The sequence below is a fragment of the Neocloeon triangulifer genome, unplaced genomic scaffold (assembly GCF_031216515.1).
Source record: "Neocloeon triangulifer isolate White Clay Creek 2 clone unplaced genomic scaffold, ASM3121651v1 ptg000011l, whole genome shotgun sequence".
In the NCBI taxonomy this organism is placed as follows: Eukaryota; Metazoa; Arthropoda; class Insecta; order Ephemeroptera; family Baetidae; genus Neocloeon; species Neocloeon triangulifer.
This window is the reverse complement of record NW_026775553.1, coordinates 4,150,219-4,218,262: the sequence shown is the minus strand read 5'-3', so window position 1 is coordinate 4,218,262 and position 68,044 is coordinate 4,150,219. Positions and strand designations below refer to the sequence as shown.

General features: G+C 36.2%; 8 protein-coding genes and 1 long non-coding RNA gene across 17 annotated transcripts in view; 3 read left to right on the top strand and 6 right to left on the bottom strand.

Annotated features, from left to right (window-relative positions):
• LOC132196058 (uncharacterized) overlaps positions 1-2,174 on the bottom strand; it is a 5,785-nt gene extending 3,611 nt beyond the window's left edge. For all 3 annotated transcript variants that reach the window (XR_009441726.1, XM_059618446.1, XM_059618447.1), the window contains exons 1-9: positions 2,079-2,174; positions 1,628-1,734; positions 1,491-1,569; positions 1,230-1,438; positions 1,004-1,176; positions 821-950; positions 550-766; positions 216-499; positions 1-147 (exon numbers count right to left, since the gene is read on the bottom strand). The exon at positions 1-147 is cut by the window's left edge. Coding sequence is in view for 2 of the 3 variants with exons in the window: in XM_059618447.1 (XP_059474430.1) it covers positions 1-147; positions 216-499; positions 550-766; positions 821-950; positions 1,004-1,176; positions 1,230-1,438; positions 1,491-1,569; positions 1,628-1,667 (1,279 nt within the window). In the remaining variant the exon portion in view is untranslated. The remainder of the gene's footprint in view (positions 148-215; positions 500-549; positions 767-820; positions 951-1,003; positions 1,177-1,229; positions 1,439-1,490; positions 1,570-1,627; positions 1,735-2,078) is intronic.
• Positions 2,175-9,122: 6,948 nt separating this feature from the next.
• On the bottom strand, positions 9,123-18,610 carry LOC132196174 (cytoplasmic dynein 2 intermediate chain 1). Its single transcript, XM_059618641.1, has 16 exons — positions 18,596-18,610; positions 18,074-18,433; positions 17,099-17,254; positions 16,846-17,042; positions 16,063-16,285; positions 15,559-15,681; positions 15,442-15,504; positions 15,297-15,383; positions 14,802-14,999; positions 14,590-14,732; positions 14,202-14,302; positions 12,603-12,786; positions 11,804-11,934; positions 11,614-11,678; positions 10,992-11,224; positions 9,123-10,928 (listed from the first exon to the last, which is right to left on the bottom strand). Exons 1-16 carry the CDS (start codon positions 18,608-18,610, stop codon positions 10,925-10,927), a joined length of 2,283 nt encoding a protein of 760 aa, XP_059474624.1. The 3' UTR covers positions 9,123-10,924.
• A 300-nt stretch (positions 18,611-18,910) lies between these two features.
• Positions 18,911-41,196, bottom strand: LOC132196075 (rhotekin-like). 3 transcript variants are annotated; one of them, XM_059618477.1, is made up of 11 exons: positions 38,475-38,493; positions 37,351-37,414; positions 36,653-37,024; positions 22,113-22,297; positions 21,453-21,662; positions 21,224-21,400; positions 20,911-21,005; positions 20,235-20,464; positions 20,027-20,178; positions 19,434-19,549; positions 18,911-19,374 (listed from the first exon to the last, which is right to left on the bottom strand). In XM_059618477.1, the coding sequence occupies exons 3-11, from the start codon at positions 36,998-37,000 to the stop codon at positions 19,151-19,153; spliced, it is 1,737 nt and encodes a 578-aa protein (XP_059474460.1). In that variant the 5' UTR covers positions 37,001-37,024; positions 37,351-37,414; positions 38,475-38,493; the 3' UTR covers positions 18,911-19,150. The 3 variants fall into 3 exon arrangements, with proteins under 3 accessions (XP_059474460.1, XP_059474461.1, XP_059474462.1); XM_059618478.1 differs by lacking the exons at positions 36,653-37,024; positions 37,351-37,414; positions 38,475-38,493 and adding an exon at positions 40,920-41,196; XM_059618479.1 differs by lacking the exons at positions 36,653-37,024; positions 37,351-37,414; positions 38,475-38,493 and adding an exon at positions 26,592-26,875.
• Positions 37,421-38,731, bottom strand: LOC132196076 (uncharacterized). The gene is made up of 3 exons (XR_009441727.1): positions 38,084-38,731; positions 37,903-37,977; positions 37,421-37,841 (listed from the first exon to the last, which is right to left on the bottom strand). It is a non-coding gene; the product is annotated as an uncharacterized LOC132196076 (long non-coding RNA).
• Positions 41,197-46,910: 5,714 nt separating the features above from the next.
• On the top strand, positions 46,911-48,245 carry LOC132196184 (PIN2/TERF1-interacting telomerase inhibitor 1-like). The gene is made up of 4 exons (XM_059618653.1): positions 46,911-47,129; positions 47,191-47,313; positions 47,369-47,528; positions 47,584-48,245. The coding sequence occupies exons 1-4, from the start codon at positions 47,063-47,065 to the stop codon at positions 48,218-48,220; spliced, it is 987 nt and encodes a 328-aa protein (XP_059474636.1). The 5' UTR covers positions 46,911-47,062; the 3' UTR covers positions 48,221-48,245.
• Positions 48,246-48,448: 203 nt separating this feature from the next.
• On the bottom strand, positions 48,449-54,605 carry LOC132196186 (microtubule-associated proteins 1A/1B light chain 3A-like). Of its 2 annotated transcripts, XM_059618658.1 has the most exons (4): positions 54,477-54,605; positions 49,598-49,753; positions 49,257-49,419; positions 48,449-49,200 (listed from the first exon to the last, which is right to left on the bottom strand). In XM_059618658.1, the coding sequence occupies exons 2-4, from the start codon at positions 49,653-49,655 to the stop codon at positions 49,041-49,043; spliced, it is 381 nt and encodes a 126-aa protein (XP_059474641.1). In that variant the 5' UTR covers positions 49,656-49,753; positions 54,477-54,605; the 3' UTR covers positions 48,449-49,040. The 2 variants fall into 2 exon arrangements, with proteins under 2 accessions (XP_059474641.1, XP_059474640.1); XM_059618657.1 differs by lacking the exon at positions 54,477-54,605 and having other exon boundaries at positions 49,598-49,807.
• A 544-nt stretch (positions 54,606-55,149) lies between these two features.
• Positions 55,150-57,275, top strand: LOC132196185 (uncharacterized). Of its 3 annotated transcripts, none has more exons than XM_059618654.1 (6): positions 55,150-55,666; positions 55,723-55,856; positions 56,081-56,306; positions 56,423-56,476; positions 56,877-56,981; positions 57,078-57,275. In XM_059618654.1, exons 1-6 carry the CDS (start codon positions 55,639-55,641, stop codon positions 57,134-57,136), a joined length of 606 nt encoding a protein of 201 aa, XP_059474637.1. In that variant the 5' UTR covers positions 55,150-55,638; the 3' UTR covers positions 57,137-57,275. The 3 variants fall into 3 exon arrangements, with proteins under 3 accessions (XP_059474637.1, XP_059474639.1, XP_059474638.1); XM_059618656.1 differs by having other exon boundaries at positions 55,213-55,666; positions 56,165-56,306; XM_059618655.1 differs by lacking the exon at positions 56,423-56,476 and having other exon boundaries at positions 55,213-55,666.
• Positions 57,276-57,404: 129 nt separating this feature from the next.
• LOC132196183 (TNF receptor-associated factor 6-like) lies at positions 57,405-60,664 on the top strand. Of its 2 annotated transcripts, XM_059618650.1 has the most exons (5): positions 57,405-57,670; positions 57,735-57,891; positions 58,643-58,789; positions 59,238-59,615; positions 59,837-60,663. In XM_059618650.1, the coding sequence occupies exons 1-5, from the start codon at positions 57,560-57,562 to the stop codon at positions 60,103-60,105; spliced, it is 1,062 nt and encodes a 353-aa protein (XP_059474633.1). In that variant the 5' UTR covers positions 57,405-57,559; the 3' UTR covers positions 60,106-60,663. The 2 variants fall into 2 exon arrangements, with proteins under 2 accessions (XP_059474633.1, XP_059474634.1); XM_059618651.1 differs by lacking the exon at positions 58,643-58,789 and having other exon boundaries at positions 59,837-60,664.
• On the bottom strand, positions 60,341-63,541 carry LOC132196182 (protein croquemort-like). Its single transcript, XM_059618649.1, has 9 exons — positions 63,380-63,541; positions 63,034-63,206; positions 62,426-62,586; positions 62,219-62,363; positions 61,955-62,161; positions 61,693-61,904; positions 61,195-61,501; positions 61,064-61,137; positions 60,341-61,009 (listed from the first exon to the last, which is right to left on the bottom strand). The coding sequence occupies exons 2-9, from the start codon at positions 63,142-63,144 to the stop codon at positions 60,727-60,729; spliced, it is 1,500 nt and encodes a 499-aa protein (XP_059474632.1). The 5' UTR covers positions 63,145-63,206; positions 63,380-63,541; the 3' UTR covers positions 60,341-60,726.
• Positions 63,542-68,044: the final 4,503 nt, after the last annotated feature.

The window sequence follows — 68,044 nt, the reverse complement described above, 5'->3', positions numbered from 1 at the left end:
TTGGCCCCAGAAGTCCATGGATGAAATCACCGACCGATTTAATTTCAATTTCATCGAGGCGAATGCAAACATCTCCATCTTCCCGTTCTAATATCTCGGCAAAAGTAAAGGCCGCAAAACAACCGTAATCATCCCAACATGCATTTTCTGAAAGCAGGCAAATCAATTTAAGTCTTACATTAAAATATAAAAATATAGTTCATTAAATAAAAAACCTAATTTGTTGCAGTAATGATTTAGTCCTGCCTCGTTGAGTTTCGCAGTGATTGTTTCAAATCCAAGATTTTTTATCAAAGCACAATCAAGACTTTTAATCTGATCATTATTCTCGCTTCCTTGATGGAAAATCACTGCGCGTCTTCCTCTGAGCACCGTTTTTGAAATCGGGTTCCACCAATCAAAATTAATCGAACGCGATTCTTCAAATTTGACGCTTTCCACGCTAGGATTTGTCCCTTTGGCATCCGTCCCAGTTCGCGACGAACTTGCTAAGATTTTTCTAAAAGGAATATGCTCATATGAAGGTTATTTAAAAAATGTAAAACTCACTTATCAAGACATGAAAAAGTGAATTTTCTGTCTTGTGAATTCATTTTCAATTCGGGCGTCTGCCCTTGGTTTCGAAACATTGTCGTCTCAGTGTGAATTCTGTTTTGCACACCTGTCAAAAACTTTGTAACACTTTCGTTTTTCCTCATCTCGTTCAACTGATCGCACGAAAATTTCACCATCCAGGTACCTCCGTCATCCCTCTTTGCCGCTGTGGCTGATAAAAAATTAAAATAAGAGTTCCACATTATATAATTTTTAAATTATTAACTCTCAACAGTTGAGTAAAGGATGATCAAATTGCGCGCTTTTGGCTCAAATGAGACTCTGCATGAATTTTTATTTGGCAACTGGCCGTCGTTAGGATTAAAAACTTTGTCATCCACCTTTCCTCTGCAGGGCTGTTATAAACTTAAATTAATTATATATTTTAGTTCAGTTTAAAAGATTTCACCCCAAGAAATATAAATTTAAGGCTCTTAGAAAAAACATGCTCTAAAGAATCAAAAACGTCCTTGGTGTTGAATGTCTCGTATTGATTGAGGTAGTAAGGGGTGTCTGTGTAAATAACCCCGTCTTCATCTCCATGAGACAAAACGTACAAAACGAACACGGATGGTGCATCATCTAAAATGCAATTCAAATTATGTGGATTTTACACACTTGAAAATTAAATCTACCTTCAGAGGCAAAGTATCTTTTTAGTTTATTCTCGTTAGCGAGCAGAGTCAAAAAGTCTTCCTTTCTTGGTGACGACCACTCGCGGAATCTGCAACTCCTTTTTTCTCCAAAAGTTTCCCTCAAATTTTCAACGTCTTTGTTGTTTCCTGGCCGAGGCCAATCCCCTGCGCAACCCTTAAAATCATAGTGCACCACAAACACAAAAACACTTTGAAAGAAAAATTATTAAAACATTTAGTGAGGAAAATATTAATTTTTACTTCTCCCCGTTTTCAACTCCATCTTCAGTCTCAAAGAATCCTAACTTCGCTCCCTCTTGAGGAGAGCGGAGAGAAAATCCTGTGTTCATGTTATGTTTTTTAAACAAGCAATTTTAAGATATTATTTGAACTCTTACCATGCTCGATAGTTGTATCCAGAGTCAAAGAGTTTGGCATTTTAATTCATTTTAGGATATAGCCATAAAAATTCTGGCCACCGAATAATTTGGTCCGTTTTATTTTCCTTCATACACATGCAAAAATTTCATTAGCATAGCTCTCAAAAGAGCATTAAAAATGAGAAAAAATTTATCTAGAATGGAAGTCGTTGTTAATTTTTTTTATTAATATTATTAATTGAAGAAATAATAAATCTGATAAGTAATTGTAAGAAGATCTTGAAATTGATAAAACTTTTTAATTAATCAAATTCTAAAGTAAACGTTTCCAGCTTATGGCCATCAAAATTTCAAAGGTCTAAAGATCTTTCTAAGGGATTCTTGCTTTCTTTAACCAATAAACATTGTATATAATCAAATTTGCAAAAAAAAAAATTAAATCCCTGCTAGAAAAAACAGATATGCTTACCAGCAATGATTGTGCTTCTAAATTTGAGACAAGATGTTCATCTTCTACAATTTTTTTATACCAGTGATTTTTGTTGATGTGCGTTTTATGTTCCAAAATACCGAACCACTGCTATCTAATCTTATCACAACACAAAAAGTCTACCATTAATTACGCCGCTAATTTTTGGTATGAATTCTGACAAACGTGTTGCTTATTTATCTTATCAATCAATCTCAATCTTTGCTCATTTATAAACGTCCCTTCTTTTCTGAATAAAAAGGCATTAAATATTTGCAATCATAATTCATCAGGTATTATTTTATTGGGATTGATTAATTCTGTAAAATAGTAAAAAGTAGAAAATTCCCTAAAATTTATGAATTTGTCTGCTTAATTAAAAAAGGCTGATCATGCGATTTGATTTCTCCCTTGATATGGCAGTCTCATGCAGGCGAGGTTTCCTGCAGCATAATATGCAGCTACAAATCGAATCCATCGCACAAAGTGTCCACTGGCCTAGATTGGCCAGAGATTAGATTTTCCTACGCGATTCATTTTCATCGCCACTCCATCGAATAACACAATTTGCAAAGCATTTCTCGCCTGTGGTGTAGGGAGATGATTGCGGGAGCTGAAGGAAAGAAAAATTGAGCAGAGAGATTTTCACAAAGATTATTGAGATTTAAACAAACATTTGTGCAATACAAATAAACTGTATGGAGAATTACTCTTTTTCAAAAATGTTTAAATTTTTGTGATAATTTATAAATTTATTTGATCATTTTTGTATCAAAGTAATGAAAAACTATCCATTAACATTGACTTTTTATAAATCAAAAGCTAGCGAGAATGGTTTTTTTAATTGATTTACGACAAAGAATGATTTTTTCCTTTATAATTTGTAATCTAATAATTAACAAAGTATTTATCTTAATTAAAAAAAGCCTTAATGAATGTAAATATTCACTCAACTTGCGCGCACGCCATCAGAACATCCGACCGGCACTTTTTTTAATGAAATTGTGCCACTTTGGCTGCGGGTTTTGATGTTTGCAATTTGCATCTCTCTGCGGCACAACGCAGCACCCTCGCTTCCTGCAACCGTTCCGGGCCGCCCTTCTTCTTCCTTCTCTGCTGGCAGGAAAAATAATGAGCACTTCTCTCTGTGTGTGTTGGCAAAAAACTTGGTGCACAGTCCAAAGAATGCTTAAATCCCCGGAAGTAATTCAGGCGAGATGAATAGCCGCCGCCGCGCGCCGTGTTTTTTCCTATTTGGGGAAATTTCCGCCACGATTTATGTTTTTCTTCTTTTATGCTCTGGAGAAAATCTGAGAGCTCTTTGAGTGAGCAAATGAGTGAAAATAGAAAAAGTCGCGAGTTTATTTATCTTGAGCGCTCGGTGATAAAGGGACTAATAAAACACTTTTAATGCTTCCATGGGTGTGTTAATAGATAAATTTATTCCCTCTTTGAGCTACTTTCAGTCTTGAGATGAATTCACATCAAAGAAATGAATTGCTTGGATGTTTACTTTCATATTGTATCCCAATTCATCTTTACGTATTGAATTAGCCTGTCTTCTACATATCAATTTACAGAATTATGCTTTGTGTATTTAGTAGCAAACTTTTAATTTAAAAAACCAACATATTATGCTTTTTTTAGTTGAGTAATTAACATCATAAATCCCTTTATTTTTACTCCTACAAAGCGTTCTATCTAAATGGAGAGTTGATTTTATCCTGTAAATTTCCTACATAAATGTTTGTTATAGTTAAAATGATACAATGTTGAAAATACTCCTACCTTTAGCTATTTATTCAATCCAAACAAATCCAAAAATGGAACCCTTTTTCAAGAGTGTGTTTGTTATGAAATGATTTAAAAATTGTCGTTTTGCTTAACAGTATAACCTAGGCGGCCCGCGGCGTTCTCCGATGCCCAAAACGCTGCGTTTAGGGCCTCGGAGAATTCCGCGGGCCGCCTAGGCTGTATAGCTATAAAATTGTTTTATCTTTAACTTGAAACGCTTTCAAGTTTTAATTCTTATCAATTTACAATTGTAGTTGAATTAGCTGGCAATTTCTCCCACTTTTCCGGATCTCAGCAGACACATACCTCTCTTTAATATGATCTGCATAAGCCGCTGCTGGGTGCAAAAGCGGCTAATTCCTTGAGCACACAGGGGAGTGGAAAAAGGAAAAGTGCTAATCGCGTTGTGGGAAAACGCCGGCGCCGCACGCACTTTTCAGACGGGCGAAGAGAATTTTATTTTCTTGAGAAGGAAGAACGCAGTTTGATGGAAAGGGAAAGGAGTTCGCCGTCGGAGGTGCTGACGACCTGCAACAAACAAGCATCGATTTCTCACTTCTTTTCTGCAACCGATGGATTAATGTGAGGCGAAAAACACGTGTCAGTGGCAGAGAGCAACTTCCAAAATGGATCTGTTTCAAATATATATGAACATGCATGTAAAATGCGATTTGCTATTTCCCCTTAAAAAAAACAGCAGAGATTGTTTACTGGTGTTGGAAGTTTGCGGAGAGAGGAAACGGAAGAGCGATTTTATCGCGCGCGAAAAATCCATTCGGGGGAGAAAAGTTTTCGGGGTGTCACGCAGATAGAGAACAGGATTTGTGATTTCTTGCTGTGTGACGCAAAAAGTGGCCATAAAATAGGATGAAATAAATAGAGCTTATCTCGTTTTGTCCTGCGCAAAATCCCCGTCATGATTTCTCGCATCCCCGTCATTTTAATGCGATTTATTTCGCCAACAACTCCTTGCAATACATAAACCGAGTTATGAACGGAAAAATTTCTTTGTGAAAAATTGGTAAAAATGGAGGGAAAGCGAGACATCACTAGCAATATTTTTACAGCAAAAGTTTAGTGTAGCCATCCCCATAAAATTTGAAATGGACTGAGTGAGCCATACAAACATTTTCAATTAATCCTAACAACTTTTGCCATGTTTTTAAGATTTTTTTTTTTTTTAAAATCTGAGCATCAATTGAATATAAATTAAAAAAGCTGCCCAAAAATTCATGTAAATTTTGAATGTTCTGCATGAAAATTAAAATAATTTTATTTTTTTACTTCTTTACAAAAAAAACTGAAAATGTTAGATTCTGAAATTCTTATTGATCTTCAAATTTATAAGATTTAAATTATATGCCTTGATAATTACGGTTGCCTAAGATTTTTTCTTATTCTTTGACAAAAACTGCATTATTATGAAAAAGGTTTGAATTTTCTGCATTCAATTTAATAACAAAAATTAATTAAATGAGGGAGTTTGTCTCATTTACTGTCGAAAATAAAAGAATTGTTTATTGCTTTATTCTGACTGACCAGATTGTTGGTGACGGCTGAGGCGAGGAGGTTAACGACGCGCTTGTAATATACCATTACTTGTCTACCTTATAAAAAATTTAATTAAAATATTCACCTGATTAAAAGATCATAATTCTCATATAAAATAATTAAGCAGACTAATTAAAGAGCAATCATCAATATAAATTCAACTATTTAATTCACACGTCTATAATTTAATTAAGAGCAATGGTCAATATATGAGCATTTAGGATAATGAGAGATGAGAGAGGAGAAACGCTGAGAGATGGGACGACCGCACGGCCGAGTACCTGCAGGAGCAGGTACCTGAGAGAGACGCCGAACAATAGAGCGCGCCCAGCGCTCACCCTTATAATCTGCCCTGACCACACGCAGAAGAAGAAGAAAGAAAAGAGTGCGTTTGTGCAGATGTTCGCGGTCTGGCCGTCGCCAGATTTCTCTTTTACAACCATCCGTAAATAATATAAGAAAGAATGTATTTCTCTGAAGATGTTTTTCGTGTACCTGAATTTTAAGCAGGAAGCGCGTGAGAAAGAAAAGCGCAAACTGCACGTAGGCCCAAAGGAGGTAAAACCCACCCTCCTGAGGACCGACCAATCAAATGTAATATAAACTAGCCTCGCTCGCTGACCAACTCTGTGCAGAGATTTTGTATTAAAAATAAGAAGTATCACTTCGCTCCAAGCAGCCCCCGAGTGCACCTCGCTCGGGAGTTTATCTCACTGTAATTGTTTTTCATTGTAAATTGATTGTGCGCGCATTTCCAAGTTATCAGGCTCGATCCTTGAACTGAAACCAGTGAACATTTCTAATTAGCCTGATTTGTGAGTTTGAGAGACTTTTCGGCTCGGTTTCGGCTCTCGTCACAGGTTTTCGGGTGGTTTTCCTTGTGACACTGCGAGAGCGGGGTTTTGCCAAGTTTGCCCACCTCGTCTACTCCAAATAGACGCGCAAACGCCCCACCGGCCACCCTGAGCAACCCTGCGCCCTTCCGAGGCGCCCCTGAGTAGCTGTGACGTCAGCGCGGCCCTCCGGCCGCCCCGAAGCAGCAGCACGGCAACTCCAGCAGCAGCCCCTGCTTTCCTTCTCTCTCTCCGCCGCAGCCGCGGCGATGTGTAAGAAAAGTGATTGAAAACTCTCGATCCGAATTGCTCATTTGATCATTGATCTATTTTGCTCTTATTGCTCTATTTTGATTTTATTGATAAATATGACGTGTATTTAATTTCATTTGACAAAACAATAATAATTAATTCAACAGAATTAATTAAACTTTTCTCCTGCATTTTATTTATATTACAAGTGGATCCCGGCTAATTAAATAAATAATTTAGTCTCTTGTTTAATGCCACAAAAGCTACAGTTTTTACCAGAGAAATTAATAATCAATAATATTTAAACGGGAGTAATTTGCATTCCTACCTGAAATTTAACAGGTAATTAAAGTAATTAACATTAAAACTCCCATTGAATTAGAGGCATTACACGAGATTTTGGTCCTCCGGTGGCCGGATCCGCTCTTGCTAATTAATAGAGGCGGGAATCAGCATTTCGATAAGATATTAATTATTGCAATTTTGATATTTCTCCCATCCGCCCCGTCGGACCTTCGTCTCATTACATGAGATTTTGGTCCTCCGGTGGCCGGATCCCCTCTCGCCATATAATAGAGGCGGGAATCAGCAAAATAATTAAAATTAATCAATTTAATTTGATTTACTTTTATCCATCCAGTCGGACCCTTATCTCATTACTCGAGAAATTGGTCCGCCTGCCGGATCCCCTCTCGCCAATTAATAGAGGCGGGAATCAGCATACGAACTTATCGTTAAAGACAAATAATTAAATTTTATCCGCCCCGTCGGATCTTCATCTCATTACATGAGATTTTGATCCTCCGGGCCGGATCCACTCAAAATTGGGCTGAGTTGGGAATCAGCTAATCAAAAATAATAATTATAATCATATTAAATTTTGATACAATTTCTATCTGAGCTGTCGGATCTTACTCTCATTACTCGAGATTTTGATCCGCCAGTGCTCGTAAACAACAAAAGCGGCATTTGCCAAATTTAATGAATAATCCTAAAAATTTAGAATTTATTTCAAACTTCCAGTCCTATCCACTTCACATTAACGAGTTTTGAGCAGACTCTGTCTGACATTCTCTCGTTTTAAATCAATTAAAGTGGGAATTGGGAAATCAATTTATTAAAATGAGACGAACACGGAACGATGAATATATACACCAACAAGTGCAAGCGACGCTTCAAGCGCAGCTTGGCTCTGTTGCCGAACAATTAAACAACACTGTCACAAATCTCTTTTCTCAGTTTACGCAAAACCAACAAAATAATCAAATAACACAACCACAGCAACAACCACCAACAGAAAATTGCACACAAAATCAAACTGAAATTATCACCGCGACACCTCAATTAGCACCAACACTGACACACACCCAATCGTCGGCTCATTCGGGTTTTTCTGGCGAATTTTATAGACCAATGTCTTTTGCAAACTTTGGCGTTTTTCAAAGTGACGAACTACCGACTTTTGAGGAGGAGAAAATTGCACCTCCAGTCTTTCTTCGGAAACTCGACGAATATTTCCATTGGCAAAATATTACAAATGACCGAATGAAATTGAAGTGCGCCGCTCAATGTTTTAGTGGAAAATCCAGGGAATGGGTGGCAGGCAACTTTGATTTTGAAAACTACGACCAATTTAAAGATAGCTTTTTATCGCGATTTTGGAGTAATTCGGTTCAGAAACAAAAATTCGAATCACTAATTTTCAATGAAAAATTTCCATCAGAAGATAGAAATGAGACTTTTTCTCAATTCTTTGACAGACTAATGAGTAGAATTAAAAAGTTTAGCCCTGAAATGGAATTTGATAGAATCATTTTGGGCCTGGCTAAGTCATTTCAAAAGGGAATATATGCAGGATATCTACTGAGCATCCAAAGTAGTATAAAAAACACTCAACAATTATATGAAGCATTGAATAGCTTTGACATTATTCGGGAGCAAAATGAACGAGAAGGTTCAAATGAATCAAGGGAAAATTTTGCAGAGAAAAATACACCGGCAAGTAATTCTCAAGGAAGTTTAACAAAAAATGATTTTTCTGGAAAAACAATAAGTCCATCAGATTTAACAAAATCAACTCGACGATCAAAGAAACGCAGCAGAAACAACAAAAATCTGAATAAATTCTTGAAGAAAAAGGAATTAAAGAAAAAGGAATAAATTTAATTAAATCACCCAGATCTTAAAATTAAATTCTGGGTGGCATATTAATTATTGAAAAAAAAAGAGAAACAATTTAATATTGAATTAAAATTTAAAGCAATTAACTGTTTGCTCCGCCTCTTCGTGGGTGTTGAGTAGCTTCTTGGAGAAATAATAATATAATGATAATTCGTTAATTCAAGTGACCACGGTTGATTTCATAATCAATTGTATAAATAATCAATTTTATAAAAATAAATCGCTCCACCTCTTCGTGGGTGTTGAGTTGACCTTAAATTTCATTGAAAAGTCCGCTCCACGGCAAGTGCGTGTAGAGTGGCGCTCGTTTTCGCTCCACCTCATCGTGGGTGTTGAGTTTGAATCCAAGCAAAAAATTTAATTCTGGTTAAGCAAGCCAAGGAGCCCAAATTGCTGGCCCGCTCCACGGCAAGTGCGTGTAGAGTGGCGCTCGGTTTCGCTCCACCTCTTCGTGGGTGTTGAGTTTGAATCCAAGCAAAAGATTTAATTCTGGTTAAGCAAGCCAAGGAGCCCAAATTGCTTGTAATGTTAATTCTGGTTATGCAGGCCAAGGATCCCAAACTGCTATTAAAATTTTATTCTGGTCGAGCAAGCCAAGGAGCCAAATTTGCTACTTAAAAACCAAATATTTAAACATAATTTTGCATTTCTGATATTAATCAGAAGGAAAACAACTTTTAAAAATTTACGCACACTAGAAATATAGTGTGTTTGAGAAAATGGTTTGGTGAAATTGATGTGAATTTGCATGAGTGTCAAAATGGCATGAGCTTGCTTGCACGTTTGAGGACACTAAGAATGTGTGATGAAGAGTGCGAAAATTTTAAAACACCCTGTTTTAATATTTTCGGGGTGGCATGTAATATACCATTACTTGTCTACCTTATAAAAAATTTAATTAAAATATTCACCTGATTAAAAGATCATAATTCTCATATAAAATAATTAAGCAGACTAATTAAAGAGCAATCATCAATATAAATTCAACTATTTAATTCACACGTCTATAATTTAATTAAGAGCAATGGTCAATATATGAGCATTTAGGATAATGAGAGATGAGAGAGGAGAAACGCTGAGAGATGGGACGACCGCACGGCCGAGTACCTGCAGGAGCAGGTACCTGAGAGAGACGCCGAACAATAGAGCGCGCCCAGCGCTCACCCTTATAATCTGCCCTGACCACACGCAGAAGAAGAAGAAAGAAAAGAGTGCGTTTGTGCAGATGTTCGCGGTCTGGCCGTCGCCAGATTTCTCTTTTACAACCATCCGTAAATAATATAAGAAAGAATGTATTTCTCTGAAGATGTTTTTCGTGTACCTGAATTTTAAGCAGGAAGCGCGTGAGAAAGAAAAGCGCAAACTGCACGTAGGCCCAAAGGAGGTAAAACCCACCCTCCTGAGGACCGACCAATCAAATGTAATATAAACTAGCCTCGCTCGCTGACCAACTCTGTGCAGAGATTTTGTATTAAAAATAAGAAGTATCACTTCGCTCCAAGCAGCCCCCGAGTGCACCTCGCTCGGGAGTTTATCTCACTGTAATTGTTTTTCATTGTAAATTGATTGTGCGCGCATTTCCAAGTTATCAGGCTCGATCCTTGAACTGAAACCAGTGAACATTTCTAATTAGCCTGATTTGTGAGTTTGAGAGACTTTTCGGCTCGGTTTCGGCTCTCGTCACAGGTTTTCGGGTGGTTTTCCTTGTGACACTGCGAGAGCGGGGTTTTGCCAAGTTTGCCCACCTCGTCTACTCCAAATAGACGCGCAAACGCCCCACCGGCCACCCTGAGCAACCCTGCGCCCTTCCGAGGCGCCCCTGAGTAGCTGTGACGTCAGCGCGGCCCTCCGGCCGCCCCGAAGCAGCAGCACGGCAACTCCAGCAGCAGCCCCTGCTTTCCTTCTCTCTCTCCGCCGCAGCCGCGGCGATGTGTAAGAAAAGTGATTGAAAACTCTCGATCCGAATTGCTCATTTGATCATTGATCTATTTTGCTCTTATTGCTCTATTTTGATTTTATTGATAAATATGACGTGTATTTAATTTCATTTGACAAAACAATAATAATTAATTCAACAGAATTAATTAAACTTTTCTCCTGCATTTTATTTATATTACAAGTGGATCCCGGCTAATTAAATAAATAATTTAGTCTCTTGTTTAATGCCACAAAAGCTACAGTTTTTACCAGAGAAATTAATAATCAATAATATTTAAACGGGAGTAATTTGCATTCCTACCTGAAATTTAACAGGTAATTAAAGTAATTAACATTAAAACTCCCATTGAATTAGAGGCATTACACGAGATTCTTGTGGGTGTCGCAGGCGGCCACCTGACGGCAGTTTTCGTTGCCGGACACGTCGACGTCCCACAGGGCGAGTCGCGTCCCACTGCCCAGCAACAACCACAGCCCGGCCGACGCCCAAGAGATGCTCTGGGGTCGCAGGTCATTGGTGGCGTGTGAGGGCAGTTGCCACAACGCCCGCGACTGCTCCAGGTGGAACAAAGTCACGTCTCGGTATCCGTCCAGCACCTTAATTTCAAAAAGAAAAATATTTGATCTTCGTTTTTTACAATTTAAAAATGCATAAATTGAAAAGGAGATAAAAATATGAATTTTTTTTATATTTTCTTTTGCAAGTTAATATTTGAACAATAAAATTACATGCAAATTCTCTCCAAACCAAATATAATTTTTACAAGAAGTTTGTCGTTTTTTCTCATCTCTATAATTCTCAAATAAATCTCTGAAATTCACTTTCCACTTCTACTCTTCACTTGTGTTTGGAGAGAATCTGCAAATGTGAAGGTTGACACAGATGGATGTGCGAACGTGTCTCTTGTGAGTGATAATCCGTTTGCTCCTCCTCTGGTGCGGCGCAAAAGTTGGAACATATACGCGGAATTATATTTTACTCTTACCAAGAAGTACGGAGAGTTCTTGCCTTGCGGACTCGCTGCCAGCCTCGTGTCGCCCAGAACTTTCCCTGCTCGCAAGAAAAAATAAAAGACTTTCAACTTTTCCCACTACCTACGTTTACTTTTCTTGAAATTAAAATTCCATACTCAAAGAGTACTTAAGGATTTTAATGAATTTTTAAAACTTGCGCACCTCGAACGGAGGCGTACTTTTTGACCTTGCCAGCCTGCGAAAGGGGCGACAGGGCAGCGACCAGGGCAGTGTCAAAAGCGACCAGCAACCTCTCCTTCACCACAGCCACGTCCGTCACCTCTGCAGACTCCCTGATTTTGAATAAATAATCCATTTTTTTCATAAGTTGATCATATTAAAGAAATATCCTATTTTTTTAATTCCTACTTCAAAAAATTTACAAAAATATGATTCAAAATTTTCCATAAATCATCAGCATCAATGGTATATTGGGTATTCAAACTTACAAAAGTGCTAAACTCAAACTTACTTATTTTGCAATCTGATTCCATTTCTCTCGTCAATACACCGTCCCGATTGAATTTATTAAAATTAAGCCTCTTTCAGAAATACGAAGATTTTCTTTTGCTGCTTTTATGTTTTTTACTATTATAAAAACACTGAAATTTTAAAACAATGAAAATATAATCTTGCAAATAAATAATAAAAAATAAATAAAATATAATTCGTGACATTTAAATTTTCTTTAAAATGTTTTCTATTTATTGTAAGATTAATAAAGCATTTAAATAAATCAAATTTTAAGTCGATATAATGACTTTGAAAATATCAATTTATTAAATTGACTCTTTCGCCACCTTAATTACTTTAAAATTTGATGAACCCCGTTGGGACAATTATTGTAAGAGGAAAAAATTTCTTGATTGAAATATTAATTATTTAGAGAAGTCATAAAAAATATTCATTATTTTTTTAATTCTAGAATAAAATATTGGCTCGAGATGGATATTTAACTCACCCTTCCCTGCCGAGTTCTGAGTGCAAGTGTCGCTGGACGTTGCGCACCAAGTGGCAGAGACCTGCTGAGGGCCACACCACTGACCACACAGTCATCTCGGCCTCCTGGTCCACGCTGACCAACTGGTCACCAGCCACACTGCACAAGCCGCGAATGGCGAACGCGTGCACCCCTTTCATCAACGCTGGAAATTAAAATTCTACACAATGCATGAAGGTTCCTACGTACGATAAAAATAGTGAAGAAATGAATCGCAAAGGAAATTTTGAAAACTTAAAATTTCAACATTATTTTTTTAAATCACTTAAAAAGTTTTTAAAGCATTATTTCATTCTGAAATATGCTAAAATTTGAACCATTGAACTTTAAATTTAAACTATCTGTCTGTTTGTTTTCATTGAGTATTCAATTTTAAAATTCTAAAATCGAAGTCTCATAAAATTTTGATTAAGAAAACCCCCAATTTTATGTTTTTTAAGATCGATCGCCGCCTTTAACAGATAATTAAGAGTTGCCATTATGCTGCTTTTTAAATTCATAATTCAATACTGAAAAGACCTGTGTGAAGCGACCATTTATTTAATTATGTATATTAAAATTTTATCCTCCTGGGAGCTTTGAAGCTTTATTAAATTTACATTTTTTTTTATCTGCAAGTGCAAAAAAATAATGAATTTCTCCTCCTAGAATTTCATGCTTGCAAGTTGTTTTTTCATAGAGCAAAATTTTTGTAATCAGGGAAGTTTTTGAATACTTGTTGTAATTCTCGCTACGTGAATTCATGCAAATTTTTTCTCAATTTGCGTGCGTCGTGGCGCGGGAAAATGAGAGAAGAGCCGCGTATCTCGTTAAGGGTGGCGCAAATTTCCAAAGGGAGCGCGTACGAAAGATCACAAAAGCTGCAGGACGGACGCTGCTAACTTTTTAATGAGCGTAAATAAAATATTCATCTCGCTCTCTGGTGATTAAAGCGCGGGGCAGCATTTTCTTTGGCGAAAACGCGTAAAAAGGCAAAAGGCGCTGGCGGGGGCACGGCAAGAAGAATGCGCAGCTCAATAAAAGGCTTATCAACGAAATATGGCAGAAAACGGCCGCGGCCACAAAGTCGTTTCTTTGCCGCCTTATCTAAATGCCACCTGCTATCTGTTTTCGTTTTTATTTTCCTCTGCAAGAGAAGAGAACTTCTTGCTTTTATGGCAATATTTAGATGTTGGTTCAAAATATTGCACAAAGTGCACCCCCCTTTTCTTGAGCTCTTTTACGTCAGGTAGTTAAAACTAGTGTAATAACATTAAAAGGATGAAAGACGCAGGTTATCTTTTTAGAAATTTTCTACATCTGTCTCATAAGTTTCTTGAAATTTATGTTAATTGTATAGAAAACAAAATAACTCGTTTCTGAAATTATCAGAAAATTTTCAAAATGTTTATTTAATTTTTAAATCAAAGAAAAAATAAAACTAAAATCAACCTTTCCGTTTTATTTGATAAGTAAAAATGTTTGCGCTCTTTTATTTATCAACGTCATTCATTTGCGTAATTCCTGGCCGACTCTCCCCAAAAAATAAGCTTCTTTAGCAAACACAAAAAAAGAGCTCACCTGTGGTAAAAGTGGGCGAGCGAACAACAAGTGGCTGTGAACCGAACGTCATCGTTGAGTGATTTGAAGAGGGCTCTTGCAAATCCCACAAACAAACTGTCCTGGAAATTAATTGAGAGTTATTTCATTTATCTACTCCTGAGGATATGAAAAAAATGATAATAATGGATCTCTCAACTGAATAGAGATTTACTTTATTTAATGAAAATATATTATTTTCTTGCAAAGGGCGACAAATAAATAGTTGCAAGAGTTATGAATTATGGTTGAAGGGGAGGGAATTAAGGGACGATTTAAAACTTATTTGTGAGAAAGGGGAAAATATAATTAGACTCAATTTTTTTCTAGAATTTAAAAATAAAATCTTGTGAAAAAAAGTTATGCTTACCCGTCGTTGGTGCCTGCGAAAACAAGGGAGGGGGCGGAGGGCGCCGCGCACACACAGGTGACGGCGCCGCGCGAGCCGAGCACGTAGCTGGGGGTCTCCGTGTCCATTAGGGCGGTCCACACGAACAAAACGTCGCCATTATCCTGCCGAACGAAACAAAAAGTCCCTCTTCACTCATCCATCATTTACACGCTTTAAATATTCAGACAAACCTGCCATTCGTGCACCGAGACGAGTCGCGACGGCTCTGCAAAGTACAGTATTTTCGGCGGCCGCTGCTTCAGAACGTCGCTCTTGCCCGCAAATTTGAAGCCCTGGCTGGCAACGTTGCGGATTTCAGCACCTAGACCCACACTTTCCACTGCGTTCTCCAACTCAACGTGCTCCTTCAGCAGCTCCGAAAATGCAATCTGCAAAATAATAGTTTAAAAGACGCTTAAAATCTTGGGTTTGCTTTTATATTCCTGTTTTTTCAGTTTGTTTTTAACATCTTTTAAATTATTCTTCCATTTTTTTTTCATCTTTTTATTCTATTCAAGATAAATTTATGCAGACATATCTATTCAAAAAGAAAACAATAATCTAAAAGTTATAAATCACCAAGGGAAGTGTATCTCTAAAAAAAGCCTTCAAAAGCTGTTGCTCAAAAAATTGTGAGCTTATGTTTCAAAAATGTCAAACAAAAATATCTTGTTATTCGTGCCAACCTTTTCGGAAGCGTTTTGCAGCGTTTGAGCGAGTTTTTCCGACACGATCTCTTCCGGCGACGGTGAACTTCCGCCGCCAATCGCTTCCTGCTCAACGTCACTTAGTTAGGGTTAAAGGCCAACGGTGTATTATATTTAGGCAAACCTGTGTCGGCGGGTGTTGCGTCCACTTTTCCGTCGATGAACTTTTCCTCCCATCCTCATTGGTCTGCCAAGAATCAGTTCAAATAAAAATGTCACAAAAATTTTACAAAAAAATCACCTCTGTTGAATTTGAATAATGTTTCGCCACCACCGGATTTGGTGGAATATCCAGAGCTTCGCAATTCACCACGTCCAGTCGCAGCAACTTGAGCATTTTTATTTGACTACCTGTTGTGGACACCTACCAAAAAATAAATTATTTATTTAAAAAAAATGGCATTTATCTCACTTAGTCACTTGTAACATTTAAAATTTGAAATTTATTATAAAACGTTTTCTGTGCATATTTTTTACCGGAAGTTACTCGATTTTAATTTTATTTGAAATTAATAAAAATGAAACATTTCAAAGCCTCATTTCATTCCCTTTAAAATTGTAAGCATTCAGCACACATCTCATACTTTTTCATAACATAAAAAAAGTAAAAGGTCAGTTTTTGTTCTGTCTGAGAATGAGAACTTTTGCAGGCCTCCAGCGAAATGGAAACGTTCAGAGGCCTTTAAAAGTTTCTGGTTCTGCGTGCCATTGTTCGCTGAATACGAAATGTGGAAATAAAGCTCGCCTGCTCAAAATGCGGCCGATCCTCGACTGCTTCGTAGCCGCTCGCAGCTTCAGCACTTTGCTCCGCTTCCTTTTGCCGCTTTTGGGGCGGCGGCTGCGGCACCACCACCGTCGTCGTCCTTTTGACCGTCGCCTGCTCGCCGACGACGGGCGCGATCGCTTTTATTTCCCAAGAATCTTGCTCGCTCGAAGGCGCCACCGACAAATCGCTGCGACTCTCGCGCCTGCAAATTACTTTTGCCTTAACGTTTTGTGCAAATGAGAAGAGAGCCTAGACAAGCAGACGGAAGACGAGGAAATGGATTTAGTTCTCTTGGGATTAAGATAGAGATCCCCCTCAGTCGAAGCTAGGCAAAGTATTTTATATTTTGAATATTTTAAAATATCTAAATAATCTAAATAATGTGGAAATCACAATAAAACGTCTAAAGACGCGTCCAGTTAGATTAACTTTCAAAATTAAAACAAAAGCAACCAGATTGTGTGGAAAAAGTTTGAGAAAAACCGCTTTGAAGGTGTTTTAGTAATTTGTGTTAAAGTAGCTTTGTTCCATTTTCTTTTTTGACCAGCATTGATTTTTATTTTAATCTCTCTCAATCAAATTATTTTTCTATAAAATTGAGCAGAAGAATTTAAACATATTTATTGGCCCATAGAGATTTCCATTTGAATTTTGCTCCAATATTTTGCTGGCAATTTTTTGCACTTTGAATGTTTTAAATTAATTAATTTTTCGTTTCCAATTTCTTATAAAAATTTGAAAATAATTTATAAGTTTTATGACCTGGTAATTGCAGGCTGTTTTCTCGTAACTTGATTGTTTTGCGTCCTGGCCAGGGCTGAGATGGGTTTGGCCGCAGCCGCCGGCAAACTGACCATTTCCCGCGGCTCCTCTTTGTCAATCTCCGCTTCCGGTTTTCTCAACTCTTCCTCTTCCTCCTCACTCGTTGCCGGCGATTCCTCAAAGTCCGACTCGTAATCCTGTGATGATAATTTTTGCGCTCCCAATTCAATTAAATAAAAAAAAGAGTAAATACCTCAAAAGTTTCGTCCTCGTAATCGTCGTTTTCCGACTCTTGCCTAGTCACTTTGGGCTCTTTGACAGGTGGTGCAGGGGCGTCGTCCCTCGGACTGATAGTCCTTGTCCGCATCCTTTCACGCACCACCTTTGCGCCTCGCGCCAAACTTCGGCTCTGTGAGTAAAAACCAAGAAGTTTTTTGCTCAACTATAAAAGTTTGTCTCTCGCCAAGTAAAAAGGCGACTTTATTAATTGTCATGGGTTATATTGAAAAAGTTGCTTCCCAACTGGCGCTGGAGTTTGCTCTCGGAAAAGAAGTATGTTAGGTGTGGAAATTTTTGCTCTCGCTCTCAAGGATTAATTAAAAATGAGAAAGAGCAGCAACAAACTTTCCCTAGAGCAGTAGTTTCGAAATTCAAATGTTGATTTTACTTTTCTTCTCCGACCTAGAACTGATAGAAGCGACGAGTCAACGCAATTTCCATTTCAAGCAGCAAAGTTGTTTCAAAGTGAAATTAAACGTAAGACGTTTTGATGACGTCTTTTACAATTTTCCATCAGTTCGAGCAGATCGAAACACAACTTATACTAGTTGTTGCAAAATTACCTTCCCCTTTTTCCTTCAACAAATGGAGAAATGATGACAAGCTTTACACTAATACCAAAAAGGTTAATTTAAATTTGTGAGAAACAACAAAAATTACAACAAAATTTGATAAAAAATAATTGTTTAAAATGTGGACATAACTTCTCATTTTTCATAAAAAAAATATCAATGCTGGAAGGGTAGATTGCTTAACTTAAGAGAATTAAAATAACACACTTCAGATCTTATTAGAACTTAGCGTTTGATTTCTATTAATAATTGTTTTTGAACTTTATGGATAACAAAATAAATGGCTGACATACTCCATACTCTAGAGAGTCGAAGGAAAAATGAAAAGTTTGTATTTATTCGGTCAAAAAAACAGGGCTAGAAATTGAAAGCTTTACCTCATGTGAAGCCCTCTTATCGTCCAAATCGGCCTCCCTTTTGGTCACAGTCCTGACCGGAATCTGTTTGTTGGAGGTGGCCCCTTTGGCCCTGTCCGTCCCTGCACGGCCCCTGTCCGTCCCTCTGCCGACGGCCAAGCTGTTTTTGGGCGAGGCGATTTCGGTGACGCTCACTTTCCTGCTCAGACTCCTGCTGGCCACTTTGCCTTTGGCCTGCTGAGATGAAACGATGACGGGCTCCTTTCTCGGCTCCGGTTTCCTGCTTTTTGTTTTCGGCGCCTCGGCGGTGACCTCTTTGCTGGGGTCACGTTTCGATTGCGACGGCTCTCTGCTTTTCGTCGCCCGGGACACGCGTGCAAGCTGCGAAAATCATTCAAACAAAAAAGAGCAAAGTTTTAGCTCCTGCAGAAACGAGCGTATGCAACCCGCATGACATTTACGCCTCGAATGTTGCATAAAAACTACTTTTGGTCTGAAAATGTTTACAATTTTAATTTACTACACGAGGAAAAAATCAAGTACCTTTTTGTCTGCCATGGTGTGGAATTGTTTAGAAACTGGCGCAGCAGCTGGTGGATTGTTTGTTTGGTTGGTTACCAGGCAACAGTATTTTTCAAAAATTCACAAAGAAACTGATAAAAATTTACTTAATTTATAAAGAACATAAAAAATAGATAAATTCTCAATTAAGGCAACCTGAATTGAAAAAGAAATTTTATGGAACTTTAAATAAATTAAATCTTGTAATAATTTTTCTAGTGAAAAGATAGAAATTTTACATTTATAGTCAAAATTGGATAATATTTAAGGGCATTTTAATGAAATTCTTGATTTTGAATTGTCATTCTGTTTTTTCTTACACTTTTATTTCATTCAAAACAATATACATTTTTACATAATTAGCATTTATCTGTTTTATTCACCTCTGAATGGAATGGTTTGAGAAAATAATTTATTGTCTCGTGGTTTGACTTCGAAAAATGAAAATCACTCTCGAGAGAGAAAAATAAACACATTCACTCTTTGGACTGTAAAAAATATCTTGCTGGAATTTGAGACAATGATAGTTGAGCTGTGTCAGTTGCTGCTCTTGAAGGGCCAGTGACCTCTGAGGGTGGCTCGGAAGCCAGAGCCGGAGCCGCTGGAGGTGCGGTCCCTGAAGGAGGTGGGAGGGGAGGAGGAGGCGCTCGAGGAGGCGCACGAACTCAGACTGGTGGCGGGGGTGAGGCCGAAGATCTCTTGCACTGTCCGTCGGTTGCTGCCGTTCTGCACACCCTGCTGAGACTCGGAGCACACGTTTTCTGCAAATGCAACCAATCAGTTAGGAATTTTTTATTCAAAAGATGGACAGGTGGGTTACCAATGAGGGGAGTTTGGTCATAAAGAGAGCCCTGGCGGCTGCAGGTGGACATGAAGGACTGGCGGGACGAACCTGGACTTGGAATGTCCATCAGTCTTTCTGATGCTTTTCTCCATCTGCAAAATGTATGGTAGCAAAATTAGTTTCATTAAATAAAGACAATTTTTGAATTATAGTAAAATAGTGGTAAATAGTTTTGTAGTTAAATATTATCATAAAATGTAGCTTTTTTAAACTTTAAAATGTCACTAGGGATTAAAAGTAACCTTTGAAGCAAAATTATTTGTTATTTGAAATCAATTTATTTTTAAATTACCATTTCCATTTAATTGAAGTTGACGAATGCAAAAAATTTAGCATTCCATATTAATGTTAATATAGAAATAAAAATTCAAAAGAATATTTCTTGCTATTTAAAAAAATTTAACTAGTATTGTAAAACCTAAAAATCAGTTAAATTAATAATAACCAAATTTGAATTAAACGTCCGGATTTAATTAACATAAAAGGTAAAAATAATTGTACAAACTGATTCATTCAATCTTTTGTAATGGATTTTTACTATTTATAGTGAATTTTGAGTTAAAAAGTACCTGGCATGGTCTTGAGCACTTCTCATGAGGTGTCCGAGCCACTGCTGCTGCTCTTCAGCCGTCTTGGCCTGGATGGTCCACGTGACCTCCCTGCCCTCTTCTAATCTCACTATGTGCACCTGCCTGTTGTCTCCCACCTGTATGCTTGCCTCCTGAATTTCAAATTGTATTCATCATTTGCTAATTAAATAAATTAAAATAAACTAACCTTGTCAACACAGAGGGAAGCTGTAGGCTCGTTTTCTGTCCTCAGCTCTCTCGAGGGCCAGACAGAGAGTCGAAAGGCCTTGAGGGAGAGGAAGACCGGGCAGAAGGCGGCCTTGCTGCCCTGTCTGAGAGTGGCCTCTCCGCAGATCAGCTCTTTGGTCATGCAGTCAGGTTGAGCGGCCAGGCGGCAGCAAAAGTGCCCAAATAGAGGCAACTCTTGCATCCTATTGTCTGCAAATTGGAAGAAAAAAATTAGTATAATGTTGAGAGAAATAATTTATTTGGAAGAAAAACTTGCAACAGCATTTAACTTTAAAAAGAAATTTTGATTGAAAGTGAAAAAAAAAAATTATTCTAAAAAATATCAGAAAAATATGTGATTTAGGTGACAAGAGATTACAGCTGCTTTTTTCAAAAAGTTTTTCAAAATAGGACAATTGTAATAAGAAGTTATGTTTTACATGTAAAAATCTAAACTTGTCAACAAAATATTTAAAAACAGATTAATTTTCATAAGAAAGGTAATTTTAGGAATTAAAGAACCCAATTTTTGGATATAAATAGTGACATTTTCAAAGTTATAATTATGTAAAAGTTGATAAGCCTTTCAACTCAACAAATATTTTTAGAAGAAAGCTTCTGCATAAGTATTGATTTCTGATAAACTGGTTTCTTACCTAGCGTTTCAATCTCAAGGTCATGTGTCCTAACACCGTCATCTATGTCAGCAAGATTCAGCTTGGCTGAAGCAACAAGGTGAAATTGGGGACCCCTAGAAGAAAACATTCATGTTGATTATCTCCTTATATAATTATTATGCATATTCAAATTGGAAGTTTCAATAAACTCAAATATAACATGTAAATTTATTAATTTACAAAAAAATGATTGTTTTACTTAAATTTTAATTTAATAACAAAAATAAAATCGCCGAGTTAATTCAAAATATAACTATTTAAATTAATTAAAAAAAAAAGTATATTTTCTTACAATTTTCCATGTAGCTCATCCTTGAGTGAGGCTGCGAGTTTCTTGCCCACTGTCCTGCTGATGGACGAGTGGAGGGTGCGCTGCAGTTTGCGGGGCGTCGACGCCATGCTCAGGTCCTCAGCCAGCAGGTGGCTGTAAACCTCGAGCCGAAAAGTGAAGTCGGCCGGAACGTTGTTGCTGCAAATGAACAAAGTCAGTGAACAATTAAAAAATAATTTCAAAAAATTACAAGACAAGTGAGTCGGAGAAGGTGATGTCGGTCATTGACCTGTCGACAGGGCTGACGAGGGCCGTGTCAAAGATCTCGGTGCCCACCCTGGCAAGGCAGAAGACTGCAAAGCGGCGGTAGTCGCCCTTGTTCTTGAAGTGGTCCACGCCGCGCCACATCAGCGGCATCCGCAGCTCCGACAGGGACACGCGCGCCCGGCTCTGCAAATTTCTGCAAAAATCGGACAAATTGGTTAATTTATTAATTAATATATTGCATTTAAATTTACTACGTTTGTCAGCGCTAATTTATTTAGGTATCATTTTCTAACGATGAAACAATTCTTTTCATCCCTTCATCAATGAAATTTCTTCATAAGTTTAAAACGAAATAAAGGGAAAACATGTTTAATTTTCCTAGAGTTACTTCTATTTGCAAAACTGAGAGACCCAAAAATACTAAAAAGGTTGGTTTTATTAATTTTTTTATCAATATATTGTGCAAAGAAACGGCTTAAAAAATGAATTTTCGGTTATTTAAAATAAATTTGTGATAAAATGAAAAGTATATTAAATTTATAAGATTTAATTTTATTATTGAATTTTCCTTATTTAAGATATTTAAATGAATCGTCTTTCAAATTAAATATGGTTTTTAAAAATAAGGAATGTAATGAAGTACCTGAGCTGGGGGTCCCTCTTTCTGCGCTGCAGTTCGGCCATGTAGGCGCTCATGCGTTCGTTGCTGGTGAGCAGCGACCTGGCCGCCTCCAAACTCTGCGCCTGCTGCTTGCTGGCCGCCAGCAGTTTGGCCGACCCCTCGCGCATCTTGATTTCCAACTCGATTTTCTGCTCAAGGTCCAATTCCTGCAACAAACCAATTCACCAAATCAGCAACAGAAATAAATTTTAAAGTACCAGACAAAAACAATAAGATTTTTCTATATTTTTACAATTTTATGGTAATTTATATATTTTCTAAATATTTTTCTCTGGGTAATAATTTTAAAGCGACACGGAAAATTTTCTCTGCCACTTGAAGAGGAAAAGAAACTTCTTCTGAACCACAAAAATATATAACAGGAAATAAATTTTAACATTAAATTATAGGAAAAAGCTATAGTGGTACATTTATTTTTCTGTTATTTTAAATTGAGCACTTGAATTTTATTAAAAATCAAAAATAGTTAAACGCAGAAGCAGAACTATGATGTTTTTTTTCAATTGAATGAAAAGGTCAGAGAGGTCAACAATTGTATATGACCCTGACACGAACTCCAATTCAAATCTCCAAACATTTTCAATTGAATTAAATTTTCTAAATTTCTCCGCTTCGCTTTGAAGTTTCTCTCGTTCTCTCGCCACTCACTAATTATTCCATTAGTTAAAAGTTTAATTATGAATCGGCTCCCACGTGCTCTTCTGCTCTTTTCCCATGTGTGTGCGGGTCAATGTTGGAGAATTAATATGTGGGACGCGCCAAATCTTTTTGCACAGCTTCAATTTACAAGTGGTGTTTGCATCTCAAACAAGCGGAGAAGAAGGCGAAAAACAAAAGTGACGTCACGATCGGACCGCGGAGAAGAAGAAGAGCCATAAAAAATAAGCAAACACTCGCAGCAGTGAAAATACAAGCTGCAGTTGATAATGGCCACTCGAAATTTATTGCCCCCATCACGTGATGTTTTCCGATTTTTTCTTTGCGACAAAAAAGTCGTTTAAATAAGGTTGCCAAGGTTGTGAGACAATTCATGAAAGAGCACCCCCGCCGAGCTTGTCTAAAGTGTTTTTTTTTTTTTGCACAATACGCTAAATAACCTTAACAAAACAATGTTAATTTAGGACTAATTGTTACGCCACAAAATATATTATGCAAAACACTTGTCCTTAGAGATAGAGGAAACATTTCATTTTACTATTATTTATTAGATATTTCCACTGAAAAACTTAAACTTTTCTGATTTATTAGTTTCTGCAATTGATTTTGTTGTTTGTTTGTTTTTCTAATCTCACCTTTCACAAACGCAATATCTGGTAATTTGATTTCTACAGACCTTGCAGGAGGTAAATTTTTTATTAAAATATGATGAAAAAATCCATTTGAGAGGTTAATCTTTTTCAATTAAATTATTACTGCAATTAATAAATTGAATAATGGAGCCTTTTACGTTTGAGGTCGGTCGGAATCAATGAACAGGGCAAGCAAAGGAGACGTGCGTCAAGTCAAAACGCGAATCGGAGCCGCTCTCACACTTCTTGCTTGTTGGCAAACAATGACGGCCGTGACTGGTGCAGAACCAGGGAGTGGCCTGACGCGAAAGTCGACCGAGAAAAGGCCGAGTGGGTGGTCGGCAACCAATTCGAAGAGTTTGCAGGAATTTTGCGGACCATTTGCATTCCGGCCACCTCGGCCGGTGACTCATTTGGCCAGAGGTGCTGACCAACAACGAAAATCGCCGTGACCGCAGACAATAATCGAGTCTGTGATGACCATTCGGATTTTATTATTGCGGTACCAAAACCGCAAAGAACAGCGCTTTTTTCCAATCTTGGCACCAAAAATATTCTTAATTTGTATTATAACGGATTTTTTGAATTGACATCTTAAAAGAATCTTTATATACTATTGAATTTTCTAGATGCAGATAATAATAATTCCCAAATGTATTTTTATTATATTTTTAAATTTTTAAAATAGCAACCAACAAAATTTTCAGATAATTAATTTAAAACTATTTTATCACACAATTTTTTATGTTATTTTGTTTACTTTTAAATTAAATATGCAGAAAACTATTCAAATTTATCTTTTGGAAACAAGCAAGTTTAAATTCATTAATAAAAAGAGGAGATAATATATAATATAATTTTTTAACATGAAAAAAAAATCAAATTCTATTTTTAACCAATAATACTTTTAAGCTTTTTTTTTATTAGAATAATACTTTTTATGCTTCTCTTGTTTAGATAAATAAATGCGTCAACGTTTCAGCACATTCTGAACTTGAAAAGTAGCCGGCAGTTGAATAAGGAGATAAAAATAAAGATGACAAAGTATATCGCACCTAATTGCGGCTTACGCGGCTGCTTTTCTTCTTTCATTGTTCTCCCTTTATGCAAATAAAATCGCCGCAGGTGCAGGAGAGACTTTTGTGTACAAGATAACATTGTTCTGCAGACCAAACAAAGCGGAATTCTGCACCACCCTTGGAATTTAATTAAATTCAAATTGACACAAGTATGTGCGGTTAACTTTTCAAAAAGTAGTGTCAAGCCGCAGAGACATGCAAGCCGAGCAACCACCTGTGGCAAAATCTCTTTGCCACCGGCATATATCAAATTTAGTGCTCGGCACATGGACTTCCGCCACAGTTCATGGGTTTCGCACTCCCTGCCTAAAAACATTTAATCCTATTAAGTAAGTCTAATGGAATTAATTCATGGCTAATCCAGAATGAAATAAAGGATTTATAATTCTTTAACTGACATTGGTTTAAAGAAATATCTCGAAAATTAAAAACAACTAGAAATTGCGGTATTCAAAAAAGACGGAATTTTTAGTTTGAAAATATCTTCAGTAAATAAATTTAAAAATATTCTTGAAATTTTTATTGATATATTTGGCAAATTTCATGGACGCAAAATGAAAAACGGGCGACAAAAGAAATGAAATGTCAAAAAGCTCAATCATTATCTCTAACATCAGAGATTAGTTTTGTCTAAAAGAATCAATCGTTAGGATAATAACTGATAATATTTTTTCCTTATTGATGTCTCAGCTACGTATAATGTTTCAAATTATAATACTTCTTTCTTTCTACAATGAAATTTGATAATTTCGAAAGCAACTTCCTACCTTTCTAAAAAATTCTTCATTTTTACTCCTCAGTAGGTTTTTTTTAAATCAAACTTTGAAAATTTCCAAAGAAATCTTAAATAAAATATGTATTGTTGAATATTCTCAACATGCAATAAATTAATGCTAAAAAAATTTAAGAGCAAAATTAATTTATTTTTAGTGGTTTTTAGTAATATACGTGCCATGATTTGTAAACATCCATTGCAAGAATTTACTTACGGGCAAATTCAAAAGGAAATCCAACTTTTTCGCCATAATATAATTCATAATTTAAATTAACTATCAAATGCTTTTCTAGAAAGTTTCATTCAAGTTCTTGGCAAATACGCAATTTATCTCAAGTATAATATGTGTGATGACATCACGTTTATGTATTTTATTAACGCGTCAACTATATTCGCGATTTCCTTGGCGCTGCCCGCAATCAAATGGCAATGGTGGCAAGGACGGCACTCGATTTTCGGTCAGCAGCGCAAAAAATAATACATTTCTGAGAGAGACACATCACCTGCTGAATGCTTTGCATTGCGGTGAGTCACGTGCATGCCCCCAGGCTAATAAAATTATAGGCACGGTTCATCTGACGTAAGCTTGCCAAATAAGAGATTAATTGTCACAACAATGGCACGCAACAAAACCGACAAAAAATCCACCTGCTCAAATCATTCGTGTGGCACTGAACTCGATTCAAAATCAATCAGTACCAATTGAAGGTTGGTTTAAATTATATTTAGGTTCATTTGAGCCTTTAAAATTATTTTAGTTGGTCTTTATCTCATTTTTTTTTTATATTAAATAAAATTAAGGCAATACCAGGATATTTCTGGCAAGTATTTTTTTTTTAAATTTTTGTTATTTTGTTATTTCGAAGTTTTTAGGTTTTATCATGTTTCTTGGTCAAACAAAAAATAATATCTGGCGGAAATGCAATTGAATCAGATCGAGCTAAAAATTTTCATTTAATTTCCACAATTCAAGTAAAAAAAAAAAAAAATGCCCTCTTTCTGTTGAAATTACAAATTTTAAAATTCCCTAAACATTTATTAGAACTTATTTTTGCAATAAGTAATTTAAAAATTGACTTATTCAACTGCAGAATTTAAAATTAAACAACTGAAATATTGAATTAAACTGCAAGTACCGAAAAAAAATGCATTTTTATAGCATTTCTAGAAATGTATACATCTGAAAATCACACTGTTCAGAAGGAGGCTGTGATATTCCAATGATGCAAGCTTGGGGCTCAGGTCGGGCTTCCTCGCCAGTTAAAATCACCACTTTCCCTGGTCGAGTGTAAAGTACCTTGAGTTTGTGTGCGATCTGGCGGATGTAGTAGAGGTCCAGGTCCTGCAGAATCTCGATTTTGGCGAATTTGTGCAGCTCGTTGAGGTCGGGCGCGGAAAGGTCGGAGGGCTTGGGCGGCTTGGCCCGCGCCTGCTCCTTTAGGCTGAGGCCCGCCAGCGGCGGAAAACACGACTCCATTCGCGAAACCAGCTTTTCCGCAAAACGATTTTTTGCAAATCAGGGAAGACGGGGCATGGCAGACGGATGCGGCTCGCGGGGCTGCCAGTCACTCACTGGACGCGCAACTCGCTCGCGGCCCCTCACGAATCCAATGCACGCCGCCAAGGAGCAGTCGCCGAACAGGTACCCCTCCTCACCTCTCTCACGCGTCTAATGAATTAATCCATTCGCATCATATTATAATTTATGTGGGCCAATTAGTTTCCACGATTGTTTCACTCGCAGATTCACTTCTCAAACCAACGACTTAATTGTAAGACATCATTAGGGATGCACATTAGAGTCTTTCTTTGGTTATTTTAAATGACGTACTCTCAAGAAATCATTAGAATATTCAATGCTTTTTTAAATCAAGTAATAAATAAAAGTAATTTAAATGCGAATTTATTTAAATTTTCATTTCCTCTTTAAATTAATTTTTCATTTTAATATAATTATATTCATAATTATTAACACCTTTTTTTAATAATTTATAAAAATATTTGAGGGCGATCCAAAAGCCTAACCTGGCCCAGGCTAACTTGACTCGGCCCCGGGCTAATTTAGCCCACCAGCAAAATTGAATCGCGGGTTTAATTAGCCCAGGCCAGGTTAATTTAGCCTGGGCCAAGTTAGCCTTTTGGATCGCCCTCATTGTTTACTTTTTCTTCTTTCATTTTAGTGCCTTGATTTTTGAAAAATAGACGATAATAAAGGAATTAATAGTGAGACAATTGATTTAAAACGCTTTTTAATGGACAGTAAAATATTTAACGAGGAGTTCAAAAATAAAATTTGTATTATCAAGTTTAGTGCAAAATATAGCCCCTAATTTTGTACTGTCAAGCTTAATTGACCTGGTAAAATTTTATTTTAAATTATAAATTAAAACATTGTATAACAATATTTAAATAAAAATGATATGTATTTGTTTTAGCAAAAAATCTTAAACCCTTTCTAAGCTTTTAGTTTTACGTTTGAGCAATAAAAAAGAGCAGCATTATCCGATCGGCCGCCTTTGTGTGCAATGAAAGAGAACAATGGCTTCGGCGCGTGGAGGGTTACCTGCGGGTCGAACCCTCCGTGGCCAAGAGACTCACACACAGTGCTATACAGCTGCTCGAGAGCTGTTGCCGGCGTTGCCAGTGTCGCGGGGCGAAATAAAACAAATGGTAAAAAGCGCAGTTTATTTGAGGAACCCGTAAAGAAGTAAAAACTTTTCAAGCGTCTGCCGCTCGCACGCGGCACAACGCACTAATCGCCCTCACAATCTTAATAGGCTCAAAGCACACAAATATATACTACGATCCTCTCATCAACTTTAAAGTAGAATCGTATTTTAACTAATTATTTTTAAACAATGTTTTTTTTTTTAATTTAATTGTAAAGTTCAATGGCTGGAATAGCATTGGCAGCACTGAATACAAATAATTGATGTTAAAATCAAAAAGAGTTATTATTGAACTGGCAAAAATATTTGGAAATATTAACAAACCAAAAATTGGATCTCTCACTGACAATGAGACCTGTGAAAACTACAACTTAAAATACACCAAAACACAACTGTATTAAAAAAATTATGCACCAAAAAAATTGTTTAAAAAAGTCACCTCCTTAAATGAGCATTCAACAAAAAAAGAATTTGCAGCAATTCAAGCACTGAATTGACTTCCACAGCTGAATAGGTTGAAGATTGAGAAAAACTTTTCTTAAATATGCATCACTTGTGGCCGCGATGATTCTCTATTTAATTCTGTGTCTTATTCTTATCGGCTGATATACTCTAGAAATTTGAAAAGATTTGGAAAAAAATCGGCTCAAATTTTTTCATTGCATTATTTTAATTTCTAAATGATATTAGTCCTGATCCTGACTAGGCATGGAATTAAATTTGATATAAATTTTGCTTCAAAAAGGGGTAAAAGAAGCGAATTGATCGTGCATAAAATATTTTTGTACCTTTTATTTGTTATCAGGAAATAAATTAATTATTTGTTACAAGGAAACTATCTAATCTCAAGGCTATGCTTATTGTTGTATTTATTTGTTACTGTCGGAGTGATTGGAACTCACATAAAAGTAGTGGCCATTGCGTCTGATTCGTTTTCGCTGCAAGTCCACCGCGTACCCGTAAGGCTTGACCGTGTATCTGAAAGACATGTCCCAAAATAGACGTGTGGCTCTCGGGCCGCGCTCGCAACGACTGCTACTTTTTCTTCCCACAATAATCGCGTTTAATTGTCACCAATTAATTAATTTCGCGTCCCATTTTTTATTTCAAAGAAGTTTATTTGGAAGGCATCATCAAGGGCACGTCCATATACACTGAAATAAAAATAATATCTGAGAGTGGAAAATACTTCATAATTTTTTAAGTTGTTTTTTCGTTCAGACATAAAATTTGTCACTTATTCGATATTACTAAGCTTATTGGACCAGAATTTTTATCTCCCGTTCAGAAGAAAAGTCGGCTCCAAATCGAATTTACGACCCTCGGGAGATGCAGCTGCTGCAAAACCACAAAGCGGCGGCATTATCTTGACTTGCGCCAGTGACACACACCCAGAGGATGTTCCCTGAGAGTCGAACAACCAGCAACAATTATCGCCGTTTCCTGCTTTCAAACTCCAATAGCCACCCACAATATGTACCCAAACGACGCAAAGATCATTTAATAAAGTAATTCAACTTTGCTTTTGATTCGAAAAATGTAAAAACACAATAATTTGAATTTAGAACGGGTATTTTGTATTTCAGATAATTTAAATTAATTTGTTCCCAACAAGAAGAGGAATTTCTCACTAAGTGAGACTAAAGAAAAATAAATTGAGGCAGTTTGGCTTCACAAATTTAGAATAACACTTGAAAGAAGGAAAAATGTGAGAAATTTTGTGTGCGTTTCCAAAGAGCTGCGGCTGTGAATGGATCATCTGGACGAATGGGAGGAAGGAATGTGTCTCGCCACATCAAGAGAAGAGCACTTCTGAAATTTTGAACCCGCGCCAAAGGATCGGAGCCTATAAATAATGAGGGCCATTCGCACTTGGGCCGCGCACGTCTCGCCCGCCGCGGGTCAACAAATTCTAAAACGCAACTTCAGAAGTCTCCAGAGGCCCTTCAAAGAGTCAACTTGGTTCTCAAATTTTTCAGCTTATTATTTTACAAAATTAAATAATGAAAAGCCCTTGAGGATTTTTGCCTTGGAAACTAAAAAAGGGAGACAAAAGTGAATCACGAACACCAGAAAGAATACAAAGTTGTCATTCGTGACACACTCAAAGAGTTGAGAATGGAGATGACGACGAGGTGCCTTATCAGAATGCGTGTGAGGTATGCGGTTTCCATTTTTGCTGGGCAGTTTTAATAAAGGCTGCAGCAGCGCGGCCTGTCACGCCTCAATAGAAATTAATGATCGCCCTATTACTTTGAGAAACCACCACGACTTCCTGTCCGGCCTTTTTCAGCCGCTGTGTCACCAACCGAGAGAAACAATTCTCGGTATGGAAACTTTGCACTCTTTGGAGAGCTGCAATTTTTGTTTTATTATTCGATTGCCACATTAATATACTTTTTATAAATTAAAGATTCGTTAGTTAGATGATCAGTCGAACTTTCAGAAAATTATTCAGTTAAATTAAAATTATAAAAACATTTTAAGTTTTGAAACATATATTAGAATCTTGATTAGAAATTTACAGCATTATGAACTTCGAAGGATTCTTTACTAATAACTGCAGATCAAAATTTTTGAATAAAATATTTTCAGATTTCTTAAAAAGTCAAATTTTTGGTCCAGAAGTTTGATTATAAATTTTTAATTCTAACAATTAAACGAATAAGCTGAGCTTGGATAATTTTGGTTGTCACGCCTTATTACTCATGCAAATGAGATGCTGAGCGCAGCACTTCTTATCAATACGCAAGTGGTGTAAAATTTAACATTTCGCCGACGCTGCCCGATCGCTCCAGCTAAGGTGTGTCTACCAAAATTTTGTTCACTTCAGCAGCAATTTCTCTCAAGCAAACAAGCGTAAGCATTTTTTTCGGCTCAGGTGATGAAAAAAGCGCAGACCCGCCGTCTGGCACAAATTTAGAAGAAGTTTTGTCTCCTTCCAACTAAAATTAGTGGAAACTGCTTTCACTCGCCGCGTTTGTGGCACATTTATCAGCCTTATCTCTCGCATCTTTTCTCTCTCCCGCGTTTTTTTACGCTGCAAGAATGTATTTAGTGAAATGGGTGAAAAATTGAATTTCTAATTGCACTTGCAAGAGCTGCTGGATAATTCATGTGCCCTTCAAACTCGCCTCAAAATTACATGTTCAGAGAAAGCCGACAGCCATTAACGCAAATTTGGACTATTAACTTCAATGCTGATGACTTAATCATTCATTAATTATATGATTGAGGTTCTTCATGTGAAACGAAAGCTGCTGGATTTAGAGTATTATATATTTTATTTGATAGGGGATGAATCAGAGGTTGAAGTCAGTTTGTTTCCCCCCTTGACGACGGGGTTGCTCTCGGCAAGTGAAAAATAAATGAAAGGCAGCGGCGGCGTGTGCACTTGAGAATTCGTGCACGCAACCGGATGAGTCACATTTGGCGTGTGCCTCTGAAACCAAAACGCCCTTTGCTCTGCGTAACTAGGGGATGAAAACGGGAAACACGTGTTTCACTTCAAACTCCACACCAGAACATTTGGTTCTCGTTATTCCTTGCTGATTTCTCAGTCAGCATCCTCTAAATATCTAAATATAATTTTTAAATGGCTATTTTCAAATTACTTTATCGTCTCATTTTCTTTTAAAATTATTATTTAATATAGTAATTTAGTTTATATAATTGCAAAAATGCTTGAAAAATAATAAAAAGTTTGTGGATTTGCTACTTCAAGAATTTCATAAATAATTAATATAATGAAAGAACCATGAAAGGAACTGCATAAATTACATACGTGAAGAGATTCGTCATCAAAGCTTGCTTTGTAAAGCAAAACAAACAATCTCTCTTCACAACCTACGCTGCTCTCATCAACTGTTAAAAACTTTCGTATGCAACTCGCTCAACTTGGTAACTTCGCAGGTTGCATACCCAGCAGGTTCGTTTACTATTTCTGCGTAATCAACATCCCATTATTTCCGCTTGAACTTAACTCACTCATAAGACATTAAAGAATAAATTAATAATATTTTTAAATTAACAGTTAAATTACCTGCGAATTGAAAAAGCTGACAAAAATAATCGAACATAATGCGAAAATTAACATATTTTCTGCTTGATTACTTGAATTAAAAATTTTATTTTCAAGTACTGGATTCAGTAATTGCGTAATTTGTTATTTCCAATATATATTATTTAATGGAAAATTGGCAGAGGAATAACAGTACACTCTTGATGATTTTTAGACAAAAAAAAAAGCTAATGATTATCATCTCTTAAGATTTAATGCGATGTTAACCCTGCGTGAAATCAGGAAAAACTAACTGTTCACGTGCTTGCTGCTAATGGAGGCCATTAGATTTTTGCCTGCTAATTAAAAGTCATAAATCACGCGAATTTCGCAACCAATTTCATTCCAACCATGCGTGACGTCACTCTTTTAATTGAGTGCTTTTTTCAAGCAGGTTCTCGCGATGATTCCGATATGCGAGCGCGGTTCCCTCGAGGCACTTTGAATAAATAATTAATAAACGCAACAAGTGCATTTGTGCAGTGTAACCTGTCGCCTGAACGCATGCCAAAGCACACCGAGAGAGAAAGTCATAATTTTTATCTCTAGAGTGGCACTTTACTGCCCTGGGCCTCGCAACAGAATTAAACACGTGGAATTAAACAAATTTCTCCGAAGAACAATTTAACTTAAATAACGAGGCAAAAAACGTTAATTATCGTACATAGAAAATTGACAATAGAGAAATTTTCTTCCTCTCCGGAGGACTGTTTTCATTTTCACTGCAAGAAGTCCAATCTGGCTGACTCTTGACCTCTGGTCTATTCAGCGGAGACCTTAATCTAACGCACAATGGGAAAGAGAATTATAGAAATTGTGTCAAATGCTGGAGACTCTTCTTCGCTCCTCCAAAAAATGCCTGAATAGAATTCAAACTCAATGGTAGAGAATTTTAATCACTAGCCTTTAATTTAATGCATTTTTTTTTAAAGTAATCAATAAATTAATCAACTTTCACGAAATATTGTTTTGAAAATTTGGATTTTTTTAATTAAATTTTATAAGTTTAACGACCTCTTTCTTAAATAATGCAATTTTATTTCGTGTAACTTTTGCTTTTTTCTTGAATGCAAATGTTTTGCTACACAAATCGTAGCCTTTCTAAACGTCTCACGCTTGGAAACCAATTCTGCCGAATGGACCGCTCGAATTCCATTACGATCCGCGCCAACCGAGCGTGACTTTTTCTCACTTTGTGTCCTTTGAAGAAAAGTGTGGAAAGGAGAATTTGTTTTCAATAAAATAAAATGCTGCCGTCACAGCACATTTATTTTGATTATATTTCGTGTCGCGTCTTCGCAGCAGTGAAAATAATTGTGCGCACCTGCATGTCAAATGTAGGTTATGAAAAAGAAGAAGAGGCAGAGAGGACTAATCAAGATAAAGCGCGAGTGGAGCGCGGCGGCAAAATTCAGCGCTCTACTTGCCGCCTTGACGAGCCGCTCGTTTTTATTAAGAAAAATGTACAACTGAATTAGAGCTATTAACTTTATTTGTTTGTTCGATTGCTCGCCAATTAAAGGAAGCGCGGAGAGAAAATATTCAAATGTATCCAGGTCGAATCGTGGTGTCTCTTTAATCGGCGCTAATTACTTTCTTTGCCGCGATTAATTGCGATTCTGTGATTGCCGGTGCGCTCGAATGGTTAAAATCTTTGCAGTGAAAACGGAGAAACTTCGATTCCAGAACACCGGCATTAATTTCAAGAGGCGCAAATTAATTTTGAGATAAAAACCAAGAAGACACTGCTCAATTTTACACGAATGAGTTATAATTCATTTAAGTCTTATTAAAAGTTTGTTATTATTAAATTAATTCAATAAAACAGAAAAACTACAATTTTTGAAATCAAAATTGAAATTGAGATATTTTAAATAAGAACTGAAAATTAAAAATTTAAGTTGCATTATAAAATTTGAATGCAAGTTGAAAAAAAATCTAGAGAATAAATTAAAATTCAGTCCAAATGTTTTAATCAAAAGGCATCAATTGGTGAGAAAAATCAAATTTTGAATTCATCAGAAAATTTTGACATTAAATGTAAATTTTACATATAAATTATCTTCTATATATTTAGACTAATTAAAGAACTGAATAAATTAATATTACCAAAAAATAATGATGCAATTTGATGGAACAAATTAAGATAAATTTGTCTGTGTGACGAAACTTTACACTATTATAGCGTTTGTTGCCAAGTGACTTTTGTCGCGTCGAACTGGTCCCGGTCGCGAGATGTGCACACAAAGTCTCGAGTTACGTCTTCCTCGCCTGCCTTTTGATTATATTCGAGACAAAGGAAAAGAGCGTTTCTGGAAATAAATAACTATCCGACCCGTCCGACCGGCCGGTGCAGCTACTTTTTCTTCAGCGAATCCAATTTCAGGCGTCGCTTTTTTAGCCCAACTTATTTCTCGCAAGGACGCGAAATGAGGCGTGATGCGCGTAAGTGACCCTAAAGAATGTTTTTTGGCACTGTTTGGGATTTCAACATGCGACGATTGTCTCTAACAAGCAAGACCTGGTTGCACATATAATAAATAAAATTGCAAAACTCGTTTCGCCTGTTTGCAGAGACATTTTATATACGCGCTGCCATTTGATTTTGCGTAAAAGGCGAGAGAAGAATAAGAAGGCAATCCAGTCGGCCACTTCCCATTTCTTTGAAGGAATGCGTGCACCGACTCAACGCTAAAACAATTCTTCTTGAAACTTCAAAATGTATTCAAAACTATATTTATATTTTTTCTAGAAAAATTACGAATAAATTGAAAATTTGACTCTTTGAATTAAAATGAATTTAATAAAAACGTAATTTAATTATTGATTACGTTCAGTTTACTAGGATAGGTTTCGTAGCCAAATACTTTAGGTCATCACAAACGTTTTGAGAAAGAACTTTCTACCAAGAGTTAAAAGAAAAATTTACTTTACAAACTTTAAAAAGGTTACAAATTTAATCTGAAATTTGAATTGATTGGAAAATAATGAAATTATAAATATTCAGAAATGTTTCAATTGATGATAGAAATTTCTCAGATATAAGTTTAAATCAATTGTTTCTTGGTCGTCAAGTGGTTTTGGCCTTGCATGTGCTTTTGAGTGATAAAAATCGTGGCGAGGCGCAATTATTGCTTGAAAAAGGCAAAAACGTAATGGGAATTCGCTTTGGGCGAAAATGGAAACAGGATTATGCAAAGTGGTGCACGTCTGCCAGCAGTCTCTCGATGTAGCGTGCACATTCCACTGGCCGAGACACACAAGACCGCGTCTTTGTGTGCCACAATTAAGACTCGAAATTAATTAAAGTCACTGGAAATTGTTTGTGTGAGAATAAAATTCGTACTTTTGTGTGCGAGTGCAATTCTTGCGCTTTCCTTTTTAACAACGAAACGTCAATTAAAGAGAAACTCACGCGTGTTATATGTTTTGTGTTATTGCTGAGAAAAGAGACTAGCTTTTGGGCCACTTCTCAAATGTTCTCAAACCAAGTCGTCTTTCTCGCTTTCGGTCGATTGGGATTCTCGGTGGGTGTGGAGACAATGCGGGAAGAGAGACAAAGGAGATTTGCATGAAATTATACCCAACTATTATTTTGAACAAAAACAGGCGTGTGGCAGAGAAAACAATAATATTTGCTTTTGCAGTGGTTCCTCATTCCCACTCGCCGCGCGTCCAAAATAGGCAAATTCTCTTAATCCCAACGGGCTAGATTTTTCAAAAGAATAACTGTTAGTCACAGAAGAAAGTAAAAATTTTAACAATAAGTATAAATCGGAATTAAAATTTAAAGAATAAAGTCTCTTCCAAGCACTTGACAATGACAAAAACTATCCATAAATGACTCGGTGGCCTTGGCAGGAGCACAATAAAAATTGTTTCTAAAACTTTAAGCAATCTGTTTCCGTGTCCGCGTACAGTACATTTGAGTTTTTGATAGTAAAGAAAAGTGTTAAATGTTTTATTTAAATTGATTTAGAAAAATGATGTAGATCTATTCAAGCTTTAAATTTCGATGTATTAATTAGTATTATCGGTATTGTCTGAGTATTATAAAATTTATAATGAATGTATTAGATCAATTCAATCATATAATCAATTTTACATTTATTAGTTAATTAATTAATAAAGATCATAAGATTAATTGCTTAAATTTTAACAAAATTAATTAAAGTTGATTAATGATTGATTGTCTTAATCTAAAATTGAAATTTATTTAAAAAATAAATATATCTATTTTTGGATTCAATTGTTATTGTTTTTGTTTTCAAATTATTTTAATTTTATTTACGGCTCCAGTTCAGCGAGTAGGTTTAAGTTGGAAACACTTTTGCTTCCAAATTGAGCCTATGAGTTTTAGTAAGTTGTTTACTAGAGCTGGCTGCCAATTCTCTCCCAATGTGATTTTTTAAATTTTTTGTTTGACTTGTTGCGAGAGAATAAATGAATTGAATTTAATTTCTTGATATTATTTAGTTTTTAAATATTTAAAAAAAAAATTAAATTATTTGTTAATTAGCTCTAAACTTTAAACCATGGCTGAAATTTGAAACCGATTTTTAATAACTTCGCTTGGAGAATAAAATGATTATTTTTCTTTTTTTTCCAAAATTTGGAGCAGGTGCTGACCTTAGTGAGGTTGTTCCTGGTGTTCCTGTTTCCGAGTCTGCAGGCGAGGGTGGACGACCTGAAGGGCTTGGGCAGCACCGGCGGCGGCACCGCCGGCTTCTTGAACTGGCCGTTGTTGTTGATGTTGGTGGCGTCGTGGAGGACGTTGATGTTGCTCGGGGGCAACGAGAGCGGGCGCCGACACTTGGGCGGCGCCGCGTAGTGCAGCACGCTGACCGAGGGCGGCGCCGGCTGGCAGGGCACGCCGGACACACGGCGCTGCACCAACTCAGGTTTGCCGCCGCCCTGCACGATTGTCGTCCGGAAGTCGGACGCGTCCGGCGCCAGGTGCACTTTGATCCGGTACATTCTTTCTCACTCAATCATTTCCCACTTTGAATGAAAAAAAAAATAATTATAAATAAAATTTGAACTTTATTTATAAATAAATATTAATATTATATTTTTATTGAACCGATTTTCTCAACAAAAAGGTAAATATTTATAGAATATTAATTAGAAAAAGTCCAACAAAGTAAAAATAAAAATTATTTAAATAAAAAAATAAGTATTAGTTACATTTATTTATTGAAATATTTAGGGATAATTAATTGAAGCTAATTTTAGACCATCTAACTAATAATTAAATTATGTACGGAAAAATTCAGAAAATATAGACAAAAAATGTATTTGCCGTGGGAATTTGTTTGTGAATGTACCTGGACGCAACAAGCTGGAACGCGAAAATAGAAGCAAAAAGAATCGCCGCACTGGTTTGCTGCACTGTTTAAAATGGAATGGTCGATTTTACGTATCTGTGGTGCAAACTATTGTTCTGGCGTATGCCGTAAAAGTACGTCTCTTCTCAAGAAGGGATTTTACCTGAGCGCCCGCACTTTTCCGCCTCCCCTCCCGTAGATGCATTTTACGGATTTGTTACAGAAAATTTCTCCCTTCGCACAGAATATTACGTACTGTGTCCGTATTTTTGTTTTACTACTTTCTTACGTATTTTTATGGTAGTTTTACAGAAAATCACAAACTTTATTTTTGCTATAAATGGCTACTTTTATTTTCAATAAATTAATAATCACGGATTTACAGAGAACTCACATGAAGTAAAAATTAATATTGAGGTAGATGAAACTCTTGACGTAGTCTTTTTCAGAAAATCCTTTTGGATCGTATCTTGCGTTGATGAAAACACTGTCTGAAAAATAAAAATAAATTTCCTTAGCAAAACATTGATGAGAAATCTCTGTATAAAATACCTTTTGCGCATTGCCAACACAACTTCCATTGACGAGGGACGAGTTTATTCCAAAAGTTCTCACTTCAAATCCAATCTAAAAAAATAAAAATAATATGCATAAATTTTAGCTGCGCGCGACTTTTTAATAACCATTAAATAAACGTATTTTCTTCTAATAAAAATGATTAATCCAAACTTACATTTTTCAAGTACTCGCGGAGGCCTCCAACTGGATATTAAGCGGCTTCGCTGCAAAATATTCCATGATTTTAAGAGATGTTGTGCCCGATGCAGCAAAGAGGAGTTCTCTTTGTGGCGAAAGACGCTAAACTGATTGCAGCCGAGGCGCGAGGGTTGAATTTTGTCAGTTGCTGGCGTGGGTGATGACGTTTTCAGCCTCTCTCCCTATTCTCTCCTGAGCTTTCCTCCCCTAACATGCATGCACTCAGGTAAAAGTCCGAAAGCGAGATGTAAAATTACGGATCTGTTACAGAGACTTGCGCTACATCCCAAATACGTAAAATCGCATATCAATTTCATCCGTAAATGTATTTTACGACGCAAAGTACAGAAAATTATGTCTGTCCGTACTATTTTTACTTCGTTTCTGCCGTGACACGGACGTAATTTTCCGATTTTTTTTGACAGTGTGGTTCTCCTGCAGTCAAAGCAGTTGGCGCACTACTGACTTCAAACTCCTTCGGCTCTTTTCCTCTGGAGAACCCGGCCAGGGTGGGGACTCTTGTTGTTGTTGCAGACACGCGAGAAAACGAGTTCTGCTGCTGCTGCTCTTTGTTCCGAAACGAAAAAGTTCAACTTGGGTCCAATTTAAAAATCCTCACTTGACATGTTAACAAAGTTTTTTAATTGCAATAATTAATCATATTTTAACTAGAGCATTTTTTTTAATCCAATGCTTAGAAAGTATGTTCAAAATTTAAGCATATAATTTACCTTATTTAAGTAAATAATTTTTTGTAATAAGCATCAAGTCTAGTGTTTTTGAAAATTATTTGATTTAATCTGCATGTTGAAATTGAAACAAACACAGAACTAATTCCTTTAAAATTTATTATATTATTTATACAGATTTTTTTTATCTTTTATAATTTATTAAATCTGTAATTTTTAGTTACAAATTATTTCCTTTTTAAAGAAAAATATTACAATAAATAAATATCATTAAAATAAATTTTAATATTTTTAATCCAACTTCAAGTGAGAACTAAAAGAAAATTATCAATTATAGTTTTAGTGCCAAAAATATATTTTTTTATGACTATTCGGCAAAATTAACATAGTGATGAGAAGAGGCTTATGGATTAGGGTTTCCTCGTTTTGGCTCTTTTCTAATATTTCACCGGAAAGTGTGCCGCAGGTCACGCCTACGCTCCGAACTTGGAAATACGGAATAGGTGCGACCTCTTCGGAGGGCACCGGAGGAATTTGTGGGCCGTGACTTGTGCAGTCGGCGAATTTGATTACACGGTGTGTCGGACAAGGGTCTATTCAGAGCCAAAAAGTGGAAATAACCAGACGCGCGGCGCACCTGTTAATGAGAAAAAACAACAAAAGAACTGGACCGACTCCTTTTTACAGTTGCCAAAATTCATAACCAGTTATGTCATTGTAATTGCAAATATAATATTAACTTCTTCCAATTTCTCCTCTAGGTAATTATAATTTTAGTCCAAGTAGCTGCACAATTTTTGTTTAAAAGCAAAATGATTCTCAATAACAGAATCAAGGACTAAAAATATTTATATATTCTGCACGAATTTTGCCACTTTCGATGCTGAGTTCTTATTTGGTTAAATAGAAAATGCCATAATTATAGAATGAAAGTGAGTCTGTTGTAGAAGAAGATGAGGGTATCTCATGAATAATTTTTATGATTTTTTTTTTTATGCCGAGCCAAAGTTTGGACTGGTCTTGTTTGAAAGGTGATAAGCGCGAAAAACACTCTCGACCATATTTGGTTTCGTAATTATAAGTCTCGGAAAGGAATTCCAGCGGCGATTAAAACCAGTTTTTCGCATGCGTCTCACTGTATAAGTCGGCGGAGAACGTTGCAGATTTTCTTTCGCGCTTCCTCACGCAAAATCTGCGATCTCGCATACAGATACAATAAAACTCAACTCATAACTTTTGCAAATAAGAAAATTAAAATTAAATTCTCAGAACGTGCAACTTTCTTGCGAAATTTTCAGCTATTAATTAACATGTATTTAAGTGATTTATAGACAAATTAAATTATTTTCATAGGCTATCTTTATATAGATTGTTATTTTGCTACTTTGCTTTCTAATTCTTTCAGAAGTTTTTTTTAACAAAATTTGAATTTGTGCTACATGTTTATAGCTAATAGCTTATACATAGTTTTAATCAATCAGAAGAGTTTAATTTTCATTAAAATAATATTTATAACTTCAATAAAATTTATAATATTCTTTTAATAAATAATATAAAACGGTGGTTCATTTAGTCATTTCTAATTTAATTGAATTGATTCCAATTCAAAAATAATTTTTGTATTAAAATAATTTTTTTATTTTTTACTCAAAAAGAAAATTGCTTTCATAACAATTAGCTTCAAGAAAATAATTCTAAAGAGTAAATAATTTTAATTTTTTGTCTCCGTTTGAGGCTAAAGTTATACATAGCATTAATAAATTAATGTAAAGCAAAAATAAGAATTTTTTTAAAATAATTTTTATTTAGCACATTCATAAAAGATTGAATTGTAAGATTTTCATAACACACATTGGCATCAGCGCACATGTATGTACGTTTACATGTTGGTTTACGTATTCCTACGTACATAATTACCTAATCATTTTTATGTTCCTAGCTTACTAATATCCATTATTTTTTGTGTTTACGTAAGGCGCGCCTCCAACTTTGTATATAAATTCTTAATATCGCACGGTCTATGATTGTATGTTTTGTAATGTAATTATTATCTTGTAATGTAATTATGAATATATGTATGCGCGAGTATCTTTTGCTTTCTACGTGTATTTTTGAATTTCCTACCTGCATGTTGGTCCATTTGATGAATCGCATTGAATCCCTCCTGCGAATGCTGGCCTGGTAGCGTTTGACACCGGTTTTGAAATTGTTCTCCTTGTTGTTGCTCAAAGGCGATCCGGAGAAGTTGACCGGCAACGAAGCATTTCGCTTCATGCTGCGGACCGTAGAGAATTTTTTACTCGGAGCCATCCCGTCTCTTGCAAAGCAAACTGAACTTGAACGAACGAGTCAATATGTGCGAAACAATTCACGAAGTCGAAATGTCAACAAATAACCGCCTGATCACTGCTGGGCTTTTGCCACTTTTTGAATTAAAAAAGCACCAAAGCAGATTGGCCAACCAAATTAACACATAAAAAAAGATTCAAAATTTTGAAATTATGATAAAAACAAGGTAAATAGGCATAAAAATATAAATTATGAAACTTATTGTCTTCTTTTAAAATAAATTCGCCCAAACTTTTATTTAATTATGAAAAAGTTCTATTCCGGCAAATTCTGTTTTGTTGGTAATTCTTCGCGATAGCTACAATCCAGTTACGCGGGTTACGCCAGCATCGTGAAGTTAGCCAGAAATCCTAGCCAGTCGCCGGAAGTTAGCCAGTTGGCTGGAAATTGGCCACTCGCGTCATTTGGGCGGATGTATCGAATATCGATTCCCGATTTTTTAAAGTGGGGAGCATAGGGGAGGTGAGTATTTATCGCAACTTTTTACAGTTGACCTTCTAATATTCTTCTCATAGACCAAGTCGCAGCAATAAATCGCAGTGTTCTAAAAGTGCACGGAGGAAGGAATTTCAGAAGCTAATTTGAAAAACAGTTCCAATGGTCTTAAAAAAATTATATTTAAAAGTAAATACTGTGGTGACACACACTCGCGAAATATTGTCGAACAGAATAATAAATATTTGTATCAATTATTGTCTCTGCGAGTAAGGTTAGCCCATGGCCATAGCTTTTCATATAAAGGAAACTTAACTTCATTCCGAGCAAGCAACGCGCGCGCTTTTCCGAATCTCCCGCCGACCTTTCCCTGATGGCGTGGACCCTTCAGCCAACCTGAGAAGACCGATCGGCGCGCGCCACCTCAGGGCCCAATCAGACCCACGGTCGAGCCTCGAAGCCGGCTCTCCGTGCCTGAGAGCCTCAGACGAGCGACGCCCGAAACGCAGACAACACCCTGTCCTATCTTCAGCCCATTCGGTTAATGGCGACCACGTTTTACTAAATTCCTAATTGACCGGTAATTATCGCTTTTCCTCCGTTTCCTCAACTTCCTAAGTTCAGACTAGCTTTTCCGAATCCTATTTTGGCCATCTTTTGTATTTTGTTCTCTCTATATATATTTAATAATAACTTTAACTTTTATCTTTAACTTTAATTAATTGCTTTTAATTAATAACTCAAACCTAGTCACAACTAAAGTCATACTAAATTAAAGTAACTTTAGTCCAAGCCATTTAAGGAGTGCTTGGGCTATTTATTTAAAGGATTAAAGAGATATTAAGAGATAAGTTTGAAGTCACATGGGGGATGAAATGCACATGGGGGCCAGAGGGACATCGAGATAAGCCAATTAAAGTTCAACTCCAGTCTGCAAATTAAGGCGCCGCTCGGCTCCAGCTCCGCTCTTCATTAGTTTTAGGTGTTCAATGATTAATACTAATTAGCCCCTGTCGTGGTGACACGACAAATACAACGAAAATTATATTTAAAAGAAAATACAACGAAAATTAATCAAGCCGAGGGACGCATGGGTAAAACTAAAAATAATGCAAAATCCCTAAGCCTAATAAACAATTGCAAATTTTTGTTTTGCGAATTTTGAAAAAATATCAATTAAAAATTAATGGAAATTTTAAATATGTAAAATAGGCAACCATCGATGGCTGCAACTTTATTTACACGAAATTAAAAATATTGAAACTTAAAACAATAAAACTTAAAAACAAATGCGCTAAAACCATGCATTGGAACTTAGAGAAATTTTAATCAAAGTTAACCTTCATCACCCTGAACAAGAAAAACTGCCAGCCATCGATGGCCGCATCATAGTTTTTAACGAAAAAATAATTGAAAGTTTGAAAATTTGGAAAAAAGGCAATAAATTTTACTCGGGGCGGCATTGCACAAAAACTATGCATTGGAAGTTAATGCTGTTAATGTAATTTTAATAAAAGTTAGCCCTTATCATCCTGAATGCCTGAATGTAAAAATCTGCCCGCCATCGATGGCCGCATCACAGTTTTTTAAGAAAAAAATAATTAAAAGTTTGAAAAAATGGTAAAAAGGCAATAAATTTTACTCAGGGTGGCGTTGCACAAAAACAAAGGATTGGCAGTAAATGTAATTTTAATCAAAGTTAACCTTCATCACCCTGAACATAAAAAAGGGCCAGCCATTGATGGCCGCGACTTAGTTTTTTTATTTGAAAAATAATAAGTTGGGAAATATTAAAAAAAAATTCAAAAATAATACTAAAAGTGGAATTGCTCGAATACTATGCATTGAAAGTTAATGATATTTTAATCAGAGATAACTTGAATCATCTTGAACGTAAAAAAGTGCCAGCCATTGATGGCCGCGACTTAGTTTTTTTATTTGAAAAATAATAAGTTGTAAAACATTAAAAAATTTTCAAAAATAATGCTAAAAGTGGAATTGCTCGAATACTATGCATTGGAAGTTAATGAAATTTTAATCAGAGGTAACTTGAATCATCTTGAACATAAAAAAGTGCCAGTAATTGATGGCCGCAACTTTGTTTTTTTATTTGAAAAATAATAAGTTGAAAAAAAGTTTCAAAAATAATGCTAAAAGTGGAATTACTCGAATACTATGCATTGGAAGTTAATGAAATTTTAATCAGAGGTAACTTGAATCATCTTGAACGTAAAAATGTGCCAGCCATTGATGGCCGCGACTTTGTTTTTTTATTTGAAAAATAATAAGTTGGGAAAAATTAAAAAAAAATTCAAAAATAATACTAAAAGTGGAATTTCTCGAATACTATGCATTGAAAAGTAATGAAATTTTAATCAGAGGTAACTTAAATCATCTTAAACGTAAAAAAGTGCCAGCCATTGATGGCCGCGACTTAGTTTTTTTATTTGAAAAATAATAAGTTGTAAAAAATTAAAAAATTTTCAAAAATAATGCTAAAAGTGGAATTGCTCGAATACTATGCATTGGAAGTTAATGAAATTTTAATCAGAGGTAACCTTAATCATCTTAAACATAAAAAAGTGCCAGCCATTGATGGCCGCGACTTTGTTTTTTTATTTGAAAAATAATAAGTTGGGAAAAATTAAAAAAAAATTAAAAAATAATACTAAAAGTGGAATTGCTCGAATACTATGCATTGGAAGTTAATGAAATTTTAATCAGAGGTAACTTGAATCATCTTGAACGTAAAAATGTGCCAGCCATTGATGGCCGCGACTTTGTTTTTTTATTTGAAAAATAATAAGTTGGGAAAAATTAAAAAAAAATTCAAAAATAATACTAAAAGTGGAATTTCTCGAATACAATGCATTGAAAGTTAATGAAATTTTAATCAGAGGTAACTTGAATCATCTTAAACATAAAAAAGTGCCAGCCATTGATGGCCGCGACTTTGTTTTTTTATTTGAAAAATAATAAGTTGAAAAAATTTTCAAAAATACTGCTAAAAGTGGAATTACTCGAATACTATGCATTGGAAGTTAATGAAATTTTAATCAGAGGTAACTTTTGACATCTTGAACATAAAAAAGTGCCAGCCATTGATGGCCGCGACTTTGTTTTTTTATTTGAAAAATATAAGTTGGGAAAAATTAAAAAAAAATTCAAAAATAATACTAAAAGTGGAATTTCTCGAATACTATGCATTGCAATAGCAGTATTTTTGAAAATTTTTTCAACTTATTATTTTTCAAATAAAAAAACAAAGTCGCGGCCATCAATGGCTGGCACTTTTTTATGTTTAAGATGATTCAAGTTACCTCTGATTAAAATTTCATTAACTTTCAATGCATTGTATTCGAGAAATTCCACTTTTAGTATTATTTTTGAATTTTTTTTTAATTTTTCCCAACTTATTATTTTTCAAATAAAAAAACAAAGTCGCGGCCATCAATGGCTGGCACATTTTTACGTTCAAGATGATTCAAGTTACCTCTGATTAAAATTTCATTAACTTCCAATGCATAGTATTCGAGCAATTCCACTTTTAGTATTATTTTTTAATTTTTTTTTAATTTTTCCCAACTTATTATTTTTCAAATAAAAAAACAAAGTCGCGGCCATCAATGGCTGGCACTTTTTTATGTTTAAGATGATTAAGGTTACCTCTGATTAAAATTTCATTAACTTCCAATGCATAGTATTCGAGCAATTCCACTTTTAGCATTATTTTTGAAAATTTTTTAATTTTTTACAACCTATTATTTTTCAAATAAAAAAACTAAGTCGCGGCCATCAATGGCTGGCACTTTTTTACGTTTAAGATGATTTAAGTTACCTCTGATTAAAATTTCATTATTTTTCAATGCATAGTATTCGAGAAATTCCACTTTTAGTATTATTTTTGAATTTTTTTTTAATTTTTCCCAACTTATTATTTTTCAAATAAAAAAACAAAGTCGCGGCCATCAATGGCTGGCACATTTTTACGTTCAAGATGATTCAAGTTACCTCTGATTAAAATTTCATTAACTTCCAATGCATAGTATTCGAGCAATTCCACTTTTAGCATTATTTTTGAAAATTTTTTAATGTTTTACAACTTATTATTTTTCAAATAAAAAAACTAAGTCGCGGCCATCAATGGCTGGCACTTTTTTACGTTCAAGATGATTCAAGTTATCTCTGATTAAAATATCATTAACTTTCAATGCATAGTATTCGAGCAATTCCACTTTTAGTATTATTTTTGAATTTTTTTTTAATATTTCCCAACTTATTATTTTTCAAATAAAAAAACTAAGTCGCGGACATCAATGGCTGGCCCTTTTTTATGTTCAGGGTGATGAAGGTTAACTTTGATTAAAATTACATTTACTGCCAATCCTTTGTTTTTGTGCAACGCCACCCTGAGTAAAATTTATTGCCTTTTTACCATTTTTTCAAACTTTTAATTATTTTTTTCTTAAAAAACTGTGATGCGGCCATCGATGGCGGGCAGATTTTTACATTCAGGCATTCAGGATGATAAGGGCTAACTTTTATTAAAATTACATTAACAGCATTAACTTCCAATGCATAGTTTTTGTGCAATGCCGCCCCGAGTAAAATTTATTGCCTTTTTTCCAAATTTTCAAACTTTCAATTATTTTTTCGTTAAAAACTATGATGCGGCCATCGATGGCTGGCAGTTTTTCTTGTTCAGGGTGATGAAGGTTAACTTTGATTAAAATTTCTCTAAGTTCCAATGCATGGTTTTAGCGCATTTGTTTTTAAGTTTTATTGTTTTAAGTTTCAATATTTTTAATTTCGTGTAAATAAAGTTGCAGCCATCGATGGTTGCCTATTTTACATATTTAAAATTTCCATTAATTTTTAATTGATATTTTTTCAAAATTCGCAAAACAAAAATTTGCAATTGTTTATTAGGCTTAGGGATTTTGCATTATTTTTAGTTTTACCCATGCGTCCCTCGGCTTGATTAATTTTCGTTGTATTTTCTTTTAAATATAATTTTCGTTGTATTTACTTTTAAATATAATTTTTTTAAGACCATTGGAACTGTTTTTCAAATTAGCTTCTGAAATTCCTTCCTCCGTGCACTTTTAGAACACTGCGATTTATTGCTGCGACTTGGTCTATGAGAAGAATATTAGAAGGTCAACTGTAAAAAGTTGCGATAAATACTCACCTCCCCTATGCTCCCCACTTTAAAAAATCGGGAATCGATATTCGATACATCCGCCCAAATGACGCGAGTGGCCAATTTCCAGCCAACTGGCTAACTTCCGGCGACTGGCTAGGATTTCTGGCTAACTTCACGATGCTGGTTAAGCCCCCTTTTGACTGTCAAATCGAAAACGCTACCCACGTGGAGTGGTGTTAGTTGTGTCTCGGAAAATTTAAAAATTTGGTTTTTCACGCTTCCTTATCTCAAATTCAGAATTTTAAAACTATAAAAATTACTTTTCTCTTCGTGAACCATGTTGGCGGAAAGAAGAAGAAGAGCAAATTACGTGCTAAATCCACGAAATAATACGTGGGCTGCGGGTATGTTATGATTCAAAACAATATAATTATTTTTTCATATGAATCTTCTCTCTTTTTAAAGATGATAAAAACTTGGGCAAGAAGTTGATGGAGAAAATGGGTTGGAGCAGTGGCAAGGGGCTGGGCCGTGACGAGCAGGGTGACACGGAGCACATACGAGTGAACTACAAAAACGACAACAAAGGTCATGTCATAATTCACTTCTGGTTCTAAATTTAACACAAAATAATTTTTTCTAGGTATGGGATTTAGTGGGCCGATCGATGACCCAGTTCTGCACCAAACTGACTTCAACGAGCTGCTTTCGAAGCTGAACGAAGCCCAGGGTTCCGAAGCGCCAAAACCTGAAGGACTGAGCTCTCTTGAGAAGAAGTCCGAGTCGTCAAAGTCTCGCCTTCAGTAAAATAATTTTTTAATTTTCAAAACAAGTTTTTAATTTTGAGTGTGAATTCAGTTACAAGAAGTTCACCAGAGGCAAAGACCTGAGCCGCTACTCTGCCAAGGACCTTGAGTGCATAATTGGCAATGGAAAGAAGAAGAAAGTGGAGGAGGTCGAGGTTAAAGTGGAGGAGAGCAAGGTGGGCGAACAGGAGCACAGTCACGGCGTGGACACGGTTGCTGGGGGCTCTATGGCAGATTATTTTAAAAGGAAGATGATGGAGCGAGGTTTGTTGAAGCCGAAAGAGGAGTCGAAGGATGAGGAATCGGGAGGCAAGGAATTTGGATTTGTTGGTTTTGGCTTTAGTGGTCCTATTAAGATGGAGGAGGTAAAGGAAGAGCCGAAGAAAAGTAAAAAGAGAAAAAATAAGTTCGGTGATGCGGAGTGTATTCCCTCTTTCGAAGAATTAAAAAATTGCGAATTGGAGACAGATGAAAAACCAAAGAAGAGAAAAAAGAAGAATAAGAAGCACAAAGAGGAAAATGAAGAAGTTCCTGAAGAAGTACCAGATAATGTCCAAATTCAGGAAGATAAGATAGTGCTCGAGGAATCTGTTATCAAAAACCAAGGAGAAGAAATTGAAGAAGTTTCGGAAAAGGCTAAAAAGAAGAAGAAGAAAAGTAAAAAGAATAAAAGCTTAACTTGTGATTAATAAATCCTCAATTTTACAAGAAAAATTATCAAACTTTCATTTGAACAGCATTTGAATCCATAAGAATTAAGGAAATTGTTGCTCTTTTTTCTCACATCCATAAAATAGTTTATTAATTTAAATATTTGAAATAGAAAGCTGCATATTTTAAATAACGGTTAAAACATTGTGAAAGTTTGTTCCAATCGGTTTAAATAAAATTCTGTATTCTAAATGGGAATGAAGATATATTTTTTTTATTTCTATTATTCATAATCACATTACTTATATCCAGCATGGTTAGTTAGTCTCTTTGAAAAACAAACGTTTCTTTAGCTCATCCCTTTGATTTTGTATTTCACAATCAATCAACTGATCAAGATCAAATTTGATCCCGGATATGCTAAGCAAACACAAATCCTGCACTGAAATGTTCACAAGTAAGCAAGTGGTCACCAGAGAGAACCAGTGACCTATTTACAGAACCGCCGTTTCAAAATTTTCATATCTCTCTGGCGTAAGTGACCATTGCATGGCCTTGACAAATTTTACAATAGGCAGGAAGGTGATGGTCAACAATCATTCTCTACTATATAGCCTAATACATTAAAAATTAAACACCAACCACAGGTCACAGTCTAAAACAAATCAGCCACCGCAACGAGTGCCTCATCAACCAGGTACTCGAACAAAGTGAAAATAGAAACGAGAAAATTTCCGCCTTGTCAAAATAAAATATCAAAATTATAAAAATTTATGCATAGAGAGTGAGATGCAGCAAATATGTAATAATAAATATAAAGAAACTAGTTTGACGTTGGGAATCACAAAAAAACTTCTTTCAACCGAAAACCTCTTGCGAAGCGTAGACGGTGTAGAGAAAACCGTCCGGGTCTCTTTCTGCTTGGTAAAGCTGGCGCATCGTCAGGGACACGGAGGCCAGACTTCTCTGGTTCACCAGCAGGAAGAACGTTTGGGAGTCCCGCAGATTCAAACGACGTCTGAAATTGTATTTATTAATATGGTATTTTTTATTAAAAAATAATAAATTCCATACCTAATAATGCTGACAAGATCGGCCACAGTTAGGTACTCAGGAACCAAAAACTTGGTCCTGTCCAGCAAGGGCAGTTGTTTTTCTCCACTCCACCTTTCGATGATGATTGGAATCTTGTTTGGGTGCTGCTCCCTGATTTGTTCGACGTCTCGGACACGTTGGGCTGCAAGTTTCGCAAAATCACAAAATGGCCTTGATTTTTTTTTTCATGGGAAAACCTTCTGAGGGGCTTGTTATGTAAGAAAGGGGAATTTAATGAGCCATATCCGATTAAACTATGTTTTTATCGGGGGTGAAGGGTCAAAAGGGTACTTTGGTGTGCACTTTCTAGTGGGACTCACCGTAGGTCCGTCTCTGCTTGAAACTGCGCGGATTGCTTCCGTCCGCGGTGTTGGACATGGTGGTGCTGCTGCTGGTCGACTGCTCGCGTCTAAACGGGTTGCCTCATCAAGACGATGGACACTTTTCGGCCACTTTTGCTGCACTTTTGGTAATTAGATTAGATTAGAGTATTTATTAAACACACTAGGTGTACAACATATGCGATTACATAAATGACATAAATATATTAATATAAATATAAGTAGCTAATTTATTCCTATATTATTAAAACGACTGTTCTTATAACTATACAAGCACATTAATATCGTTGATGGGCCGCTTCGCGCAGACTCATCTTTTTATTGGGACATTCAGTTATATGGTATTGCTCACATTTCCCCCCACAATGTTCACATTTGCATTCATCCATAGCTTCATAATGAAACTTTTTATTTTCACAAAACAAATAATGATATCCGTGGCAAGCAAATCTTGTAAAAACATATCGATCTTTAAACATTGCACGTTGCCAGTTGAGATTATTCATTGTTTCAGTCTCATAAAAAGTATCTCTTATACCTAATAGTTTGTTCATTGTTTTATTTTCTTGGAACTTTTTATAAGCAGTCGTTTCAGATAATGAAAACTTATTTCTTAAGTCAGACACAAAAAGATCAGTATCCACTAATTCATATGTAAATCTGGATTTATTGTATTTAGAGAGGCCCAGAACCCGTTTAAGGTACCTTGTCTTAACTCTCTCAAGTTTTTCAAAATCTGCCCCTGACAAGAGTGGCCATATAATATCAATGCCATATGATGCTATAGGAGAAACTTTTAAGTCAAACAATTTCAGTGCAGTTTCTGTCGATAAATTATTCAGTTCTTTAATATTATATGTAGCGAATAAGGCAGCCCTAACTCTTTTTTCAATATGTTTGGTAAATACTATCCCTGATGATTGAAATATGACACCCAGATATGTAAATTCAGCTACTCGCTCAATTTCAGCTCCATCTAAAAACAACTGATCTGTTTTCGCATATCTACCTCTTCCCCCATTTCTAAATTTCATTAATTTACATTTGTTTAAATTGAGTTTTAAACTGCGTAGTAGAAGGAAATCTCTTATTCTAACAAGTGCTATTCTTAACTCCTCCAAATTCTCAGAGGTAAGCACAATATCATCAGCGTAATATATAGCTTTAACACTTTTCAAATCTGTTAAAACGGTATTAATGTCTGATAGCGAGAAATTAAAAAGGAAAGGTGAAGTACAGCCTCCTTGCCGAACACCATTTGATTGAGTTATTAATCTAGAGGTGGTAACGCCGTCAATAATTCTAAGATAATTTACGTCTAAACTAAATGCTAAAAACTTGAGCTCAATGAAGGATAGTTTCTTACTGTTAATGAGTTTTTGAAAGATAAATTTCCTGTCTACAGAATCGAATGCTTTTCTAACATCTAGAAAAACAGCATAAAGCGAGGTCTTTTTCTCCCCATATACAGTGCTTTGAATTTCTGTCAGCAATTGCTCCACCGCCTTTAAGGTTGATTTCCCCTTTACAAAGCCGTACTGATTTTCCGGTATTTCATCAATTAGTGAGGCGTACACTCTTGCATGTAGGACTCGATCCAACAAGTTATAAAACGCAGAACTAATGCAAATACCCCTGTATGAATTTGTATCCTCCGAATCCCCCTTCCCTTTATATAAAAGTTTTAAGGTTGAATATCTCCAGTCCTCTGGGTAGCAGCCTTTTTGCACACATAAATTCAAAAATTGAGTCACCTCAGGAAGCAAGTGTGCTAAAATCAGTTTCAAATTCTCGTTTCTAATACAATCCGGACCCGGCGCTTTCTTATTTTTCATCCTTTTCATAGCTAAGGTAACTTCCTCTTGCATAATTGGTATAAAAGGAACATCTGATTGATATGTATCAAGCAACGTTTGAAGATTTAAAGAACTATTTTCATTCAAGCGTCCCTCATTAAAAATTTGATTAAAGTTATCCTCCCACTCTTCCATCATTATGTTATTTGAGTTATAGAATTTTTTAGTCAAGCTTAATATTTTATAACATTTATTATCTTCTGCTTCTCTCAAGATATTCACCTCCATTTTACGTACATATTCATTCTTTTTCCATTCACACAATCTCTTATAATCCCTTTTCAAGTCTGTATAAAAAGGCAAAAATAGTTTTATCTGTTCTTTCATACCCAAACTTTCAGCGAAAGACAACCACTCCCTCCATTCAAACAACTTGTTTTTGAAATTGTAACATTCTGAGTCAAACCAAGGTTGACTCACCCGTTCCGTTTGTTTCCGCGGTATATTCGCCTCTTGCAACATATTAAGAATATTCCCATAAAATCCCTCTATACTCCCTGCTTCTAACTCCTGCAGGAGGAAAGACTGATATTTGTTATCAATCAATTCTTTCAGCACTGAATCATCTAATTTTATAAGACTCCGTAAGTTGAGACCATCCTGTAGTTGCTGTTTCCTAATGAAGTCAAAGTCTATTGATAGGATGTTATGTTTCCTGATTGTCGGTTCAATATTAAAGTTGCGGGAATGTATCGAAGGTCCCTTAAATATTAAATCTATTACACTAGATCCTCTCTTAAAGTTATAAGTGCTTTGATAAGGAAAATCATTAACTAGCGTTAGACTATTTTCTTCCGTAAAATCTAAGAGTGCTTCAGCTTTTCTATTTTCAATGTCTAACCTGCAATTGAAATCTCCAGCAAGGATAAAATTGTCCCAATTTGAAATATATTTTGTGATAGAGAGTAATTCATCTGTCAGAGTATGCACTCTCATTTTTGGATCCAAATAACAGGCAGCAATCGATATCTCTTCGAAGTTTAAAATTAAGAAATTCTCCAAATATTGTACATTTACTAATTTCCCCAATTTTGAGTTAAAATATACAGAGATTCCCCTCATCGGTCGCCCTCTTCCATTGTTGTGAGATGCTAGAATATGTCTAGCATAAAAACCTTGTATTTGCAAAGGCTTCTTTAAAAATGTTTCAGTTAAGATCAGAATATCATATCTCGTAAATATTTCTAGTTCCGTAATTTGAAAAGCCCTGTTTAGTCCTTCACAGTTCCAGAGACCTAATTTTATATTGTTATTTGAACTCACATCGTTGCTGGTTCGACAAGGGATAGTTAAAAATCACGATTTGGAGGCTTGGAGACCCGACCACTTTTCGTAATAACATCAACACTGTTGTCCACCTTGTCTTCTCGCCCTTTTGTATCATCTCCAGGGTCTGCATCATCAGTCAGTCCCACAGAATCTCCTCCAGTCTGGTTGCCGCTGTCCTTCGCTTCCTCTGACTCCCCTTCTGGAAGGGTGATAACTGGGTCGAAGAGCCGACCGCACTGCTGCCATCTACGAGAGTTGTACTTGCCATAGAAGTGCAGCGTCACATCACAATCAAGCTTGGTCAATTCCGTGTACAGCGAGTTCATGACCCACAGTCGATTCAGCCTATCCAGGCCACTGTTCAAGTACGTCATAGCAATTTGTTCAATGCCCTCCTCTTTGATGATTTTTGCCAAGCACTGCTGGGCCTTCTTGACGTCCCTCAGAAAAGTTTCCGGAGAACGTTCCAGCTTGTCCGGGGAATTCATTTTTGTGACCAGATGAAAAACTGTGCCCAGAGGACCTCCTTCTTGTCGGATGACTTCACCAATTTTGCTTTTCCCAGGAATTGCGTTTGGTTTCCCAGCAACTTCAGTCACATCTTTAGCCGCTCCACTGGAAGTCCATAGATCAGAAGCAATTGCATGTACCTTAATTTCCTCCTTAACCTCAACGATGTTGACTCCCTCATGCTCAACAATCTTCACTTTCGAGCCAGGTACAGCAAGAGATTCCTTATTTTTCAAGGCCAGGTCGAGTTTACCTCCATCCCTTGTGTTTTCTATGTACTCATTCACATATGGAGTGTCATCAGCGGGTGTTAGAGGATTTGGTGGTGGATAGTAGCCCTGCCTGCCACGCTGCCGGTTGGCTCTATATTGCCCTCCATAACGTCCTCCGTTTTGCATCGTTCCTCCTTCTCTCCGATAAGGTACTCTATTGTATGGGCCTCCACCGTAAGGGCCTCCTTGGGCATGATGCTGACCCTGCGGAAAATTTGGAAATTGAGGCTTATCCATCATCATAACTCTTTTCATCAGCCATTGCATTTGCTCCTGTAGTTTGGCCGTCGTATCCCTAAAAAGGGTTCTCTCCTCCTCAAGTTTTTCCCAAAGTTCATATTGCCTCTGCAGTAATTGCCGAATTGTCTCATCCTTGCTTTGATTCTGGGTACCGTAGTACTGTTGTGTTGGCACCCCTGCTTCAGCGAAACCGTCCGGCTGTCCTGTTTGTATGAATGGTGGTATACCTGGATGGGCTGGATGTAGGGCAACGCCCCTCCATTGAGCATGCTGCATGAATATCTGACCTTGATTTGACACCTGCATCTGCTCAGGCCAATGCGGCGCCGGCGATACCCAAACTTCCTGCCTGCGCCCATGCTGCTGTTGGTTTAGCTGAATGTGAGAGCGTCCATCCTGACTTTGGGAATTTTGTTCTTGTTCCGTTGGACACCCTGGAGACCTCGCCGCCTCTCTCCGATTTCCATGGCTCTCCTCGTTCCCCTTCTGACCTGGGCCGATGTTGGGAAATTGATTTGCGAGTGAGTGGGCTGACGGAAGTGCACAGTTTATGGTGGGTTTAGAAGACGCAAACCCCTGTGGCGCTTCCAGCCACACTTCAGGGGCACCCATGACCTTAAAACTCGAGAAAACCCTGAATTAGTCGCCAGCTCCCGGGACCCTGATGTTTTCCTTACCAAGGCAGTCTTGCCAACCTAACCTTGGTAATTACGTCGCAGTTTATCTCCTTGATCTGAATGCAGAAGTCCAGCCAGCAGGCAGTGCTTCTGCGTTTGTTTACTTCGGCCACGTGATTGGATTGGGCGCACGGGTGGAAATGGCACGCGCTCTCATTGGCTGTCACTACGGATAGCTGCAAAGCGCGCCAAAACTTTTGCCACCGCGTGGCCATTCGACTTTTCATAAATGGAATTGATTGATTTCTCTGATATCTCGTTGGTTGTTATTAATTGTTTTAAATTATTTTGAAGAAAGAAACTGCTGTTAATTGTTAATTATTAATATAAACCTATTTATTAATTCATTTTTTAGTTGCAATTAAAGTGTCTTTATTGATTGTATCAGAAGGCAATTACTGCCCAGGTACATCATACCCATCATACATACATTCAAATAAAATTATCAATTTACATAATAGAGAGGAAAATTATCTTCAAAAAAAATAATTCACATTAATCAAAAGATATATTACGGATATTACATCAATTGCATATTTAACTAGATTTTTTACTATCTACTTCTTCTTCTTGAAGCAAAATGGTTTATGTTAAAAAAAAAAAACAGTAACAAAAATGAATGAATTTCAATATAATTATAATTACATAAAAGTTTAGTATGTTCTTAAAAAAGTAAGCCTCCTATTATAATTTAGTTTTAAATGAAATAAAATTTAATCTCTGAAATTTTCCTGGTATTTCTATGAAAACATTTTAATCGCAACCTGTTGAGTCACGTGACTCTCAGGATGACCACTGCCTCTGCGTGTGCTCTTTGTGGTTAACCTTCACAAGCCCCTTCCTCACACGCGTAAACACTCGAATGTATAATATTATTTTATTTGATAAAATTAATGGTTTTTCCAACTCCAAGGCAGTTCGAATGAAAGGTAAAACGACAGGTGGAGTTCCTTGCAAAATCTTTGCCAAAATCGGTCCAGTCACACATCTAGAATGTTGCGCAACTTCTGAGCAATTCTCTGCTTCTTTTCGTGGAGGAAATTGTGCACAAAAGCATGCCAGCGAGGACGAGTGGCTGACCTCTATTTATTACTCGGAATGAAACGTCTGCAGTATATAAGGTTTGACTCGAAGTAAACACAGGTCCACTTGTTGTTCATTTTGCGATCGGTGCATAAGTTTCTCCGCCTTTTGCAATGGCCACTTTAAAAATGACGTTCAGAAGTAAGTTAATTTTATTTTTGGGTTTTTTAACAGACTATAATTTTTAAATTTTATAGCGGTGGTTTTTCTGTCGGCTGTTCTTTGCCTGGTGAACTCAAAGCCGTTCAGGAATAACTATGAGGATGACGATTCGTCTGTAGAGAGCTTTGAAGACTCCAGTAGTGGTTTAAGCAGGCCAGTAAGGCAGTGGGTATGTGTTTTAGAAATTATTCTTAAAAAAAAAAAAAAAAAAAAAAAAAAAAAAAAAAAAATACAAATTAGCTTTAACTTTAATTTTTTGCTAATTGCCTTTTTGCTTACTACAAAGTTGAATGAATCTCATAATTTTTTTTTTAAGTGCTGCTGTAAAAATTGATGCTTTTTTTGCTTATTTTTCTACTCTTTTTTTTTTTCTTTCTTTGCGTGAATGTGTAGCAAGGCAGACCCGCCCCGCGCAGACCCCAGGGCGACGCCATCCTCTTTCCTTCTTCGCCAATTAACCAATCTCAAAATGGACAGGGCTTCCAAGAGCAGTTCCCGCCGCCGTTCTTTGGCAACAGCGAAGAGTTCCCGTTCCAGGGCCAGGGCAACAATAACTTCCCAGGAAATCCAACCGTCGGTCCTGCCATAGTTGGTCGGCCGACTCGACGCCCACCACCAGGTGGGTGTTAAATTTAATAAAAACAAAACACATTAAAAAACATAACACATTTTGGGAAATAATTAATTGCACATTCATGAAAATTTCAATTTAAAAATCATAATAAACCAAATTAGGAGATGATCCGACCATTGGCCCCGTTTTAGTTGAACCATCATCTCGTCGCCCAGGTCGGTGACTATAATTTATTTTTAAACTTAATTTTAAAGTTGTAGTTTTGGAAATTTTTGAATTTAAAATATCCGAGTAGTTGTTGAAAAGAGATAATATTATTTCTAATTTTTCTTAGAATTTAAATGATCTTTACCATAAATTTGCTGGATTTGGTAGAAGTAACAAAAAAAGAGTTGAAATTTTACTAAACGTTCACCCCTTCATTTTTTTTAAATAAAAGCCATTGTTATGAAGCACATATAAGACCTACGGAACAAATACTAATGCAAATGGTAAAGGAGAAAACTACAATACACGAACACACACAAAAAAAAAAAAAAAAAAAAAACAATCGCACTTATTAAAATTTTTTCATTAATTAATTTTAGTTTAAAACTTAATTTTTCATTCCAATAGCCTGCAACTGCGTCCCGACCGAGGAGTACAACCCTGTCTGCGGCTCTGACAACACCACTTACTCAAACCCCAGCCGCCTCACATGTGCCCAAAGATGCATGAATCGTAAGTATTTTGAAAAAAATCTAACTTTTTATACCGTTTGGAAATGGTAAACGAGTTTTTCCATTAACATATTACTTTCTTTTTAAAAAATTTTAGCCAATGTGAGCCATCGCTACTTCGGAGTGTGCCGCGAAATTGTTGCAGGAAGAGGTTAAGACAAAATAACAATAATATCTTGCGTGGAAAATGTAAAACTTTTAAAATATATGTATTCTTTTGTACTTTTTTATTATTTGCAAAAACATTCATGCGAAATTGTATTTAAAAGAAATAAAAATTTTTGTGCCATTTTTATAAAATTTGAGATTTCATTGAAGTTAAAATTTCCGCTTTGATAACATTTCAGTTCACAGTATCACAGTATCTTATGAAATGAAGATTTGCGGTTGGGAAATATTTGCTTCATTCTTGACACAAGTTGATTTATTTCTGCAAATCGGCGCCAAATTCTATTTTTGATCTAATAAACTGCTGCTGGAGTTGGACCAAAATTTTGATTCTTGTCCAACACATACATTCCGCTAGGGGCCGTTCGCCTCTGGTGGCCGCAGTTGTCCTGCGAAGGGCGGCGGAGAAAGATGCGGACAATCATTTTGCTGTTTTGTCTCTTGCGCGGTTTTGCGGTTCGGGGCGCAGGAGTGCCTGCGCCTGACGATTCAGAAGCCACAATCATACCTCCTTCCCTTCTGGTAATGCTCTAATTTTTTTTTCTTTGGAGATAAAACAAAAAATAACACGATATATGTAAAAAAGTACAAAGGAAGACACAGCAGCGGCGGTGGACAGACTGGACAGCAACAGGAAGTGCAGTGTGAACATCCGTCCTGTAAACTTGACTCGGATGATTTGGTTAACATGGCCAAAGCTGCGGTCAACCGCGTTATCAAAGACATGTGTTGCGGCAACTCCAGTGAGTAACGCATATTTTTTAAAGATTTCATAAAACAAAAACCAAGGAAAACACGTTGAAAGGAGGAAATTATTAACAAATTTTATTTGGAAAAAAATTCGTTTTAGAGAAAAATAAGATAAAAATTGGAGTGTACGTAGCAAAATCATTTCATAACTTTCTTTCTTCACCTTTAACAATTTTCAAGCTGTTATGAAAGAAGATCAATGCAAATTTTTATCATAACGTGTATTACATTTTTTTTTTTTTTTAAATTAAGCAAATTGACATTTCATAAATTTACTTTTAATTCGTATATAGCATAGCCTTTACGTGTTTGCTAAAGCAAAATCTTTTTTCGTTGTTTTGTACATTATTTACTTTTTCCTTTTTGTGACATAAATTGCTTTAAAAAAAACTTATTGGCCTTAACGGGCCTTAATAGCCTCAATTTTGTGGATTTCATATCAGCAAATTGACCTTTATTATCAACCAAATTGGCTGAACCAATAATCAAATAATTATTATTTTGCATTCCAAAGTGTACGTTTTTGGGGAAAAAAATGGGTTGAAAGTTAACAAAATAAAAAAAATTATTTTCAGCAAGGCTATTATTAAATTCACTTTCATTATGTCAAACTATGTGTTATGTGTTAGTCAATATTTTTTATTATAATGTCTTAATCATTTAAAATTTTAAATGGAGCGGAATCATTTAAATTTAAACCTTTGGATTATTTAAAAATTTATTTTTTCACAATTTTTTGTTAAGGAGAGGGTTTAAAAAACAATCTGGACGACAGACTGCACAACCTTGAGTCGCAATTCGCAGACCAGATGAACGTGCTCAAAACCATGCTTTTGAATATGGAGGAGCGAATCAGCGAGGTTGACGGAAACGTGCGAAAAGTCAGATACGGTAGTATTTTTTCTTTTAATAATTAACAATAATTTTTTTAGAAGGAATTATCCTGATATATTATTTGTTGCAATCCAATAATTTTATTATCTAGTTTTTTCTTAAAAAAATTGCTTTTTTTTAATTGAAAGCTAAATTGTGGTGAAATAAAAAATTACGTTGCAAGAAAAAAATGAAAAAATAAAATTGCAACGAGGGGCCCGGTTTCAATTTTTCATGAGAGTCTTTTAGACTCTTTTTCTTCTATTAAATATTCCAGAACAGCAACCCTGGTTTCTGTTTACTTGGAATCTGATAAATGTCATTGTAACTGAATATTTTCTCTTTAAAAAATTTCCTAAAAATTAGTTTGAATTGCTTTAAAAATAAAACTTTCAGAGTCTTAAAAATACGATGCTACAATTTTCTTCGAGATAATTTTCAATAACATTATTCTAAATTTTCAAAGATCTGAGGAACAGCGCGCAAAACGGGTGTCCGTCGTGCGACGGTGGGCACCAGCAGCTGCTGTCCCAACTGACGGACGACCAGGACCCGAACAACAGGGCGGACCGCGAGTCGGAAATCCAGCTGTACAACAGCAGCATCTACTACCTGCCGGTGCCCTCCGACCTGAGCAACGAGACCTCCAAGCAGCAGCTGCGCGTCTTCACCTACTACTGGCGCGTCAAGGACATGCAGAACAAACTCAAGAACTGGGAGCCGCGACGCTCGGTGCGCAGCCCCAGCTTCTACATCTCGGCCGGCAGCTACAAAATGTACCTGCGCATGTTCCCCAGGCAGAACAACGGCAAGAACGTCTACCTCCACGTCGGACTCACCAAAGGTCTCTTCTTTTTATCGACAAATTATCAAACAAAACTTAAAACAATTTTTTTTTAATTTTCTTTAAAAAAAATTAATTATAAGTTAAATAAAATTTAAGTGTATTGACATTTTTTTTAAAAATCTCAAAATCTGAGAATTTATTTCTTGTTACACAGTATTTTTGACCAAAATGACACCAAACCTTTCCTTTTTACCATCTTTTAATACTAATGTTTACAGGGGACCATGACACCGTGCTGAGGTGGCCCTTCCGCCTGAAGATGCGCGTCTCGGTTCTTGACCAGCGCATCGAACATGTGCAGGACATCAACTCGCGCGTGTGGGACCCGAGCGTGCTGTGCAGCGAGTTCAACTGGAAGCGGCCGACGGCCAACGCAGACAACCACGAGTGCGTCGGCCTCGGCTTTCCGCATGAGGTGCTCGCCTCCCGAGATTACGTCGTCCGAAACACCATCATCATCAAGTTCACCGTCTACTTAGACCTTTGAGAATTTACCAAGCCCCCACTAAATTGATTGGATTTTATTTAAAAATAGGGGTCGATAAACTTAACAAAATTTCAAAATCCATATATTTTTTAGATCCTGGTCTTTGAACGATTTTTTAAATTTTTTTCCAACAAAATTGAGGCAGTAATTATTATACTTTTCAGCTTTGACACATTAATTTTCTCAATTTTAGCACAGAAATGTTTGGATCGATAAAGAAATTTATAATCTGGACTTCGTAACTAAAGAATTTTTATTATTTCCACCCTTTTTAAATTATTTGAAAGTAGAGAAAAGTTGTACAACCGTATTTAAAGCTTTTATTTTCCTCTAAATATGTAAAATTTATTTAAAAACTAGCGAAAATACTTTAATGAACATTATATTATATAAAATTGAATAAACAAGCTTTTACGTATATATCACAGACTAGTTTGAAGGCAATGATGTCTGTCTGTGGCTACAATGCGGGATGATCGTCAGCTGCTTTTTTTGTCTTTTTTCGTGATAAAATGTCCACTAACTAGCATGTCAGATTTGGATGAAAATAAATTTTTTAGCAATAAAAGATATTCTCAATTATGGTATCACAACAATGGCAAAAAAGGGCAGTTTCGACTCTCAGCTGCTCGGGTTGGATTCGGAGGCAGAATCATTTTCCTCGACAATCAAATTGACTCGATCTGCGGGTTTGGGCACTTTTCCCCAGCGCCCCCAAATGGTCATGTAAATGCCAGTGGTGAAAATGGCCAGTCCGATCAGCATGAGAACCACCGCAACAATGTACCCGATAAATTTCAGGTCCAGCGCAATACTAAGCAAGGTTGCGAGGTGCGGAGTCAGTCTTGCGTTTTGGTTGAAGTGGAACATTGGAATGAGCAACCTGGGCACATCCTTGAAAATTCTATAAACATTTTCTATAAACCCCCTTTCATAAAAATTAAGGATTCGAACTTACTTGATCTCTTTATAAGGCTGCATGAGTAGATTGACTTGCAGTCTGGCCTCTACATCCATTGGAATTCCCGAGGTCTAAAATTAGTGTTTTAAAAATGAGTTGATCTTAAAGAAAAAATTAATCTTTCTCACCGGTTCTATGACGATGTAGCACTGGTCTTTGTCCTCGCTGGGAGCAGGCATGTCTATAGATTCAAGGTAGTAGGGGTCAGCTTTGTAGAAGTGAGGCAGAGAGACAAAGGCAGGCGCTCCAAACTTGCACCTCGAGACGTTCATGGCTCCGGCAGGCAAACAACTCTCAGCTTCGTCTGGGCCGCCACAAAAACATTTGTTTTCGGGAAAATTCTGGCCGTTGTCCAAAGTTTTCTGGCCAACGGTGTAGTAGTTGCCTTCGATACCCTGTCTGGTCACTTTTCCTGAATACTCCATCCTCATAGGTCTGAAAATTGATGAAAGAAACAAAGGCTCAAATGAAGTGTTCACAAGTAAATCGTTTAACAAAACTCAAATTAATTCAAAATTAAACTTAAATTTTCTTTCAATTAAGTCAGATTCTTAAAATTACTAGCTCTAATTAACGATTGTGAAAAAATTTATTCTTCAAAACACTTCAAAAGATGAGACAATCACCTGCACAAATCCGTAGTGAAGAGATCTTTGTCATCGGTGTCTCTGATTGGCGGCCACAGCTCACCAGTCGTACCATTGACCATGGCGCAAGTTCCGAAATTGTCTGTTGTCATATTGCTGTCGTTCCACTCCGTCAAAACTCCAACTTTGAAAATGTCATCCTTTCCAGTATACATGTCAAATTTCCCGTCATATTTCCACGAATTGTTCCTCTAAAGAGAATTTTACATTACATTGAACTAAATTTAAGTAATAAACCTACGGCATAAAACCATCCGAACTTGTCAAAGGGAATGTTGAAGGCCGGGTTGTGGATGTCGTTGACCAAATTCAAAAGGGTGTCATTGTACCCTTCAAAGAGGAACTCGCCGACCCTCTTGGTGATTTCTCTTTTAGTCTTCGCGACCCGCATCACAAGATTCAGTCCGTCCAAGAGCACAGGACTTTGCCGCACCACATATGCGGCAGACTAAAAATAATTGTTTTTTTTTTTAATTTTTTATGGAATTATAAAAAATAGCCCTACCAAGGCGACAGGGTCAACAGTGGTGATGAGGTCGTCAAGAGACCCGTTGGACATCTCTGCTTCGAAGAAGTAAGTTCGGATTTGGTGGAACTCGACAGTGTCGTTGTTGTCCTTCCACGAAATGTTCACCCTCTTGTGGTGCTCCCTGAACGTTAATAAGAAGTTTTAACACTACTGTCATTTTTTTCTTTAATTTAGATTAAGCACCTAAAAACGTATGGACCGTGCTCCGTGAACCTTGGTTTGACGTTTTTGTTCAGGATTTCCTCAGGGTTGGTCCAGTTGAACAAGTAGAAGGTCATGTAAATTGGGATTGGCGTTTCTTCCCACACATTGTACTGGATCGAAGAAGGCGTCAAAGTCAGCTCCTGAAAAAATTAATAATTATTTGATGAGAATAATTTTGTGGCAATCAAACATTGAAAATAATTTAACAACTCTGATTTAAAATTAACATTCCACGCTTATCAGCAAAATCAACTAATTATATTTGAAATAATTTTCACATGAAAGCCTCACAAATGTTTATGGGGACTTGTGAAAAGACTTTTGTTTGTTTGTTATCACCAAATATACTCACTGCCAAATTAAGGCAGACTCGCAGATTTGATCTTGGCTAGACAGACTCAATGACAAAGTACAAAATTTAAGCTTATCATTTCGGAAAAACCAAAAATACAATTTGACTTTAGATCTACATGAAGTTTGATAATTTTCAAACCCCTCTCTGGTAAGAAAATAATCGCTGTGTCACTATCGCTGAATAAGTGCATTTAATTAAGAAGCTACATAACAAAAGAGGGTTTTTTTCTCACGTTTTTCAACACGAGGTCGTGAATCGAGGGCCAGAGGACCAACATGAAGCCGCCCAGGGTGACCAGGGTGGTTCCGCCCACGAAGACGCTGCACTTGGCGATGTTGGGCATTTTTCCTCCTCGCTTTCAAAATTTCAATGCCTCAGCTTTCAGGTGTCGACGGGCAGCAGGCTCTGCGGAAATAATCCAATTTGCTATAATTTTTTTTTATGACTCATGCGTAAATAATCACATGACAATGAGAAAAAAGGCGTCATTTCTCTTTGGGGTGTTGTTTTCGATGAGAAAAAACATTTTGAAACCGAGTTTGGGGTTTTGGGGGGATTTTAATGCTGGCCGTACTTACTCGTGAGGGCAATCACCGGATTCACTAATCATTCAGGACCGTCTGTTCTCTTCAATGACTCGGTGGGAAACGCGAATTCGCTTACAATCTTTTCTGATCTGCCTCTCAATTCTCAATATCTCATATCTCCTTTTTTTGCAAGCATGTAATGTTGTGATAATAACTATGTTTTCCAAGGACACCGCTAGAGGCGTCGTGAACGGTGCTGTATATTTTTAGTAATAAAAAGGAGCGAAAACATGCACCGTAGCTCTCGGGCTCGCAGACTACGATAAAAATAATATTATTCATTTGTAATATTAATTAGTCTGTGAGCTTGCATTTTGCTCTTTAGTCTCTTTCATTTTTAACAAGTAAATTAAAAAATTGAAATAAATAAATTGTATTTGATACCGGGAAAGTGGGGATGGGAAAAGTGGGAGCTCATCACATGGACAAGCACACACTCTTTTTTTATGATATATAAATATAAAATAATTATATCGTTAAAAAATGGAGTTAATACAGCCTAATTAGTACATTGGGGAATACGTACAGTCCCCTGAGGGCCCTGAGGTTGGTTATTATTATTTTGTAAATTTTCATTACCTTATTTTTTGTCTGGAATGATCAATTTTGTTTGGCAATAAGACGTGAAATATTTTTACATAAACTTTAATAACTAGATTAAAATTCTTGATCAATTTTAAATTAATAAACATTTTTTGATAGAAACAAATAAGCAGCCTAAAAAACAAAGGTTTTTGTAAATCATATAACTATTTTTATACATGAATTTTTAAGCCAAATTGCCATAGAAGAATGGAATTTGAGGGTGTACCTCCTGAACTGAATTTTGTATTCTAATCTTTGAGACTTCCCCAGTGCTCTGAAAGAGTTTTATCATATCATGCACACGTACATAATCCGTGCTTTTTATGCGTGCAGTCTGCTGATAGGTAATCGTTTTGATTGGGAGCAATATTAATTTTATTTGTTCTCTTTTATCTATTGAGCACTTTGCTTTCTTTATACAGACTGCACTTTTCTCCTTAAATATTGGAGTCTGTTGATTGATTTTTTAGATAAATCCCGTGACAATACTAATTGTAAGTCAATAAATGAAAACGTATTAAATTATCAGATCATCAGATAAAAACACCGTTGTGCTGTCTTTCTCACTGATAAACAGATTTCTCCCAGAAATTTTATAACTCTCTATTAATGCAAAAAGTTTTCAACATTTAATATAATTATACATTAAAGTGGATATCAACAACGACCAAAATTTTTTTAAAATCATCAGTTTTGGATAGGATGCATCAAAACTCATCAATAGGGACTAAAATATTTTTAAAATATCCCTAATTTTAAAGTTTACAGTCGTCAGAAAAGGTCTCGATTATCGTATTTCAGTCATTCGAGGACAATTTTTTAATTATTCTACATTTCGCCAATGGCTCAACCAAATGTTTTGAAAATTTAGAGTTTGACGTAAAAATACATGGCGCATCTTTTGACAATCTCAGATCTTTGTTCTGGTTGCATATTTTCAAGGGGCAGATAAATTTAATTTTTGACCTTTTGCCAGGGTCAATGACCTTTGAATTACAAACTTTGTTACCACTGACAAAAGATACCTTGGTTCATTAGCTTCAACCTCCCGCCGAGAAAAGTAAAAAATCTTCACCCGTATTAATTTGACAGCAGTTTTAGTAAACCCTTAAGTATCTCCGGCGGCCATATTGAAATTTGACAAATATGAAATTTTTTTATTACTTGGGTATTTTTGGAACCAAAATACGAACTATCATGAAATTTATATGTAGAAATCAATTAATTCCAAGCGCTTAAAAATTAGCTTATCTTTCTCGTAAACGAGTAAAATGCAAAAAACCACGTTTTTTGACCTTCAATTAAACTTTTCTCAAAAATTTACGCGGTGACCCCCAATTTTCTTGTGCCAATTTGCCAAATCTGTAGCCCGGTTATTAAGGATCATGATGGTGGGTCACACACTTTTGGCAAAGTTATTTTCATGTACTTCAATTACATGGTTAAACGATTTTTGTGAAAATTTTACATAAGCGAGCCATGTTAACTTCAAATGCGATTTTCTCACAAATTTTTTTGGGGTGACCCCCAATTTTCTTGTTATCAAAATGATCCACAAGGTCCATACTAACAGTTCTGAATAATGATTTTGCGATCCTAAGCTGTTGATATCCACTTTTATGACTTCATGAACAAATTGCTTCATGACCATTCATTATTAAAATAACAAAACACCAAAAATACTTTATAACATTAAGAGAATGTTTGCTAAAAATAAAGTGCAAAATAAGATTCTATAGGCGCCTCCCTCGCCCTCAACACTCCCTCCCCCTCTGACGGCTCTGACAGAAGCCATGGGAGAGCAAAGCAACAAAAACAACAATTACAATCATCTCGCATCTCGATCAACATAATGTCATGTCGGTAGTGCATTTTCCAATTTGAGAGTTCTTCAATAGTCACGCGTGCAAATCATCCTTCCCGATAGTTTCTCTCATTGTCAGTCGAATGAGCCGACCAAGGACATCTTCGACCCCCACCATCACTGTCACGAGGACCCCGATGATTTGCCGACTTGCACTTCCTAAGGTAAGGGCCAAAATCAGCAATTTTTCCTTCGTTGTTTATTAACATTCTCCTAAAGTTATAATTGTTTTCTTTCAACCTCCATGCTTATAAAAATATTCTTGCATATTTTTAGGATGAACTAATTAAATGAAACCAAGAAAATATTTATAAAAAAAAAATAACTGGCTCAATAAAAGAGCAAAACTTGAAAGTTAAGTGCAGAAAATAAACATCGCAGATTGAATTCAATAATATGAATATTGAATATTTTATCAATGATGTTTGTGCTCTTCATTGTGATTGCTCCGATCCCTTTTCGAGGGCCTCACATTTGCGGCCGCAAAACCATTATTTGGCATCTGTCCTGACAGGCGGCGCATATTCAGTTTCGCCTTGTCCAGTTTGCCATATAGTAACGGCAGGGCAGGGCAGGACGGGCAGCAGCAGTGAATTTTCTCACGCTGATCCTGCCTTTTTTAATCTCAAAATCATGCGTCTTGGAGGTTTTTGCCTCGTCTGCTGGTACTCGTCAGAAAACAGAGCTTATATTTTGGATTTTACGTTTCAATTTAATTTTTTCCATCTCTCTCATCACTCTCGCTAAAAAATTTGTTATTTTCCCAATACATTCCACCCTTGATTTGTAAAAAAAAAACTAAGTCTACTTTTTCTCGCAACTGCATATAATCTAGTTTTAGAGAATATAAACTATTGTTGACTTATTTTTCCACCGTGAAAATAATTTTAATCTAGGTGCACATATTTTAAAATGTCATTTTTAACATCATAAAACTTCACTGTTGCATGCAAAGAAAAGTGTTTATAATTTTTTTTTCCATTTTCAGAATCTTCCTGATTTTTTTTTGTAATTTTTAAGCTATGCAGAAAATATAAATTTTTGACCCAAAACCAACGTTTATAAGGCCCAGGAAATTAAAAATCCTGGATTTTAAACAATTTTTGTCTTCCAGACTCAAATTTGGTGACCTGTAGCGGGATTAGGACTAAAGCATGAAGATATGATTTTCACGTTGAAAAATAATGAATATCAAGTTTTGCATACGGAACCAGGCCCATCTTCCCTTGAGGAAAAAGAATAAATTCATTGCAAAAAGCACACTCAAAAATAGAAAAATTGATTTTTTTTTTTTTTAAATTTATTTATTAACACTTTTGCGTTGATTTATCTCAAATAATATCATAAACGCAGTATAAAAAAAATGCTATTTTTTGATACCAAACTCCTGATTGACATAAAAAAGTGGCCAGATGCCCAAGAAAGTAAATAAAATCTGCCAATTTGGTTCAATTTTCATTACGGGAATTCGCAAACGAACTCAAACGGAGTGTCCGCCGAGATGGGCGAGAATATGAGGTTGCCAGCAACCTTTTTAGCTGTAACGTACTGCAGTCCTGCAGTGCCGGGATTTAAAGCTGCATTAGAATCGATCAATCTTTGGATGAAGTCCCCCTGTTTTTCGCAGTCATAGGCGTAGTTTGATGCGACTACAGGGATGTTCAGGGATGTGCTGGGGTAAAGAGTCATGCCAGATGGCGCTGCAATAGAGACATTGAATATATTTCTTTTTTATATACACTATAATATTTCTTTTGTAAATGTTTGTTGGAGAATAATTAAAATTTAAAATGGGATGACGTAACTTTCTTTTTCTTGTTTGTGTTTTACCATTTCCATACATGCAGTCTAACACAAAGGGGTAGGAACTGGCGTTGATCAGTTTCAACCCTCGTTCGCAACAGAATCGATAAGCACCCTCCGCTGTGTAATTCTGTAAGATCCACTTTTTATTAAACAACGGTAAAAATTTTGTTCCTGAAAATAAAAGAAAAAAAAATTCCAGACTTATTTGAAATTAAGATGCAAAAAATCGCATTGCTTAGATGGGGGGGGGGGGTTGGGTACGAATGTATTTTTATTGACAATGAGAGCAGACTTTGTGGTTATAAAATTTTCTCAAAATTCAGAAAAAATTTAAAATGAACTGTAAGAATAAGAGCTTATACGCACCACAAAGGTGTGATCAAAGTACACTTTGGAGTTGC

Excerpts from the sequence above, each read along its gene's own strand:
- LOC132196174 (XM_059618641.1), bottom strand. Across the intron at positions 15,682-16,062 it reads ATCGGCCGCATTTTGAGCAG|GTGTCCACAACAGGTAGTCA; the intron begins GCGAGCTTTATT and ends ATTTTTTGGTAG. Across the intron at positions 11,225-11,613 it reads AGAACTCTCCGTACTTCTTG|GTGCTGGACGGATACCGAGA; the intron begins GTAAGAGTAAAA and ends TTTGAAATTAAG.
- LOC132196075 (XM_059618477.1), bottom strand. The coding sequence starts at position 37,000 with ATGTACCGGATCAAAGTGCACCTGGCGCCGGACGCGTCCGACTTCCGG. Across the intron at positions 20,465-20,910 it reads CCTTGAGATTGAAACGCTAG|ACAATAGGATGCAAGAGTTG; the intron begins GTAAGAAACCAG and ends TCCAATTTGCAG. Across the intron at positions 20,179-20,234 it reads CTTCCCTCTGTGTTGACAAG|GAGGCAAGCATACAGGTGGG; the intron begins GTTAGTTTATTT and ends TTTGAAATTCAG.
- LOC132196184 (XM_059618653.1), top strand. The coding sequence starts at position 47,063 with ATGTTGGCGGAAAGAAGAAGAAGAGCAAATTACGTGCTAAATCCACGA. Across the intron at positions 47,130-47,190 it reads AAATAATACGTGGGCTGCGG|ATGATAAAAACTTGGGCAAG; the intron begins GTATGTTATGAT and ends CTCTTTTTAAAG. Across the intron at positions 47,314-47,368 it reads CTACAAAAACGACAACAAAG|GTATGGGATTTAGTGGGCCG; the intron begins GTCATGTCATAA and ends AATTTTTTCTAG.
- LOC132196186 (XM_059618658.1), bottom strand. The coding sequence starts at position 49,655 with ATGTCCAACACCGCGGACGGAAGCAATCCGCGCAGTTTCAAGCAGAGA. Across the intron at positions 49,420-49,597 it reads CAAGCAGAGACGGACCTACG|CCCAACGTGTCCGAGACGTC; the intron begins GTGAGTCCCACT and ends CGAAACTTGCAG. Across the intron at positions 49,201-49,256 it reads GATCTTGTCAGCATTATTAG|ACGTCGTTTGAATCTGCGGG; the intron begins GTATGGAATTTA and ends ATACAATTTCAG.
- LOC132196185 (XM_059618654.1), top strand. The coding sequence starts at position 55,639 with ATGGCCACTTTAAAAATGACGTTCAGAA. Across the intron at positions 56,307-56,422 it reads GACTCGACGCCCACCACCAG|GAGATGATCCGACCATTGGC; the intron begins GTGGGTGTTAAA and ends AAACCAAATTAG. Across the intron at positions 56,477-56,876 it reads ACCATCATCTCGTCGCCCAG|CCTGCAACTGCGTCCCGACC; the intron begins GTCGGTGACTAT and ends TCATTCCAATAG.
- LOC132196183 (XM_059618650.1), top strand. The coding sequence starts at position 57,560 with ATGCGGACAATCATTTTGCTGTTTTGTCTCTTGCGCGGTTTTGCGGTT. Across the intron at positions 57,671-57,734 it reads TCATACCTCCTTCCCTTCTG|TACAAAGGAAGACACAGCAG; the intron begins GTAATGCTCTAA and ends TATGTAAAAAAG. Across the intron at positions 59,616-59,836 it reads CCACGTCGGACTCACCAAAG|GGGACCATGACACCGTGCTG; the intron begins GTCTCTTCTTTT and ends TAATGTTTACAG.
- LOC132196182 (XM_059618649.1), bottom strand. The coding sequence starts at position 63,144 with ATGCCCAACATCGCCAAGTGCAGCGTCTTCGTGGGCGGAACCACCCTG. Across the intron at positions 62,587-63,033 it reads ACGACCTCGTGTTGAAAAAC|GAGCTGACTTTGACGCCTTC; the intron begins GTGAGAAAAAAA and ends TAATTTTTTCAG. Across the intron at positions 61,138-61,194 it reads GCTACATCGTCATAGAACCG|ACCTCGGGAATTCCAATGGA; the intron begins GTGAGAAAGATT and ends CACTAATTTTAG.